Source organism: Oryza brachyantha, chromosome 2 (assembly GCF_000231095.2).
Source record: "Oryza brachyantha chromosome 2, ObraRS2, whole genome shotgun sequence".
In the NCBI taxonomy this organism is placed as follows: domain Eukaryota; kingdom Viridiplantae; phylum Streptophyta; class Magnoliopsida; order Poales; family Poaceae; genus Oryza; species Oryza brachyantha.
The window spans coordinates 9,719,719-9,791,807 of record NC_023164.2 but is presented as its reverse complement, the minus strand read 5'-3'; the positions used below and the strand labels follow the sequence as shown (position 1 = coordinate 9,791,807).

Below are 72,089 nucleotides of genomic sequence, written 5' to 3'. Positions count from 1 at the left end.
AGATCTAAATGAGTTCTACAACTTTGTTGTTTACAACTTTTTTTATACGAGTTGATTTAGTGCCATAAAAATCAATTCAAAATTTCCAATGAAAATTTTTCCTCCTCACCCCTATAAAATTTCTATCACTCCTCCTCACCTCTCTTACTGATATTTAGGGGCGGCAGCCAAAAAAATTTGCTGCACTACCGCCACCCAAAAAATTTCCGAGTAGATTGACGCTACTACCTGCCCCATCTGAAAAAATTACTAGACATCGTCCGCCAAATTAGAAAGGGTAGCTTGGTCATTTCACGCCTGTTGTGTCCGATAACGCCCCGAAAACCCTAGGTCAGCCATCTCTCCTCCTCCAGTTCCGTCGCCGCCTCGCCCCCATCTCCTCCACCTCCACCCACGGCGCCCCCATCTCCTCCTCCACCTCCGTCCGCCGACGCACCCCCGTCTCCTCCACCTTCGTCCACCGCGCCCGGGAGACAAGCCGACAACGGATCTGACCGCCCCCATCCCTGTCCTTCCCCCAAGCAGCAACACCTGTGGATCTGACCGGAGGTGGTGGCTGCACCACCACCACCACCACCACCCCCCCCCCCGACGGCGGCTGCACCCCCCTGCAGCTCCTCGACGGAGCCGGCGGCAGTGGCGGCGTATATTGCTCCCCTGCGTGGGGGTGGTTTCTTCCTGCACGCGGCGGCGGTTCCCAGGCAACGGGACTACTCCTATGCAGCGGCGTCGATGGCTACATCTGCACGGTGATTGTTTCTTCTTCACCCAGCAACACCACTCCAACTGCTTTAATGGCAGGCATATGCTCTTTCTTTTCTCTATCTCTCATCTCAGTAACATGCAAATGCCAAACCAGAAATCGTTGAGCGTAATTCAGAATTTTACCCAGTAATCTCAGTAACGTGCAAATGCCAAACCAGAATTTTCTGTATGCTCTTCTCCATTATTTTGCTTAAACAAATTTGTAAATTATTGTTCTGTTCCTAGCTAATGCAGGGAATCCCTTCAAATTACTACAGATAAATGGCATCTATTTGTTCAATTAAGTTCGAGCAACAGTGATCTTTATGTGTTGTTAAAATACCTATATGTAATACGGTGTACAACCATATATATACATATATATTGATTAGCAAATACATTGACTGAATTTGTGTACAGCTGGAATTTGGAATGTACCAGAGGATAGCATCTTTCCATGAGGTATCTTTGCAAATTACATATATTGTTTTGAATTTTGTTTGCCTTTTTATGGAAGGAACCAGAATCCTAAATAAATGTAGGACTCTATAAGTCCCACGAGTGAATGCTTTTTTTCTTCCTTTTTATAGGCTAGTTATATGATACTATGCTACTTGTGAAGGTCATAACCTGCAACCATTTGTCAGTAATTGCATTATTACTTGATTCCACCAGTTATATGATACTACTATGCTACTTGATGCTGGAAACTTTTGGCTGAAATGAAACCTTTCTCAGTTTTGACTACAATTTCTACAAGTTGTGCTGACATCCAGACTATTAGTAGATCTATTTTTACAAGGGACATAATTGGCATCACGTTGTTTTTATTGAGTATGTTCATTTTTTTTGTTTTCCAACTCTTGTAACTAGTTTATTGCCTTTTATTCTATGAATGCCTGCATTGCCACAACTATGAGTATTGCCTAAGCTGTGTCGAACTTGCCATTCCTAATATATAAGGAATATTGCTCCACATATTTCCTATTTACTGTTAAACAGAATCATAGATTTTAACTAATTTGTGTACAGCTGGAACTTATAAACATGAAAGGTGAAAACTTTTTAATCCAGGTTTGTAGGTTCTATGGAAATATTGTTCGAAGCAATCATTCTGAATGTGTTTGTGAACACGTCGTCTTTCTGATAGTTTGATATTGTATTGCAGGTCTTGCTAGTGTGGAGGAAACCTGAACCTGGACCTTCGATTTTTTCTGGTGCTGCAAGTTTTTTCAGGTGTTTGTTGAACCAAAACTGCAAGTGTTTTCAGTTGGTACCTTGGTTTACTACACCATTTTTTGTTGCTTGCTGTGGAACTATTGTTTGATTCTTTAAGCAGAGTATCTAAGATTGTATACGTTATTTGGTTTAATCTGAGATGAACTATTGTTAGAATTCCGTTGTATTCTGATTGTATCTGTTATCTAGTTGAATATGAGATGGTATGAAAAATTGGATGGAATTTGGTGGGTTCAAGTTTAATGTGCCTGTTTAGTGGGCTTTAATTTGATGGTTAACAAAATGGGCCAATTCTTAAATGGGCCTAGTTCTGAAATGGGCCTATTTTAAAATGGGGCAGTTCTAAAAAAATAATGGCTGCTATTAAATAATTAATGGATCAATGTAAAAAATTAATGGGCTTTTAAACAATAATGGGCTGTTAAAAAAATAATGGGCCGCTAAAATAATGGGTTGTTTAAAATATTTGATGACATTAGCTGCCACATCATCAATGACACGTAATTGCACATGTGTCAACGACCATGTCACTTGCTAGTTGTTTGCCACGTGGCAACCATCTGTGACGTTTAACTTTGTCACAAAGGTCTAGGATTTTATGACGTTAATTTCCTTGCCATGTTAGCTTTTTATCCTATGTGGCATTTGTTCATGTGGCAAGGTCTAGGATTTTATGACAACAAATCAATGTCACAAATCTCAATGACATTCAAATCTATTGGTATACACTTGTGACATGAAACTATATAGATGTCACAAAATAAATTTATGACGGTGGTTTTTTGACATTTGGATTTTCGTTAACTAGATGTCATAAAGTTTATATTATGACATAAGTATGATGTCAAAACACCATACATCTCTTGTAGTGAGTTTTAAGATGCGAAACGCGATTAAAATTTGAACGAGAAATCTCACTCAATAAAATATTTTGAGCTTTGCAATTGTTGCTAAACTCGGTTTTAAAGCAGGAGTGTTAATCTGCTCAGGAATCACATATGGCTGTTCAACTTTTTGCCAAACATCATAATCTTCAGCCATAATGTAAGAGAGCATCTTATCACACCACTAAGGAAAATCGAGTCCATAAAAAACATAAGGCTTCGTTATAAATTTGTTAGCTATGGCTAAAAGACTCTAGATCGGTTAAAAATCAAAGCAAATCTCTAGATCGGTTAAAATCCAAAAAAGAAAACAAGGTTCTGATACCATTTGTGGGATCGTAAAGGGTCTTTTCCACCTCAAAAGCTAGCCATTGAGGTAAGGGACTCCCCCACTTATATCCTAGGTCATTTGTCCCTCAACAATCTCCCCCTTCACACGTTATTGTCCCTCAGCCCTTCACCGCCCCTTCACCGTATCCGGGCTATCACCAGCCCACAGTCCATCAGGTATACAGGCCCCGCATCTTCGCAGGCACCCACGGTCCATCAGGCCTTCACACACTATGTCCATCGGGCCAGAGATGTTAAACTAGCCAGGCCCTGATACCACTTGTAGGATCGCAACAGAGTAAAACACCTACCAGAGGGGGGTGAATGGTAGCTAAATCAAAAACCCAAATATTTTCGCGGAAATAAAAGATTACCTTCACAAAAGCCTTACCGAAGTCTTCGGTTGCACTGCACCTATGACACCGGTTAGACCGCCGTTATGTGACCGGTCAGACCGACATTTTGTGGCCGGTCAGGCCGCCAGCCTACCTATGGTTAGACCGTCGAAATCCTGAAAAACACCGATCGACAACACTTCAAGATGTAGATTGAATCTTTTGACTTTTATTGAACAGCCAGTGTTTACAAAGTGCATAGAAAGCACTCCTAACAAAAACTTTCGATTTAATATTGAAATAGAGTCGAAATCCTAATTTTCTCTCTCAAACGGCACCAAAAAGCTCACCGGAGGCACACCCCTCGATGTCTATTTATAATCTCGACGTGGGTCTGCAAAGCCCACGTATCTATCACGAATTAGGACTCCCAATCTCGTGGGAAACCTATCCTTATCCGTAACTAAACATATCTCTATCTCTAATATAACAAATCTTCTCAAATCCGGACTCTATCCGAATTCAACTTTCATATCCTATACGCACACAATATCTCCATCGTATGCCATATGGAATCTTCACCACCACGTGCATTGAACTCTAGCCTAAGTATCCCGCATGATATCCCGACCGCCGGACATCACCTTATCTCCAAGTTGACTCCCGATCCATCATCGGTATACTCTCCCGAGACATCAAGTCACCTACACATGAATCAAACAAAGAAACCATATTCCGAGACCAAGCTATCTCCATCTTGACTTATCATTAGCAAAACAATATACCCATACGTATAGAAACCAACTAGAAGTCGAATTCACGAAGAACAAATCTTAAACCGAAAAGAAACCCAAAAAGTAAAACTGTCGGGGCTGACCTGCCGGTCTGACCACCCACATACCTGTGGTCTGACCGCAGGTGTTTATCTGGTCTGACCGCCCATATACCCGTGGTCTGACCGCCCATTCAAATATCACAAAAATACTTAACTCGCAAACCACCAATTTGTTCATCAGAAAAATATGTAGATCACTCCTTGATCTTACACCGTAGACGTCAAAAGTTGACTTGGTGACGTGTCACACGTAGGCCTATGAGTCTTTCTTAGATCGCTCCAATGCAGAACCTAAATTCTCATAAAACACGAGCCAGTCAGTTTGATCATGTAACTGACAAGACGAAGAATAAAACAAGCTGATCAGCTATCGAGCCGATAGGTAACAAAAAATCGAGTGGATCGGATGTTGATATAGTAGTGTTCAGCCGATAGGCCGAACAATCGGCCGTTGAAAGCTTGTATAGGCTAGAAATTGATACGAATATATTTGAATAATAATTAAATAAACAATGAATACTTTGCTATCATCAGCCAATACCAACTTGCATGTAATCCTCGTAAGTCGATGCAACATAAATAACAACTAATCTAAATAAATAAAGTCGATTGGTGTAAAGATAATGCAGTAAGGCAATCGGCTACTCCATTGATATAAATATAATGAACATATAGATTGGCAAAGCTCATCGGCTATGATCAACTGATAATCGATCAAGATCTATAAAATATCTATCCTAGCTTATTAGGAATAATCATAGGAGATCGGATCGAACCGAGACAGTTCATGATTATCCCTAGCAGGATAGATACTAAACAGATCAAGATATCTATTAAGTTGGTGAGCCGATGAATGATAACATATCGGTTAGAACTCTGATGAAACAACAAGATCCATCGATCTGATATAAACTATTTGATAAACTCGATTGTAACATCCTCGAAAATTAAGGGTAAAATTTTTGCGAAATTTTTTCAGGTTGTCGTTTTTTTGTTTTTGTCAAGTTGGAGCTTTTAAAGTTCATTTTATCCCTTTTATCTATTCCATCCGTCACAGTCTATCCAAATCTTCATCATCAAATCAAATTCACCTACAGTTAACTGTCGCCTGATTCCGACTATTGATCTAAGAGTCTAGCACTGATCCAATTTTCTTTTGCAATCATTTGTTATCAAGTTCTTACCACAAAATTATGATGTTCATAGGAATCCCTATTTAAAGTCATACCGATATTTGTAAATTCCAGTCCTATCTATTTAATTTTGTTTTATTCAAATCTTATCTGAAATTTCATATCAAATTTCTATTAGTACTACTTCTCGCCAAACTACGAAATCTCTATATTTATCTTTTATCTAAACGTGTCATAAATATCTCAAATTTTCCAAGCCCGTCGTGAACATTAAAAACCCCGCATTCATCTATTTCGAAATTCCGCTGATCTTGCGCGAACTGTTGTTTCGCTCGCCGTCAAACTTCTTTAAAAATTCCTAAAATATTTCTTATATTAGTTCGGGCGGAATATATCCAACCCATATCTTCCTGTTATCCTTCTTTTGCCGTCGAAAGTAGGACTCATATTCCCAAAATTCTCCCGTTCAAGAACGAATCTGTTCATCCGATTTCGGCCGGCTTAATTTTTCTTCCCGTTGCCGACCATTTTTTTTCTTCGGGTCAGCTAAGACCAGTGTATCTATTTCTTTATTTCCTTTTTGCTGTTATATTCTTTTCGGCCTAGATCGGCCCGGACCGGGTTGGCCCAGGTCGGCCCACTCCCATCCACCGTCATAGACAGAACTCGACTGCAGCAACCGACGTTGTCGTCGTGATCTTTCTGCCACCCGACCGCCTCTGGCGCCGCTAGAAGCTGCAGTTGTAGTCGGTAATTTTGTCGACATCCATATATCTTGCCACGTTGTTATCATCGTTATTTTAATCTTCTTCCCTATACGATGTATACCATCTTGCCGCTGTGCTTAGAAGCAAACAGAAGCCAGCCAACCGTTGCACCGCCTTTGCCTTCTTATAAATACGTTCTGTGTCCTCCTTTCTCACGGCTGCCACCTACGGAGAAGGAAAGCCTATACATCCTTAATTTCATCTTTTCCCTAATGCCATAGCTGCAGCCATAGTCGGAATCGTCGTCGCCGACGCTGAAAAGCCACCAGCCCAAGTACAGACTGTACAGTCGCCGGTGATGCCTCCACAAAAATCCATCACGTTCGTCGCTCCTTCTTCAAAATTAAAGGTAAAAATGGAATTAGTATTCCCTTTCACACATTTCCCCTCTCTTTCCTTGGTAAAATTGTCGCCGGAATTTCGCTGTTGCCAGCGCCGGAGCCGCTGCCGGTGTCCCCCTGTTCTGCTACCACCGGCTGCACGGCGCCATGCCGCCCTGCGCCGTTCCGCGCTCAACCACCTGCGCGGCTACCTCCGCCGCTGTCCCCTTTACCTACCAAGCCGCCGCGCCCATGCGAAAGTTCACAGGAGCGCCGCCGCCGCGGCTGTCTCCGTCGCCTGTACATGGCCGCCGCCGTCAGCCTTTTCCTCAGCGCGGCAGCCGCCGCCAGCGAGGGGAACAAGACCCCCTAGGCCTTCCGGTCCCAGCGCCGCCTTCTCCCCGGCCGGAGCCGGTCACCCTCACCGCCGGCGGCCATCCTCCATGGCCGCCGTTCCTGTGCACGAGAGAGAACACAACGACAGAGAAAGGAAGAAAGAGAAGAGAGAGAAAATATTGATTTTCCTATTCGAAAATAATTCCGAAAATTCCCTTTTCACCTTAAACCTATTTACCTATTCATTTGATCCCTGTTTCAAATCCGAGACCTATTCCAGGCTTCTCCTATTATTCCGGATCCAATGACGTCAGTTTCATCGCCATCCAAAACTTTGATTTGATAATAGGATTTACTATTCATTGATACCGGCGAAACCACTTGAAATCAATTCGATCTTTGCTTTGATGTATTATTATTTGGTTAGCCATTCTACTATTCTGAATAATTATATATTCAAATCTAGAGTTTATCTTAACATATCGGCGATGTTTGAAACATCGATTTCATATAATTTCTTTCGACCTGACCTCATTTAATTCCTAAATTCTTTTATTCTTATACGTTAAACCATACACAATTCAAGTTATTGATTTAATTCAATAACTCAGTAATCTATCATCATTAACTACCATTCCTTTGATTTAAGTCAACCATAACTGATCCTTACACTCTTTTTCGATACGCATAATTTAATCTTAATGCGTATACAGTTCAAATGGCCAATCTTGTTTCTAATCCAATCATCTCTGATCATTTACCAACCATGAACCTATTTATATTTCTTTGTCTATATCAACTTCCATGTTTATGACAATATCTTGAGTTAAACACCAATTCAGTTCGCTGTTTAACGGATAAAATCACCCACTTATTCTATAACGCCCATTCAATTCCATCCATCGTTCAATTTACCACAATATCTCTTGAACCACCACTTCAAACTGTCACATGACATTGGTTTTATAACTCATACATTAACCCCGCTATTAACATTGTGCTGAATCCAAGTTTACTTCATTTACCACAAAATAACCTCATTTGGTTTATCGTTTTCTTTTTCCGACACAGTACAACACGACCTTTTCCATATATAGTTTAAACAATCATCTCTATTAAATGGATTAGTAAGTTCTAAGCTTCAACCAACCATTGTCTATTCAAATTATCTTTAATCTGAATCAACCCTTGCCTCGAGTTATACTCGATCTTTATTATGTGGTATTTAAATCAAACTCGCATTATGCAAAGTCACATAAAATCATAGCACAATATCGTGGTTTCTCTTACTTCTAATCCATATCATATATCATTCCAACTCAAATCATAACCGTCTAGGTATACATCCTAGCCCTCGATCAGTTTGAAAGCCTTTCGAATCCCTCCAATTTCCTATCCAGCTATTATCTCTTTCTAACTCCAACTTGAGTTGTTATTTTATTGTTTATTTATAGCTTTTAGTTTTATGGTTTTGTTTATTGTTGGTTCTTGTGTGCGTGCGCTAGATCGTATAGAAGTCTATCAGGTCACCGCAGGAGCTGATGTGGACCCAGATGGCTACGTTGAAGCTCCCAGAAAACCACATTTGCAAGGCAAGCCATTGATCTATCCTTGATCAACTTGAGAACCTAAATAGAGAACCACTTAGTTATTTTATATATTATTTACTTGTAAAGTTATTTTGGCGTACCATTATTTTCAAATAATCTTGTTATATGAGTTATTGCCCTATAATTAATTAAATTTACTATCATTGCCACTACCATAAACAACCATATCGTGTCCCTGATAACCTAGGTATAGGTTGTATATTTCATCAGATTAATATTGTAGTGGGTAGTACGACCAAAACCCCATATAAAATGTGTTTTGATATGAATCCCTCATTTAAAGTGATATGAAGGTTAACTTCAATTAAAGATGATATTTTGAATAACTTTCTTATGCCATGTGAAGTGATGTAATTGCGCCCATCCGCATGATCGAGATATTCGAACTTAGCGTATGCAGCCTATCTGTGTATATGGCAATATCAGTCTTAGGTGTGTGCTGGCCACAGAGTGTTGGTGAGAATTGTATGAGTGAGGGTGTTGCGTGTACCTAGGGTACCGTGTATACCCAAAAGAGGTCAGGAGGAGCTGGTGTGCCTCAGACGCTCAATAGTGGGTGGAAGTTGTGGCGGGTTGGAACACACCCCCTCCGCGTTCGGGACGGGGCCAACAACCACAAAATCCTTTAACCCGCTAGGTGGATCTTAGATGAGCTCGGGACAGTATTACATTATGTTATTTACAGCCTTGCAAACTGTGGATATTGTGCGGGTAAAGCTGGGCAGACACTGCAGAGTCGTACAGAGTCATACAGTATTCAAATACGCCGTGCTCCTGGTTAATGGAGATATATCATAGGGTGATTCCTATTCTCATTGTATGAGTACTCTTTTATAATTAAAATGTGGATTTGATAATGTTGAGAATAACAGTGATTTAATATTGCTATTGTTTTAAAATATCGTTTTTATACATTTTATGAATAAAATATTTATGAAAGTAGGGCAAAACTATTAATGAGAGGATTGTTATCAAAACCCCTTTGAGGAACCCTATTGCTTTGTACTCCTTACATGTAATATACTTGTTTATTTATGGTTATGGCTTCCTAGGTACTCTTGTACTCACCCCTTGCATAAAATGTGGTTCTTGTACTCACCCCTTGCATAAAATGTGGTTCTTGTACTCACCCCTTGCATAAAATGTGGTTCAGAAGAGCAGGTCTTCGTCAAGATTGCTTGTGTTAGGGTCGTTTCCTTCGCTCGAGCTTGCCTGTGGTGTTGTTGGGTCTTCTGCTTGTTGTCTGGTTGGTCTTTTCAAAAAGCTAGGCCGATGTGTCATATTTCCGCTGCTAAGTGAGTATACTTCGCTAAGCTTATGCTCTTATACCTTTTCTGTGCGCAACTGCATCCTGGGCAGTTGTGGCTTGTGGGATTCCTGTTTATTTTAGGTGCACCCTCACAGCGATCTAATAGATCAGACCAAAGCAAGATAGTATTAGATTGAATATGTTGAATAAGAAATATCAAACCAACGTAGATCGTCCAAAATGGTCGACCAAATCAACTCAAGATACGAAAGTAACCTAAATGGAAACTGATGCGATAACCAGTAACCGTACAAGCAAATCAAAAGATCGGACCGAACCGAGACAGTTCTGATCTAGCTGATACGATCGTCGGGGGCGGCAGAACGTAGGACTTTCCCCACCGCCGAAGATAGAAGAGATGCAGCCCCGTGTTAGGTGCCAAGTTCCACCAGTGATGAAACCTCGGTGAGAAGGCTACCGATGCACCGAAATTGTATTTGATCTGTATATATAGTTGTAGATAATTTACCTAAGGGTGAATCCTAGTCCATGTTGAACACATCACATGCTTCCTAGCTAATAGATAAAAGGAAACATAGTCATAATCGGACTCTAACTCTAGTCCCTATTGAGTGTGACACATGTTTCCTAATAGTTAAAATGTTGGATTCTAGCTCTAATCATAAACTCAAAAGGAAACAAAGTCCTTATCGAACACGAGACTTTCCTAGAGATAAAACAAAATTACTAAACTGAACCTAATTAATAGAGAAAATTAAAATGTTAAGCCTTGGTCTTCACGATTCCTTACTGAATTCGTATAAGATTTCCATCGACTGATTGCGTCTTTAATCTTACTAAATTTTGATGTTAACAATTGTACGATTGGATTAAAAAGGACCATAATATGATGTACAGTATCAACGGTTAGATTAAACGTGAGAGTTCCTAGAAAATGACCAATTACTATATGCATATACAGATGTCAAGGGTTGAAGATCACCCCGAGGTGATGGGGCTGGGCTGCACCTGCACACTCCGGTCCGACGAGTCTTTTGCTTGAGCTGTCTGCGGGAACTAGTCGAGCTAAGGCGCCTAGACCTCCCAGTCGTTCCGGCCGGCCGGGGAGGCTCTCGATTTCCATCCGGCCAAAGCAGCTGGGTTGAGTGCACTGCATGCAATGGAAGAATAATAGCATCGGAAACGGCCGGCTGTTAAGGTTTGCAATGATTCCCCCTAAAATGATAAAAGAAAGTGAAAGTGTGATAGCTAGACTGATAGTGGTGGTGGAGGCTACTGCGCATAAAGAAACGGTGAGTGCAGTGGCGACCACACCCGGCCCAGCTGTACTCTACTCTCCTACTATACGCATCTCGATCACAGATGCGTTTGAGTCTCTGTACTAATTAATTACTCGAATAGCTCCAATGCTAGCTGAGCACATTACAGATCTAATGGCGCCTCTATCCTACGCTGGGCATTTTTTATAACGCAAAATGATACTATATCAAAACTTCATAGGATAAAGCACCAACCTGACAGACAGCCAGACAGGCATTCACCGTACCAGGGGCAGGTGCTTCGTTTGCAACATGCATGTTTCTACCATGGTTGGGCTAGTTAATTCCTTAATGATAGATTAAACTGAGATTGATGCTAGCTCCAGTTAAGGTCGTGAAGCTATATATCTGTTAATTAATTTGGCTCCCCTTAATCATGCACGCTAGCTCCTGAATTAAATTAAGCAACTACCATGTTGCTCCTTAATGAGTGCATCTCTCTCTCTCTCTCTCTCTCTCGATCTCTTTTAATTTAGATCCAAAACGCTCCCCCACTAGCTATCTCGATCGATCGAGCTAATGAAAGCGCCTGCACATGAGCCAGCCACTCCCACTGCATGATCCACCAACACACAACTAGTCCAGTGCATGCAAGCAGCGTCAGTTTGGGTCTCACTAGCTCTGACCCCACGCATCCATGATTCATCCATGCATCCATCCACGCCGTACATTCGTACCTGTGCTTAATTTGTTTTTTCAGATAATGACCGTACCTGCCTGTGTTTTGTTACCTAATCAATCAATCCCCTGCGCATCCGATCTGAATCATTTGGATCGTAGTTCTGACACGTACGTCCCAGCTCTCTACCAACGCTACCTGCCCTCGCACGCAACAAGCCACCCTGTAACCATCCTCTTCGCATTAGAGATCGATACTTACGGTTCAAATTTCAAAACCCGTGCTAAAAAAATTTGAACATACATACATATATATGCGGCCTTCGTATAAAAAATGTTTAAAGTTCTTTCTTAGACAAAGTTATCTATACTAAGTGATCCAGGTAATCAATATCAGGACAGTGGAGAGGATTGTATTTTTGGTTACTAATATGCTAGAATCAGGATACTAGTGTAGGATCGAGATACATGTTAAATTTTGAAAGTACATATTTTATTAAAGTATATAATGTAATATACAAATTAAAACATATAATATTGATTTTGGTAAATTTAATTTGTTTTTTTCAAACTTGAGCATTACTCAATTATTTTTAATCCACATTAATGTAGAAAAAGAGACGACCTTGACTGTTGAAATTTCGTAATGTTATATATCAAAGGTTTCAATCAAGTACTACACACTAGTACAGATCCTCTCATATGTTACGGTCCAAAACATGCAGGGATAACTTGGGTCGTCAGAACATAGGCATCTCAATCGGGTCTAAAATAAGCCTGTTGTAGATGTAATCGCACAGCCATAAGCCAGGTGTGTACAGTTAGAGCCCATTGGAGATGATACTTATCTCGGACGGGCACAAATGTACGCCCGATTGAGATTGTGCAAGTCATGTCAAACGGGCCGAGTTACCAAGTCCGTCACAGATGACCATCATCTCTGGTGGGCCCGAGAGAATGCCCGATTGAGATGACTTTGCACCCGTCACTGATGGTTTCTATCGGTGACAGTCTACCTTGCTGCGCCCGATTGAGATGATAGGTGACCCATAAGAGATCTCGGAATTTGGCCCGATTGAGATAATTATTTGCACTCTATAAATACTCGACCCGGCTGCTGTCTGAAGGTATCCCACTGTTCACAATTTTGGTGGGAGGTGTAAGAGGGCGAATTTTTGTAATTTTTTTCTAAAGAGAATCTGAAAATCATAATGTAAGTATAAAGGTTAACTAATACCTTGTTTAATTATAAGCACTCTATAAATTCAACCATGCAAATAAATATTAACTAATATTTTACTTTTTTAGCGATGGTTCGAAGTTGGATGTATGCGACTAATTTGAACCGGCATTGCAAGGAGTACAGAGATGGCGTATTAAGTTTTTTGAACGCCGCGGAGGAGGATAGGAAAAGAAGAAACAGCAAATACATGTGGTGTCCATTTAGCGATTGCTAGAATGAGTTTAAGTTTAAAAGCAGAGTGGGCGTACACTCTCACCTGATACGTCGGGGATTCATGAAGGGATACACACGTTGGGTGAAGCATGGAGAGCAAGAATCAGGAAGTGGTGCAGTTCCTCACAGTAGTGGTGTAGACAATCATGAAGATGCAGATGAAGATGAGCATGATATGTTTATACCGTCTCCATTGGATGGTGAAATGGTTGATGTGGAACCAGATCTGTTGCAAGACATGTTACGTGACGTTGAGTACCCAGCATACAACGAGAGAGATTGTATGAAGTTCAACAAGTTGGTCAGTGACTCGGTGACACCTATGTACGCCGGATGCAAACCAAAACATATCAAATTGTCAGCTACCTTGGAGCTAATGAAGCCGAAAGCTAGTAGTTGATGGACCGACAAGAGTTTTACAGAACTGCTGGAAATAATGAAGGCGATGCTTCCCGAAGAGAACACATTGCCTGAGACGACATATAAAGCAAAGCAGGTTCTATGTCCCTTGGGTTAGAGGTTCATAGAATTCACGCTTCTCCAAACGACTGTGTATTGTACTACGAGCAATATGCGGACTTAAGATGCTTGTCCTGTCTGCAAGGCATCTCGGTACAAGAGAAAGAAAAGTGCGATGGAGGGAAAGAAGTCAAAGCGAGGTGGGTACCGATCGCTGATCATTTCAAGCGAATGTTTGTCAACCCCAAGGAAGTGGAGATAATACGTTGGCATGCCACAGAGAGAAGGAATGACGGATTACTAAGACACCCAGCTGATTCGATGCAATGGAGGAATGTCGATCGAAAGCACAAAGACTTTGCTGGCGACCCTAGAAACATGAGGATAATTTTGTGTACGGATGGTATGAATCCTTTTGGAGACATGAGCAGTTCGCACAACACTTGGCCAGTTCTTATTGCGAACTATAACCTCCCTCCATGGTTATGCTTCAAAAGAAAATATATTATGTTGTACTTGTTAATCCAAGGTCCGAAGCAACCCGACAATGATATCGATGTGTTCTTGGAGCCTGTTGTTGATGTTGAGATTCTTTGGAAAGAAGGCATGGAAACATGGGATGCATATAGTCAGGAGAACTTCAATCTAAAAGTTCTTCTGTTCAGTACCATTAATGACTACCCCGCATTCAGTAATCTTTCTGGACAAACTGTGAAAGGAAAGAAGGCTTGGTCGGATTGCACGGAACATACACGGAGCTGGTGGCTGAAGAAATCACGAAAAATGGTTTACATGGGTGATCGGAGGTGGCTCCCTCTAAGTCACGTATTTAGAAGAAAGAAGAAAATTTTCAACGGGAAGAGGGAACTTCAATCTGCTCTAAGGGATTTGTCCGGAGAAAAGGTCCACAACATGGTGAAGGACATAACTAATGAGTTTCGAAAGAAAAGAAAGCGTGGTCAGACAAAGGACAAGGGTATGTGGAAGAAAAAATCAATATTTTGGTGGCTACCGTACTGGAAAGACCTTGAGGTCCGTCATTTCATTGATCTTATGCATGTAGAAAAGAATGTGTGCGAGAGTTTGGTTGGACTACTGCCCAATATGCCTGGGAAGACAAAGGACGGGCTGAACGCACGACTAGACCTTCAGGAGATGAACATTCGCAGTGAACTTCAGCCTGTTATGAATGAAGTGACGGGTAGAGTGTACCTCCCACTTACTTGCCACACTCTATCAAAGGATGAGATCACTATGCTATCATGTTTGGCAAATATTAAAGTTCCATCCGGGTATTCAGCGCGGATCAGCAATTATGTAAAATTGGATGATCTAAAACTGGTAGGGATGAAGTCTCATGATTGCCATGTGCTAATCACACAGCTCTTACCAGTTGCTATCAGAGGGATTCTGCCACCAAAACTCCACCACAAGATCCAACGGTTGTACGCCTTCTTCAATGCAATCGGTCAGAAGATTATAGATCCTGAAGATCTAGATGGGTTGCAGTCTGAAATTGTCAATACCCTCTGTCACATGGAGATGTACCTTCCACTCTCTTTCTTTGATATCATGATCCATCTGCCTGTTCATCTGGTGAAGCAAACAAAACTATATGGCCCTGTATTTCTAAGAGAAATGTGGTCGTTCGAGAGGTACATGGGAGTTCTGAAGTCATATGTCAGAAACAGAGCAAAACCAGAGGGAAGCATCATTGAAGGTTACACGACCGAGGATGCTATCGAGTTTTGTGTCGATTACATGTCTGAGGCTGATCCTATCGGAGTTCCAGCGTCTTGTCATGAGGGACGGTTGTTAGGTGTTGGCATAATAGGCAGGAAAAGGATTGTTCCGATCAAGATTCCTATGCGCAGGCTCATTTCGCCGTGCTTCAACACATGGCTGAAGTGACCCCATACTTTGAGGAGCATCTAGAGAAGGTCCGATGAGAGAATATGGGTCGGTCAGACACGTGGATCAATAGAGAGCATAGTACTCGCTTCAACGAATGGTTCAAGAATCGTATTGCACGGTCGACCGATGGCCCAAGTGAGCTACTGCAAAGGTTGGCAAGGGGCCCATGTTGGGATGTTGATAAATGGCAAGGCTATGATATTAGTGGTTACACAGTCTACACCACTACACAAGTTGAGAAAAGCATTGTGCAAAATAGCGGCGTCCGTATAGATGCATATCAGGATTAAGCTGGATCAAACACGTATTATGGCCGCATTCATCAAAATTGAACTACGTAAACTCCAAAGTGCCTTTGTTTCATTGTACCTGGGTCAATATCCGCACAGGTGTGAAAGTCGACAAGGAAGGATTCACGTTGGTCGATCTGGCCAAAGTTAGATACGCCGATGAACCATTCGTGTTAGCTAAGCAAGTCCAACAGATTTTCTACGTACAAGACCCTGCAAACAAGAAGCTTCACGTTGTTAGGGATAGCAAGCGAAGAATTGCTGGGGTTGACAACGTCGTCGATAAGGAAGAATGCAACAAGAACCTTCATGTTAGACCTCAAATCAACCTCGAAGATGATCCCAAAGATGATGTGGCGTACGCTCGTTCAGACCATTCAGAAGGCATATCTTTGTAAATGAACTCTATGTGTAATGTACCTTGCATCTGTGTGTTAATGATATGACTTCAGTAAAGTAATAGCAACTTCAAACTATATATCGTTCTGTGATTTATAAAAATTTAATAGCAAATTTAGTCTAGGTATGATTTTTTAAAATTAAAACAAATTGTTTTTGTTAGTAAAATTTAATACAAATTTAATAGCACATTTACTAGAAATGATTTTCTACAAACTGTTTTGCATGTAATAGCAATTTTAACAATTTGTATGGTATGAATTGTAATAGTTACTCTATCTCTGACGGGTGTTGACAAAAAGTCAGTTTGAGGTTTGGTCATCTCTGATGGGCCGTATAACTAAGCCCGTCAGAAATGACTTAGGCTCCAACGGGTTTGGCTCGTTAGAGATAGGCTAGACTTTAACGGGCTTAGGCTCGATGCCCGTCAGAGATAGGCTGATTTAGGGTTTAGGTGCCAACCCACCCTCCTCGCATGCTCACTCTCACTGATCCAGATCTAGCTCCCTCACGCCGCTGCCGCCGAGCCCTCCCCACGCCGCCGCCGTCCCCGACGCCAGCCACCTGCTTCCCGAGGCCACCGACGCCCTCCCCAACGCTGGCGCTGCCGTCCCTGACCCCTCCCCATGCCGCCGCCGTCCCCGACGCCAGTGACCGCCTTCCCGAGGCCGCCGACGCGCTCCCCGACACCGGTGCCGCCGTCCCCGAGCCCTCCCCACGCTGCCGCCGTCCCCGATGTCGGCCACCTGCTTCCCGAGGCCGTCGACGCCCTCCCCGCCGTCGGCGCCGCCGTCCCCGACCCTTCCTAATGCCGCCGCCATCCCCGACGCCGGTGACTGCCTTCCCGAGGCCGCCGACGCGCTCCCCGACACTGGCGCCGCTGTCCCCGACGCCGGCCACCTGCTTCCCGAGGCCGCCGCCGCCCTCCCTGATGCCGGCGCCGCCGTTCCCGACCCCTCCCCACGCCGCCGCTGTCCCCGACGCCAGCGACCGCCTTCCCGAGGCCGCCGATGCCCTCCCCGACGCCGGTGCCGCCGTCCCCGACCCCTCCCCACGCCGTCGCGTACCCGATGCCAGTGACCGCCTTCCCGAGGCCGCTTCCGATCCAGACTCCATGGGTTGAATCCGAGTCGTATTCTGCCTGTTCTTCTATCCGATTTGCCCTGTTTTCTATTTGATTCGGTCTTTAATCACAGTTTAATCTTCATCGGCACATATCCAAATTCTGGTGTTAACAATATGCATAGATCCACAAGTGAGGTCTATGTTCGTTAAATACTTTAGTTTGTGTTAAAAAAATAAAATAATAAAACAAAACAGAAAACACATCAAAATTATGTGAAAAAGTTGATACTCCAATGAGTTTACCATGTGTACTGTAACTGGAAATATCCACAATTCTTCCTAGAATAATTCAACCATGTTACAATTTATTTAAAATAGTCCATGTGAATGCACGAGCTGAAAATTATAGGAATTCTCACCGTTGGGAGAAAAAAAAGATCCTATCCCCCCAATCAGAATATTTAAAAATACTCAGGGTGTAGATTTATCTGAACTATGCAATATAAAAGGATTTAAGATTAACATGAATTATTCCGTGTGTAGTTAGACAGCTCTTGGTGATCTAATCTGGACAATTAATTATATCATTCCACCACACGTATAACCACACAAAGTGAGCAGATACATTGTAGTTAGTGTTAAACGGCATATTTAAAGACTAAAAATAACTTATAAATAAAGTTTTCACATACATATTCTAAGTGATTATTGAAAAATACACTATGGTAAAACAAATCCAAATTTAATTTAATAATCGAAAAGATACTTGGAAGATGCACTAAGAAATAGAGCCGCATGCGTTGCAGACAATATCGTTCCTATTCGCTTTCTTTAAAAAAAAATAATGTGCATTCGTTCCAAAGAAAAAACATGTGTGTACATGGGTTCTATTTCGACACAAAGAGTTATACTTCAATTCGAGTGCATCAATTCACAATGTTTTAAATACGGTAAAGATATTTTAAAAGATGACATTTATAGTTTGAAGAAAATATTATTTAATTATTTGCAGTTTGCAAGTATAAAACTCAGTTAATTTAAGTCTATAATTTATAATTAAAAACATATATTATTTAATAATGCATTTCATTAAAAATAATTCAAATGTCCATTAGATAATTTACACAAAAGTACATAAATATCACAAAACAAGACAGAACGGATCTTCAAAATTTATTTTTAATAATCCCACATGAGACATTTTGTTATCCAAACAAGAAAAATATTTATAGTAAAATTCAAGTAAAAAAACTGACCGTGTGGATGCACGGGTTAATAGGCTAGTAGATCAAATTAAATTAAAAGGATCATCCAGGGTTTTTTAGAGTGAAACCTGATCATCCAGGTTGGTTTTTCAATTATATATTTAACGCTAATATTCTTTTAGTGGTAGTCTGGCAGGCATCTTAAGATTGTTAGAATATGCCGACTCACTCTTTTAAATATGTTTATATAGATAAGATAAAGTGCACAACATATATGAATGTGCGTATGCATAAAAAAAATGATGCATCAATTTACGATAATCTTTGCACACCCCGTTGGCTCCTCATGTCCATGTAGACTCAACTTGTAGACCTAAGATGTGCGTTTGGCTTTATAATTAATTATTTTTTTCATCGATAGGTGACATAACCGCCGATGAGGTGCTCATCATGAGTTTACTGAATTTGTGACTAATTATTTTTTAATGATACAGGTTATAGCTATCGATAACGAGGTACATATGGTGGCTCTATAAATATTAAATATGCTAATCTCGTCTTGGAAGTGTTTGTTGGGATATGGTGTATATGAGCATACATGAGCTGAATTTTTCGTAATATAGCTCTTTTTTTAAGAAATTTTATGAATAGACGTATTTTAAAACATTATAAAAAATGGACCTATTTCTCGGCGTCACGTAAGTTATAACAAAGTAGCGCCATGTGAGGTTCACTGGTCTCACTCCGTGACAACCCCACTTCGGCGCTTTCTGATCCCAATCAACCCCACGTTAGCGCCTCGTCACGCCACGCCGAGAAATAAGTCTATTTTTTTATAATGTTTTAAAATGAGTCTACTTGTGAACCTATGCTTATAGGGTATGATGGGAGTCTTTAGGTTTGTATTGGTTTAAGAAAAAATGTCTTTTCCGTTTCAAAATAAATTTATTTTTTAGTTTTTTATACCAGGTTTAACTCTTCGCCTTATTTGAATTTTTTTTTACAAATAATATTTTTATTTTTATTAGATAATAAAACCTGAATAGTATTTTATACGTGACTATTTTTTTAAAAAAATTCAAATAAGACAGATGGGTAAACACTATATAAAAAATAATTAAATGAAGTACGTAGTACGCCAATATTTTACTGTTTGGCCACTTATTTGTATTTTATCCATGGATCGAGCGATGCCAAAGCTCCGATCATAGTAGTACCAATCTGACGGCCCAGATTTATCAACAGCAGCGTTGCGTTTTTGTCCCGCAGTGTGGCCGGTCGAGTCTCAATTCCAAGTAGGATGGGAACGGAAAATTTCCCGTCGGGTTTTACGTTCCCATATCCGTCCCAACGAGTTAAAATTTTTCCTATCACCATCTCCGTGAATTACAACGGGTAAAAAATTTCCCCTATACCCGTTCCCGCACGGGGAATTAATCCCCATGGGTTCCCCGTCCCCGCTTAAACAATATAATATACATCTCAAAATATATATAATCCATATTTTATATTAATATAAATGAATATATATTCATTAATCGATATTATAAAATATAAATTTATTATTTATTGAATATAACAATGAATATAACCCCCGTGACATAAAAAAAATAAAGTTAAAACTCATATATTTCTATTAATCGGGTCTCCACGGAGAACGGGGACGGGGGACTCGATAACATACCCGCCCCCGCGAGACCCGATGGGGACGTACTTTCCTCCATTTAATTCCTCGCGAGGAACCAATAAGAACCATCACCGTCCCCTAATAGGAGAATTTCCCACGGAGAAACGGGTAACGGGACCCATTGACATCTCTAATTCCAAGTTTTCAAGTAGGGGTGGACTCGTTATCGTAACGAGCTAAAAACCCAGCTCGGCTCGGCTCGTTACAAAGCTCGAGCTAGCTCGTTAGGTTCGCGAGCCATGCATGAAAAGTTAACTTAAACAATTTTTTAATAAATTATATAAGCAAATTTTCAATTCAAATATGTAAATCATATGAAATTGTATCTAAATATTAAAGTTTGAACCAACAAATCACATGGTAAACCTATAAAGTATTGAACACATGCTTTTCGGGGTAGAATCAATGAATGCCGGCGAATCGTGTATCATTTATCTAGCTCGTTAGGCTCGCGAGCAGCTCACGAGCCAGCTCGAGCTGACTCGTTATCTCTAACGAGCTAAAATGCTAGCTCGGCTCGTTAGAAAAATGAAACGAGCCGAAACGAGTTTATTACGAGTCGAGCGAGCTAATAAGCCCCGAGCTCTCTGTCCACCCCTATTTTCAACGTCATATGGTGGTGGGAGAAAAGGCGAGGCAGGGAGAAGGGCATAAGAATGGTGTCAGCTCCAAGTCCCAAAGATTTTGTTACTCCTGTCCTGTCTGCCTCCTCCTCCCCTGCCCCCCTCCACTCCATGGTGCTGCACCACCGCGGCGCACCACCTGCGTAGCGCAAGCTCCAACAGAAGCAAAGCTTGAGAGGCTCCCGGCCAGTCCAGGGAAGGGGAGGAGGCAAGGATGGGATCCCCCAAGACGTCCAAGAGCTCGATGAAGCAGGGCATCTGGCGCCGGAGGATCGGGGCGCCCTTCGCCGCCGTCCTCGTCGCCGCCGTCCTCGCCGTCGTTGTCTTCTCCGGCCAGTTCGCCAAGGGCCCCAACGGTCAGTCAGTCAGTCCAAGATGCTATCTTTTTTTTTTGGTTTCTGTCCTATGCTCTTCCCCGCGCAATACGTGTTCTTATTTCGGGTTCCTCTCTTTCGTAGCTTCCTCCCAATTCGCTCCGGTACAAGTCGACAGCACCCTGCGGCCCAGGCGCGATAAGCCGCTCTCCACAGATCAAGGCAAGAAGAACCCACCCCCCTTGTGACCTTAAGGATCTTTGCAATTTTTGAGTCCTTCTTCTAATTCCTGATTCTTGAGGTGATTGCCTGCTTGATGTTCAGACTTTGGGAGAACGGGTTCTTCAAATCCACAAGACGAGGACGCTGAGTTAAAAAATGGTAAGGTTATATATAGAAAATGGGGGGTTCCTTCAAATTTGTCGAGCTCGTCGGTATTTTGTTACATTCCAAACTAGATTCGTCGAATTTGATAGCTTGGGCTTGGGGATGCAGAGAATGAGCAATCCCCCAACAAGGAGGAAGCAACCGAAGTGCAGAAACTATCTCAGGCGGCTGGTATTGAACAAGACGACGATTCCTCAAATCCTGGTGCGCCGTGATTCTTGTACCACTGTTTCATGTCCCAATTTAATGGCCATTAGTTTGTTTTTGGAATTCTTACTTCTGAACTGGGGACAAAATGTAGAATTGAAAGAATCTTGTTTTTTACTTATCTGGCTCTTGATTAGACTCGTTGGACAAGGAATCTCCCTCACAAAGTGAGGAAGGAGGAAGTGCTGCAGAGTCCGGTACAGTACATATACATGCTTAATTTAGCTGTCTGTTTGTATGCTTGTCACACACTACTGGGGAGAAACAGATGTGCTTTCCTGGAACTATTAAAACAGCAAGGACAGTGTTCCAACTTCACCTGCACAATCAAAGACTAATAGAGCAATTGAGCAAAGAGGGTTATTGAAGTGAGATGTTATAAGGAAAAGGTTGGTTGGTAGTAGTAAAGTTGATCCTTGTGGTGGACTAAAGCTAGCAGTGAGCCATATGCTTTAGATGCATCACATGGAAATGCTTTGTTTATAGGCTTTTCTAGCAAGCAGTAGCTAATTATTCAAGCTGGTGGACTGGTGGTCCAAGTTAGGAATGCTTATGCAGCACATAGATAAAAGCTGTTTGCATTGTTGGGGGAACAGGGTTGTGGTGCTAAACTGTGAAAATTAGCAAGGAAAAAAAATCACTGTCCTAGGTAATATAGTAGATCTAGATCTAAACATTAGGAGGGAGCTACTGCATAATAAAATTTTTTGGTGGGTAATTCCCTGGAATAAAAAATCACACCTTGCTGTCATCCTTTGACAAATTGTAAAATGGATATCGGTCTGCTAGGATACAGGGGCCTATTGACCAAGCCTGTCACTTCCGTCATGTTATTAAATTTGCCTTGTCCAGTATGCTATCCACATTTCAGTATTTTAGGCTGCTTACTGATCATAATTTAGGATAATAACATAAGGCTGTCGTTGTGAATTGCAGAAAGCCAAGAAAGAAACAAAAGATGTGCACCTGTGTATTTTTAGTGCATTGTTTTCTTGAACTCTATAACAAGCATATAGTTTGTATGTTTTAAAACTTATGTAATACATTTTACCTTCTTTTGGTTTACATGACAACATTGTTGTTGATAAAAGTATTGACAATATAAAGAGGCTACCCTCTTTCTGGGAGTTTTTCCCATAAATGTACTTATTTTCTATGTGTGAACTGATGCTCCCCGTAATTTGCGTGGTATGCCATACTTTTTACACCGACAAACATGATGACTGCTATGTCATACATATCCTGTGACAGCAGAACATACAAAATTAGGTTGTTTAGTTGCATATGATGCTTTAATTTTCTTTTTGTAATGTTCACTGGTCTTCTTTGTTTTATAAACGTTATCTTAAAATATAACAAAATAGACCATTTTTGTATCTTATTTCCATATTTGAACCTTTGCCCACGCCAAAGTCAGTGATGTGGTAGGACAACACAAAATATTGTGCCATGGCAAGGATTTAGCCACACCACCAAGGTTGTGTTGCAAACCAAGTTTTGTCACATCATGAACATTGGCACTACAGTGACTTCCACACCACTGTTTATGGCCTGGCTGTATTAGTTTGTCACACCACCCTCGGTGGCATGGCTAAAATATTTATTTTGGAAATAACTATATTGGCGACTTTATTTTTATTTTTTAATATAAAATTAAAGAAATAAAAAATCTAATAACATTCTGGTTTGTGATGTTATAATATCCCTGTGTAAAGTAGTATCATCTTGTATTATCAAAAGTTATGATTATACCGTGGTTTATTGACCATAAATGTAACTACATAGCAACACTGTAATGAAACGAGTGATTTACCATTCCACGATAAACTACAGAAGAATGCCTTGCAAACCCATTTCTGATGCAGCATCAAAGACTTTCCTTTTTGTTTACCTGTTTCTTGATTTCTCGACGGCGTGTATTCTTCCCCATAATCTTGTTTGTGATTTGCGTAAATATCATGTGCAGAAACCTTGTTTTCATATTTGAATATTTAATTTGATCACAGCGAGTAATAGAAATCCTCTGTCCCTTGACAATTTGACACCACCAAAATGATAGCTTTGAGAGTTATTTTACATGCCGATATTTCTTGACAATTCAAATCCTTAACCTCCAGTTTTTGCCAAACTGTTGCAGCACCATACACCAAGTGTACAACTCCATCCGACACAAAGATCTGTGATCTCTCCAACCCACGCTTCGACATCTGTGAGCTGTGTGGCGATGCTCGCACGGTTGGACAGTCCTCCACTGTTGTGTATGTGCCACAGAACCGCGCTTCCAACAGTGAAGAGTGGAGTATCCGAGCACAATCCCGAAAGCACATTCCCTGGATCAAGAAAGTGACCATCAAATCTGTGAATTCCACAGAACCAGAACCCAAATGCACCTCTAAGCATCACATCCCAGCCATTGTCTTTGCGCTAGGTGGGCTAACGGCAAATGTCTGGCATGACTTCAGTGATGTCCTTATCCCACTGTTCCTCACTGCCCGTCAATTCAATGGAGATGTCCAGCTCGTCATCACCAACAATCAGCCCTGGTTCATTAAGAAGTACTCTGCAATCTTTAGCCGCCTCACACGGCATGAGATTATTGATTTCGATGCAGATAACCAGGTCAGGTGTTATCCGCATGTCATTGTTGGTCTCAGGAGCCACCGGGACCTTGGGATCGACCCAAGTTTTTCACCACAGAACTATACAATGGTAGACTTCCGGTTATTTGTCCGAGAAGCCTATGGACTGCCTTCAGCTGAAGTGGACATACCCTATAAGGCCGACAAAGATGACCCTGACAAGAAGCCCCGGATAATGCTCATTGACAGGGGTAAAACAAGGAAACTCGTCAACGCAGCACATGTTGAACAGGGGCTGGATTGGTTTGGTTTTGAGGTGGTCAAGGCCAACCCAAAGATCGATTCTAAGCTTGATGAATTTGTCCGCCTTGTTGACTCCTGTGATGCAATCATGGGAGTGCATGGTGCGGGCTTGACTAACATGGTATTTCTGCGGTCCAGGGGAGTGGTGGTGCACATTGTGCCATATGGGATCGAATTCATGGCTGATGGGTTCTATGGTGCACCTGCTCGGGACATGGGCCTGAGACATGTCCAGTACAATATCAGTGCAGAGGAGAGCACGCTGCTGGAGAAATATGGTTGGAACCATACTGTTATCAATGATCCTGAAACCATCAGGAAGGGTGGATGGGAGAAGCTTGCGGAGTTCTACATGTCCAAACAGGACATTATGCTTAATATGACAAGGTTTGGACCAAGCCTGTTGAATGCAATAGAGTTCATCATGTAAGTTTGTGAGATGAGGTTTTTGAGTTTGTTGTAGCTAGCAGCATTCTACAGTTTCACGAAAAAAATACGCTTCGTTTTTTATTTTTTGAGTTGCGAATAGGTGGAATAGTTCTTGTTTGTTCTTCTAGTGCTGCCTCTGTATAGGATTGTGACAGTAAGATTTGATTAGCCATGATGTACTGTTACAGGCAAGATGACAATAAACCTGAATGCTGAGTCTTTTTTAGAACCAAACCGCGGTTCCATATCTCGTTACTTGAAAATAAGAAACCAGATCCATTGCCAAGATGCAGTTTGATGTTTTACAGAGCCGGTCATTGCACCAAACATAGATTTTCAGGCACAAACGAACTACACAGATTCCACGACTAGAGATAACTCTATCAAAATATTTGCAAACGAAAAATAATTACGAATAAAATTTTTATATACGTGTTCATAGCGATCTAAAAGCCAAATCTGGAAAATAAATTACGATGAAAAAATCCTCAAAATCAATTCAAATTAAAGATTCAAATTAAAGATTAAAAATTTAAATTTTGGCTTATAAGCATAAGCAAAAACCAAAAGATGTATGCCTTGAGTCAAATAAAAATAAATATTAAGTCAGTGACGTTAAATAAAAGAAACAAGAGATATTATTACATCCTTGAGTGCCAGATGAGTGGGGAAACCATGCCCTCATGTTTTGGCTTTTATTACAGCTGAAAGGAAGCCATTGTTAGAGCAATATGTGCACCTTGCTGCTCCGTTGCTAGCTTCCAAGTTCCAAGCTGCGTATGCGGGGCATAATCCATGTGTCACAGATGGAAACGAATGGACACGTGGATAAACGTTTCAAGCTGCTGCCACCAAATGCAAAGAAGAAGAGATCTGATAGGTATAGAAAGAATATGTTCAAATCTTGTCTTGAGCATCTAAAATCTTGTACAAATACATGCATTAAAAGACAAGTGCTCAAAATGTGGTGATCTAGGGCATAGGGAAGGTAATGAAAACTTCAGCACGACTGTTTCAAACAAGCGGTAATTAATATTTGTTTTCTCTTTTCTATCCAATATGATTTTGTTATGACATAACCACTTTGTTTTGTTTTCCAGGAAGAGAGAAACCAAGACTAAGCTATATAAAAGAAGGCAAAGGAAGGATCAATATGTGTAGACAACAAGTAAAGTTGGAGAATGTAGCATGGCATCACTGGCCCAAGCATGAAGGGATCTTCACATGTCACTCAAAAGCGCAAGCTGTAGGCCTTTTGTGTATGGAGAAAAAAATATGCTCCCTCCGTTTCATAATGTAAGATGTTTGACCTTTCTACTTATAATGTTTAACTATTTGTCTTATTTAAAAAATTATGAAAAGTATCATTTATTTTGCTGGTGACTTACTTTATTATCAACAGAACTTTAAGCACGACTTAACATTTTTTATATTTGTACTAAATTTTTAAATAAGACTAATGGTCAAACATTGCAAGCAAAAAAAGTCAAATATCTTTCATTATGAAACAGAGGTGGTATGTATCAACTTTATTTTGTAGGAAGTATGACAAAAAAACATGTATTATGGCCTTTTATATATGAACTCTATTTTGTGGCAATGCACTATGTGTAGTGAGTAAAACTTGACATGGAGTATGGTCAGTGAAATCAAAGAGAGTTTAGTTGATGTTTTATGATCTACTTCCTCCGTTTTTTTTATTTGACACCGTTGAGTTTTGAATTTATATTTAACCATTCATCTTATTCAAAAATTTTATCCAAATATATAAAATTATATGTCAGACTTAAAGTTCATATAGTAATAAATCAAATCATAATAGAATAATTAATAATCATATAAATTTCGTGAATAAGACAAATGATCAAATTAGATCTAAAAGTCAACTGCATTAAATAAAAAATGGAGGGAAATTTTCCTAAGCATACATGTATATTGATGCTATTGTAAGTATGCAATGGATTTACTATCTTTGATGTATGTACTACTGTTATAGTGAGGCATGTTAATTTTGAATTTAACTAGGCATGGTCAGTTACCACTGGAGGTTCATTTTTATTTAACCGGGCACGGTGACCTTTCAGTTGGGCCAATGGGGCCTTTGGCATCGTGCCGTAAAGGCTCCAGGTGGGCCATCCGGATGCTTTCATACCAACGGCATAATGATCATCTCGCTCCACTGCCATGTCGGAGGGGCTAAAACACAACAAAGCGAGCAAAAAAATGACTTCTGGCAGAGATTTAGTGGTGGGTTTGGATTCAGAGATTTTTTTTAAGTCTCTTATCATATCGGATGTTTGGATGTTAATTAGGAGTATTAAATATAGAATGATAACAAAACAAATTGCATAAATAAATGCTATTTCATTAGACAAATTTTTTAAGCCTAATTAAGCCACGATTAGTTTACTGTAGCATCACATTCGCTAATCATGGACTAATTAGGCTCAATAGATTCGTCTCGCAAAATAGTCCAGAGTATGAGATGGATTTTATTAATAGTCTATATTTAATACTTTAAATTAGTGTCCACACATTCGATGTGACAGGACTTAAAAAAGTCCCTGTGATCCAAACAGGGTCTTAGCGGGGACTGGGTGGCATTTTGAAACGACCTTGGGAGAGCGACATGTAGGAACCGGCTGTTTGAGAGGGGTGATCTTTTGGTCTTTTTAGCGAAAAATGAAACGGCATATTAATTAAAAAAATAATTCACTACGGCATGATCGTCCGTCGTACCTAGATGGTCAAAACGAATCTATGTTGTGGATACCTCAAGTATTATACCATTCAGTATACTCTGATCAGATATGTATAACTGGACCCACACATAATGAATAAGGATCAAGTGTTACCCACCACACAGGTACGGTCCGCTAAGTGATTCAAACTCGTCACATGTCCTTTCTTAGCCCAACCCCAACCACCTATACTATGTCGGGGTTCCCAACGACTCAGTCACATGCGTGTGGTGTGACCAAGACGGACGTGCCACGCGGGAGGCACCCCCGGCCAACAATAGGCACCCAGGGCCCTCCAAAGGACCACCTACCCTCAAGACTGTCCAACGTGGTATAAATGATCACAGTAGAACTAGTAGTAGGATAAGTCGGTTCCCATATACAACATGTGATAAGTACGTAGGGTGATTGAATAGATGTCAAAATGTTCAGTCCTCTGTGATCCAAACGGGGCTACTTATATCAGGGGAAACCAACCTCTCATCGTCGCCCTATCACCCGTCCAAGTCAACATATTTCATCAACCATTATTTAATGTAAGTGCTCAAGTTTGACTATTTCATACTCCCTCCATTCCATAATATAAGGCATAACCATTTTTTTTCCATAATATAAGGCGTGCATGCAAATATGCATTAACTCGCATATTTTTCATTATCAAAACATCCAATCACATAACATGCATGCATACATGCAAGCTAGTCATAACTTTTTCTTGGTCTTTGGGTTAGTGATGGTTGTGCCTTATATTATGGAATGGAGGGAGTATTATTTAGTGTAAAGGTCCATCTTGTCCAATAGCAGTTAGTATTTTAATAAAAATAGCAGTTAGTATTTCAATAAAAATGCGAGTTCTAACCTAGAAATTGCTTACCTCGTGCTTTGACTATTTCGTACTAGTTTCATCGGGAATGGGCCGGACAACCGGACAACACCCAGGTTAAACAACTGATGACATGGGCAAATTTAGTATTCGCGATACTCCATTATGGCCTTTCAGAATTTGCCATACAATGTGACGTCCATGGAGAATATACGCCATCCAGAGCCATGAAATTCAACAAAGTGGTGTTTTTCGACAATTATTTTAAGGTACATATCTTAGGTTTTATATTTGTTCGGTGTTTTTATTAAGACAAACGCAGTAATCGAGGGAATGTAATAAAATTACACTTTTGCTATTGATCAAACATTTGATTTTTTGTTCTTCTGTCAAACACGTCGGCTATGCATGGGGGGCTGTGGGAGAGGACGTGTATAAGATTTTTGACTTATGTGCATGCCTGCAGATTATTATCCAATAACAAGGATCGGATTTGATTGATAGAATTAAAAATTTTAAACATTTGAGGCCGATCAATAAAACTGTGTCAAGTGTATAAATCGGTCCCATCAAAGTGGTGTGTGGTTAGTACAAAAGTTTTTCTTGTGCTCTTTACATATGTGCTGCCTTTATATGACACGAGGGAACCAGAAAAAAAAAGGGACGAAATGTATGTCAAGTATACATGTGTTGTTGAATAGCGAGCGAACAAATCAAATCAAATCAAAGAATGCGAAAATTGTATATATCCGAAAACATCGGCACCCGGCCCTCATCCAAAGCCCATGACCTTTGGAGCGAATCTCAGGAACCGGGTGAGCGAGTTGGGCAGGAACTTCCTCGCGAACAGGAAGCACACCGTCGTCGTCCCGCCGTTGTAGTCGCACGTCGCCGCCCCGGTCCTCAGCCACCGGAGGAAGTCCGGCGTCACCTCCATCCTCGTGAACCGCGCCGGGTGCGGGCCGCCGTGGGACCAGTCCACCCACGTCACGCTCCGGTTGGCGACACGCGACGGGTGCCGGATGCTGAGGAGCGTCGGCAGGTAGTGCTCGTCGGCGTAGCAGTTGCGCCTGCAGAACCTCCGGAAGACCGGGAAGTAGACGTCGTCGGCGACGACGTCGCCGGCGACGCGCCTGTCCATCTCGAACCACTGCGAGCCCTTGCGCCACTGCGCGACGGTCACGAGGGGGCCCATGGCGCGCTTGTACCGCCCGCGCCCCGTCGCGCCGGGCAGGTCGTACGACTCGACGTACACCTTGCTGGAGTTGACGAGGTACGAGTACACCGTCGGGAAGTCGAAGAGCGGGACGTGCGACTCCGAGAGGAGGACGAAGCGGGCGTTGGAATGGTCGAGGATCGCGTGCGCCAGGAGCCGCCGCTCGGCTTCCACCATGCTAATCTGTCCCCATTTAACCTCCTGTGTACACGTGAAAATGACGATGTTAAGTTACGCCTAAAAGCCTAAGCTGATAATATGGAAAGACGTAGTCTTAAGCGTGAAATATTAGAGTGAAAAACTCAAGACCTCTAGCTCTGATATCATGTTAAGCTGCATGTATCAGCCAGTTGCACTTAAAAGCCTAAGCTGATAGGGAAAGGAGAACAATTCATTTTATACACTGCAACAATTACAACAACAATGCAACAAATTAAACAATACAATGAGAGGCTCAGAGCTCAAAGATCTGCTAGGGATGATCGATTTTAAGTTAAATGCAATCGACTGTCTACTTTTGATCGTGGTGCCCGTGCTAGAGCTGCTCTTGGGCTTCGACATTCATCCATGGCCACCTCTTGTACATGCCCGTCACTACGAACCTAGCTAGTCGTCGCCATGCCCCGAGTTGGGGCGACGAGAAGTCATCTCATGTGTGGCATGCTTGCTAAAGGGTCTTGTCATCTTTTTGTTTAAGGTTTTCATCATCGATGATCTCAATGTCAGGTATGCCCACCCATCGCTGAATTGGGATCAATGCTATGACCACTAACAATGATCTAGACGAGTGACTGATTTAGGATTAAGTTTATGTACAACAATATCTTCCGCTTTGGTTTATCACTAATTAGTTGTCGATGCTGATATAGGCAAGATCTTATCGGCACAATAATCCTGATTTGTGAGATTCTACATATTTTCAGGTTTGAGGACCATGACTAAATGCAACTAGATTTTACCCGTATATTAATGATGATTCCTTGTTCTTACACTGGTATTCCAATTAGTTCCCTTTCCACCTATCAAGTTATAATTTGTGATTAGCAATCATTCAATCTATAAACTTCATGATAATTGGTTATAGCTTTGTTTGAAACTAAAATCGGAGTGATTTCCGTTACAAAAATATAGTACTCCATGTAGAGTAGGTGCATGGAGCTGATCCCAATGGGGCAATGCCCCTATGTAGCTGCAAGATCATGCATGTGGTCAGCACGAAAAGGAAACGCCATTAGCTGACTAGCCGCCAGATCGATGACTGCTACACGAGGCAAACAAGAGCGCCCAATGAACTCACGTGAGAAATGCTGGAGACCGGAGAGTACTATGCGACAATGACAAATAGATGTGCAGAAACATTATTAAAGAAACTGCTAATAATGGAGCCTTTTTTCAAAAACGACGGTACCTAGCTCTACTCTAGGCTAGCTTCTCCGGATACGCAACGCATATGCGCAAACAGTTGTGGAATTCCGGGCTCGCTTGTCTCAAAATTAAAGAGGCTTAATTCCAACTAGTCTTCGAACAAAAAAAAAAAACTAAGAGAAGAAGAAGAAGAAACTTCCAGCTTGGGCCCCGGCCGTGCGAGACAATCAACAACTGGCACGTCGCTTTACACCTTTACCTAGCCAGGACGCATTCTAGTAATTAACGGAGCGGTCAAATACAACTAGGCAGCATTGGAGAATCCATCACGGTTAATCACCCATGCGCGCATTCCATGACCTATGTTAATTATTTTAACTCACTCAGTCCGTCCGGGACGCGACCTCTATATATAATATATATATGCACATGTGGCTGATGCGTGAATGTCTCGAGTGAAAACTGCACGCACCAATTGCCTTAGGCCTCGCCAGAGATCATGCATCGAAGAAATCAAACAAAACAAATTAATGTAATTAAAACCACAACGACGCGAGTTTTTGGTATCAGTAGTTAATTCGGCTAATCATGGAATATATATGCAAAGCAATATGTGTAATTTGCTTGCTTAATTAATCGGCTGGTTGGATAATGGATACGATCGCGGTGGTAATTACTAATTGGCAGTATATGCAAAGCAACAAGGTATGGCAATTAAGGGACGTACCTTGCTAGGGATGGTGCGGCGGTGGAAGGCGGAGGCCTCGCCGGGGTCGGAGCCGTTGAAGGCCGGATCGGTGTGCACGTAGACGGAGTAGAGGCCGCGGTGGCCCTCGAAGAACTTCTCCCACAGCGGCGCCATCGGCAGGTCCCACCTCGTCAGGAACAGGAACGCCACCTTCGGGGCGCCCGCCGCCTCCCTCGGCGCCACCCTCGCCGCCAGCTTCATCAGCTCCTCGTCACTAATGTCCACGAATCCGCCGGCGGCGGCGGCTTCCACCTTCCCGGCGCGCTGGGTCCTGTTGCCGCCGGAAGCGCCGTCGTCCACCGGCCACGAGGGGGCCGAATTGGTCGCCGCGGACGTCTGCTCCAGCTCCGGCGCCTGCTTCTGCCGGCCCATCGCCGACGGGCTCGCCGCGGCCGGCGGGAGAGGGAAGAGGCGCTCGAGGTACCCGCTCTGGACGACGGCAGGCGTCGCCGACCCGACGAGGTACACGGCGACGGCGATGCCGAGGGCGAGCGGGATGGCGCAGCGGAGGAGCTTGACGGCGGGGCAGCAAGGGTTCGCCATTGCCGCCACCACCATAGCAGGCACCAGCACATCTACACGATGCTGCTGCTGCTGCTGCTGAACATTCTTGTTGGTGACCATGGCTAGTTACTCCGATCGACGACGGTGTTCAATCCCTCCTCTGCCTTCCTTTTTTTTTTTCCAAAATCTCGTCCGTTGTATGTATCTGACCTCTCACATCGGGCTCGGAGACGACGAAGCTAGCTAGAGGGTAGTAGCCTATTGGAGAGCTGCACCTGCACGGCATGGAATGGAAAAGCAACCGGTGTGGGCGGCATCTGGGCGCTCGCTACTCATCACGTCGATTGATTATATAGTGTGTAGTAGTACTGATTAATTAATTAATTAATTAGGGGGAGGGGGGGGGTGGGGGGACACGAGCGGAGCAATTTGGACATACTAGTATAGTGCTATTTGCAGATGAGACGGGGGCACGTTAGGTGGACATGACGAAAGCGGAAGCCGGCCGCTTGATTGGACCGGTCACGCGCGCCCAGGCGCGAGGGCGGGATGACTTCCCCGGCCGGCTGCTTCTGCCGTTGGATTCGTCTCTCTGTTTCTGGATGCAGAGGCTCCGTTGTCACGTGCCAACTTGCAGACGCGGTGTGGCTCGCTCCGGTGACTTCCTGGTCGCGTTTGTCAGCCGGCCAACGTTTCCCCGTGGTCAGAGGGAGGGTCCATCTGCGAAGAGGCATCGAGAGCCTTCAAAACTCGAGACGTGATCGTGCTGATCTGTACGTAGAGGGGAATCTGATTCTGCGAGGGTTTAAGGTTGCCGATTATATACTGTAGTTTACGTTGTTAATGGTAAGATTCGGTTGTCCCATTTTTAATACCGTGCATCTCAAGTTTGTTGCGAACCGCTACGATTTACGACACAAGCAGCCTCCCATGATCCCATCTCCGCCCACGTTCATCCTTTGAAAATTCCACAGCAACGTGCAGATCCTCAATTCACATGTTGGGTAAAAAAAAAACAAAACCTCGAGGCCAGTTGCTCCGACTTGCTTCGAATAAGGTCGAACTGGCAGTTTGGATGAGCTAGCTAACGAGTAAATTCTACTCCCTCCGATTTTTTAATTAAAGCTGTTGACTTTTTAAATTATGTTTAACCCTTTGTCTTATTAAAAAAATTTATCCAAATATTCAAAATTATAAATCATACTTAAAGTTACCTTAGTAATAAATCAAACCATAACAAAATAATCAATACTTATATAATTTTATAAATAAAAAGAATGCTCAAACCTAGATAAAAAGTCAACGGCTTCAGTTAAAAAATGAAGTTAGTAAAAATTAATTTGGATGACGGTTTGCTTGATTCATGCATAGAATTCTTTATATTTAACAACAACTAGCGGGTTGGCCCGCGCATTTTGCACGGCTAGATTTAAGTCACTTTTATGTGCTACTCATATCATTTTTGATCTTTAAACTGTAAAACATGTTACTGTTTACTTCTTTTAACTGTTGTCTATTTCAGTGTAATTCTATTAAATATTTTATTTATTTGTATTGATTCTTTAAGCATATCAATCTTGCCATTGTGTGTGGCACACATAGCTACATGTGAGATCTATTTGTATGTTTTACTCGTATTTATTTGATAAACAAAATGATAACAGACTAATGTACATATATGTGAGATCTGTTTATCTGTTCTACATGCTTACAAACGAAATGATTATATTTTTATGCTTTAAGTTTGTTTATCTATCTGTATCTCCAGAACAAACGTGTATATTAATGATCCCTATTCCTATAAGATAGGACTTTAGCATTTGCCTCTTGTGGGCAATTAAATTTCACACCCTGCTTTTGATTAGACTATGTTGTCATGATGGTCCACTTGTCAGATTTTGTTGCTATGCTTAAAAATTTTGTGGGTGTCGAGTTAACAGTTATATAACTTTCCAAATTAGAAAGAAAATATTCGAATCAAAATTTGATATAGTTTTCAATTAAATCTCAACTGCTAAAATATATATCTATTATAATCTAATGGTGTATCTTTTTTCTTTTTCTTATGCTTGTAAACTGAAGGCAAAACAATGGTCATGTAGATCTTCTATATATCATATATTAGTTTAAAATATCAACTTTAAATTATCAAACATATTTTTTCCACCATATGTTAGATTTTATTTTTGTACGCATCGTACCCTGAACACAGTTTTTCCTATTGTATTTTATTATTGTTTGCTTCAGTTTTTCCTATTGTATTTTATTATTGTTTGCTTCATGCTGTTAAGTTAGGAAAGAGAAGTCAACATGGCATTATAGATCCACATCGAGAAGTCAACATGGCATTATAGAACCACATCACGTACATGTATTTGTACCCGATTCAAGATTTTGAAAAACACTAAGTCATAACTTTTTTCTCTCTTTTTTCGATTAATCGATTAACGTGGTAATTTATAGTCTCCAGAACAAACGTGTGCCTATTTTTTTATTATTTTCTTTTTATTCAATTCAAAAATTATATTTTAATGAGATTATTTTTTAATGTGCGTTTTTCTAGTCCATGAGAGTAAACATGGTGCCTTCTTTTTCTGTTACTTCGTACATATTATACTTGTTATACAACTATATTTATTAATCTATGTCGTTATAATCTGAACCTATCATAATCTAACGGTGCTCCTATTACTATTTTTCTATTCGTAAACATGATACATAAATAAAATATTTTAATTCATAAACTTACCCATAGATAAAATATTTCTTCTTATAGACTTTATGCATAGGTGTTCATGAACTTTAAACATAACTAAAATATTTCCGTTCATAAACTTTATACCTAAATAAAATAATTATATGGAGAAATATATTAGCTTGTCAACTCTGTACGCAATCGAAAATCTACCTAAAATCATAATAATAATGATTTAATTAGAGAATTTATTTAGATGTCAAAATTTTGCTGTTAAATTTGCCATCTATTACTTGATATATTTGATAATTAAAAATATAAAAAATAAGACTGAGTTGAATATAGAAGTCAAAGTTTCGATTTAGTAAGCATCAGTCCGCTAAGCCTACCTTACTTACCATACTTTGTGCATTGGCAAATGTTGTTTAAAATGCTAGACCTGCGTTCTTAGAAATCTTCCCCGGTCTAGGCGGATTCGATCGAACTTAAATATAATTTTTAATTAATTACAGTATAAATGCTCGGCGTTGCTTCCCGTGGGAATCGAACTCAGGTCCTCTAGCCCCGGGTGGAGTGATTAGGTGGACGCCACAACATTTTTTAATTTTGTAATATAACTATAGATCAATCTACACGCTATAATCTGGACCCACCATAATCTAATGGACCATATTTTTCCTTTTTTATCTGAAAATAAATTTACTTATACAACTATAGCTATCCATCTACACCGTTATAATCTGGACCCACCATGATTTAACAGTTCTTTTTTTTTCTTTTTCTCCGATTAACGTGGTAATTTCTAGGCTAGGCCCCAGAACGAACATCGAGCCTCCTTTTTGAGCTGTCTTTGTATTATAATAATAGATAGATAGATAGTTACCATTTAGCACGTTAATAGCAAACACTGTTATCCCTTTTATAATTACTTTTAACTATTGCTACCTCCATCCTTAAATAACATCTGACGCCATCGATTTTTTATACACGTTTGACTATTCATCTTATTTAAAAATTTTACATAATTATTAATTATTTTATATCATTTTATTTATTGTTAAATATACTTTTACGCATATGTAGCTTTACATATTTTTTAAAAATTTTTGAATAAGACGAATAGTCAAAATGTGTATAAAAAATCAACAACGTCAAACATTTAGGGACGGAGAGAGTAGTATTTACGAGATTTTTTTCTCATTAGTAGTAGTATTTATTATTAGGTTAACATGTAACAAATTGATAAATTTAAAAATATAAGTAATATAAATCTACCCTATAATACACCAACTGATTTTACTCGTTCTTCGTTCTTTATTCATCGTTCTTTAAATTTGATGGCTAAAATCGTCTTCGTAATATCGGAAGGGTAGGACATACTTCACCTCTCTTTACGTAGACTTTCTAAATTAGAAATTGTCTTACCAATCATGGAATTTAAATATGTTAGAAATTAGCTTTCCAATTAGAAATGAGACAAACACTTTCTATACATTAGAGACTTTATATTAAGAAAAAATATAGATTTTTCAATCATAAAGTTTTTATATATATGCACACCTTTAGAATCAAAGTTCAATCGTAACATCGGACACGAGTGGTGCGGTACCATGAGCCAGCACAAGATGCCATTATAACACCGACAACGATATCAAAACAATAAACGTCATGTTCAACACCATGTCGTAGTTGCGCTAATCATAAGATTGATGAAGGGCTTTGAATCACTATTATTGGACGTCCAAATAGTCAAATCACTAACAATTCCGAGGTAAATCTCTAGTAAATAGAAGTGAGTATTTGGAGCTTTAGAAATATTTTGTTGGCATCATCTTTTTATGTGAAGTAAATAAATTTCTTGATGTGTTAAATTAGTGTATAAACTAAGGTTTGTAAGTTCTGGAATTAACATCCGAACTTGAAAACTTGTAATTGCAATGGGTGACAACCTATAATCAATTAAGCAAAACTATAATAGTCACCATTAACCGGTGGTTAGCTAATATTTTATCAGTTTAAATAATAATCAGATTAACAAATGTTCATAGACAAACAACTTCGAATCTTTGGTCCATATGATTGCATTTAAAAAATTATGATAAGATGTAGAGTTAGCACGAATATATTACAAGTAAGATAAAAGATGGTTAGGGAGTTAACTCGTGAGCGAAGCCGAGCCAAGCTTGTTCATTATTCTTTCCTAAATTAGACTTAGACGTTGGGTGCTTGTAACTCTTTTTTTCTTATGCATTATCTGAACATTCTATAGATTACTCGTGGAAGCCAAATAGTTAAAATTTCAAACCATTTATTCCAAAATTTCTTATCAAAATTTTCAAACTACAATCCTATTGCACCGTTGTGTTTGCTACGATTATGTCTTTATAATAAGATCTCATTTGATTATATTATGAAGAAAAAAGTTTGTATCCCTAAATATATAAAACAATTCTTATATTATAAATGAAAAATTAAATTAAATTTGTTCAAACATCATAAAACACTTACTAAAACATCTAAGAACAACCGTACAACGTTTGTAACTAAATTAGTGACACATTAAAAAACACTTTACACCATATGCAACATTAAACAAAGATATATTGCAACATAAACACTTAAATTATGCAACATAGTAGAATGCGAGATCAAACATTCTGCTCTAACATGTGAAACATTTATATTGTCTAATTAGAATATAGTCAGGAAAATTCTTGTTATAAAAAGTTAGTTCCAGCAGATATAATGCATGCCTAGATCACGATTATATAACTAATTTAGGAGAAAAATATTATTTCAAGATCCTATTAATTATTTTTAAATATATGCACATGTGTTTACCCTTTCATATGTTGGGGAGGAGAGAATTTTCTCAACTCCATTCTTGCGCATTTTGTACTTCTCAAGCAATTCCACTAACAACTAAGGCCGTGTTCGTTTCATGCTGATAAGGTAACTTATCCCCGGCGTGAAAAACGTAGTAATAGATTGCCAATAGAACCCGAAGTCAGATACCGTTCTTTTTTTTAAAAAAAATCAAGTTGAGAAATACCAATTATATTTCAATAAATAGAAGTTAAAATGAAAATGGGTTACAAGAAAAGAAAAACATAGCTCCATTGACGAGAAAATCGATCCTTGCCAAACACCTCAAACAGCGGGCAGCCATACAAGCTCCAAATGTTCTGTATCAACACAGGGTGGCAAAGGAGAAGCAAGGATCGATGGTATACAAGAGACAGAGGTTACCCAGGTTTAGGATCTCAGAATAAGATAATACCCTTCTCTTGACTATATGTGGATTTCTATAATATTGAGTTTCATCATTTGAACTCCAATTCCATCCTGTAGATCATGGTCTTTGTGTATATGTGTGGAACATTCCTTGGAATCCATCCTCACTTAAACCTCTTTCACCAAATATTTACTATCAAACCCTAGCCGAGCCGCCTCAAACCCTCTATGGTTAGGGACACCGGCATCCAACTCAGGGAAGGTCGTAAAAAAAATCTGATTCACCCACCGGCTGACTCCTATAGGAATGGCACTAGGTTGGTTATACTATACCAACTTCTCATATTCACTCCTTTCATTCATCGGCCATGCTCCAGTCGTCTAGGAGTCATTGTCTTCTCTTCTTTCTCCTAATGAAATGCCCCAGGTTCAGGTCCTACTAAAGCTTTTTCCCTAGCATAAGTTTGAGGCCTGACTAGGGTTTGGGTGGCCACTCATTTCGTTCACTACTGCATTGCCTCTCAATGAGAGAGTATACTTTTCCTTTGATTATATAGGCCCCCATCACCAATCTCAATGATGCTTCTTGAAATGGAAATGCTTTGCACTCATATGAAGCAGTTTTGTTTTTATTACTATTTGTATTCTGATATGGGAAATATGGGATTGTTTTTGTGAAATTACCCAAATATATAGTTTTTTACGGGGTTAAAATAATTCCCTGGTATTCCGATATTCATGTAATTACATGTGTAAATTCTTTACCAGTGAAAAAAGTTCTAGTACTCCCAAGCAGGCTCTAGGTTAACTTATACATCTAACTATAAAGAATAAGCGAACCCGAAAAGATGAGGCTATAATAATTCATTATCAAACACTCACATTAATTATTTGGTCCCACCAGGTAGTACAAAGCATACATTGGTTAAGACATGGTAAAAGAGCATTTCAGAAGCTAAGCCTCCAATCATGTCTAGATGTATGTTTTAGGACATACCCACATAGGAACAAGTGTGGTGTATATGTAGTAGGGTTCTCGTTAGGCATATGCGGTGGCTTAGTTTCAGTAAGCCGCGGTTTGCCCATATGAATTTAATCCGAATTCAAAAAATTTAAGAATATTTAAAAGTAAAAATACATGTGGTAGAGATTGAATTGTAATGCCGTTTAGTCAAAGAAATGTATGAAAAAAAGTAAATATACGAAGGAATTTAAATTCATAAGTAAAAAGTGGATGAAAAAATAGAAAAAATGCATTGTTCCTATCAGGCCCACAAAAGGCCCAATAGGAGTAGGGACAAAAAATAAGTGTTCCCACGTCCTGACAGAGCATCCAAAGCTCATGGCAGTGTCCTCTCTTCTTCCCTCAAGTCGACCAGCAGGCACCGCCGTTAGATTTGTCGTGGACGCACGAAGAAGTGCCGAAGCCACGGGGACCGCCTAAGCTCTGGAGCGCGAGGTAATCCCACCACTTACCGTAGTAACCGTGGTTTCTATTGTGAAAACCATGCGGTTTTAGGTTGCAACTGCCGCTCGTTATAGCCGGTGGGTACGGGAGCAGACCGCGATAATTACCTTATATCCAACTGTGGTTACCGTGGACTAAGCCATGGTTTGGTGGGTGCAACTGGCGGTTCTCATGGATTTTAACAAATTTTATAGGTTTTTTGAATGTTTGTGGGCCATCGTTGAGATATATGCAGTAGTTGTTGATATGAATGGAGTTGAGAATATTGTTTTGCCATGTACATGGTAATTAAATGTATAGTTCGTTTGTATATGTTTACATGAATAATTTGGCATGGGGCAACTATTTTATATTCCAACATATAATTTGTTATGTTCATTGTTAATTTGTAGTATGCATAAGCTGCAACATTTTTTAATTACATTGTTAACTACAAGGAGACTATGCATGGAGGTGATGCGAGTGATTTGCATAGATGAATGTTTATGTTTGTATGTATGTATGTTGTTAGTTATAGTGTGTACCATCCAAAGTCAATTAATTTATCTTGGTATTTTCCCTCTAACAACTATAGCTGCATACTAAATTTTCTCTTTTTTCCTATAGCATGTCCTAAATGTCACAAATATAGCTGCATACTATTTTTCTATTTTTGTGTTTTTACAGATATTTTTTCAAAATTAATTTGCAATTTCCAACTCTAGGTTTGCACTAGCCATGGTTTTCGGTTGAAATCGTGCGGTTTTGACCAAAAACCACATGGTTTTAACCACCAAATTGCGGTAACTGTGGATTTTGAATTCAATTTTTTTTAGATTCAAATTTGTCGCAGTTTTCACAGTGTACACGGTTACCAGTGGTCTGCCGAGCTACGGCACGAAGAAAGAAAAAGGATAACCTGAAATAATAGTTTTCAGACAAAGTTAAAAGCTATAGCTATAGCCAGCAATGAGTTGCAAGCTGACACAAACTAAAGACTCACCGTTGAGGGTTGAATTGAATTTTTTTTCCATACTGACAAGCGCATCATGCATATTTTAGGTTCGTTAAATGCCTAATAAAGGAGAAAAAAAATCCTACATATATATGCCCTGGTTCTAAATTTCACCATATATATAGTTTTTAAAAAGCTATTCAATACTTTTTTCGGTACAACATTTTCAATACTTGGTGGACATGTTACAAAAGGAAAATAGGATCATGTTTATTCAAGCATATGATATGTGCATATACACTTTGCGTGTCCTGAAGGCCTTTCAGTGACAACAAAAAGGAGGTCTCTACCGATTAGCTGGAGTGAATACAATTGCACGCCCCTCCTGCAGTATTGCACGTCCTTTTTGTCTTCCATTTCGAGCAAAGAACTAGATCCAAAAAGCTAAACTGCAGGTGCTCAATTTGTATACATTCGAACGTGACCACATGCACGCATATGCTTGAAGGAAAACTGTGGAGGAGAAAGGCGCCAGACTGCCAGAGTACGTAGTCCTTGGGACTAAGGAAAGAAGCCATGTGTGGGAGCATTTTAGAGCATGCACTATGCTCCGACGTGGCGAGTGGCTTAAGCCCACCACGTCGGAGCCGATCTGCCATATCACCATGCACCGTACCCTTTTGAGCCGTGCGTATCCCCCATAATCCACAGGAGCTCCATCAAAAAGCAGGAGAGAGAGGAGAGGCGTCGTCGAGGCCGAGGACTGCCGATGTCGCCGCCGAGGACGTGCTCCTCAGCCGCCGCTGGGACGCAACCGGCCTCCGTCACTGCCGCCGGGACAAAGGGAGAGGAGAGCTCGCCAGCCCGGAGTGGATCTGCTCACTTACGCCGCCGAGGTCGCTGGCCCGGACTAGATCCAGCTAGATCCGCTCGCCGACACTGCTGCACTCGCCGGCCCGACGCCGACCTCCGCCCCCGCACCGCCGAGCTCGCCGGCCCGACGCCGACCTCCGCCCCCACGCCGCCGAGCCAGTCGGCCCGCCGCTGAGATCCGTGACCACCCCCAGCGCCGCCGAGCTCCGTCGCCGTCAACGCCATGCCCAGCTCCGTCACTGCCGTCGGTGGAGGAGGGCTCAGATCTATGAGGCGGAGAAAGAGGAGAGAGCTCGGAGAGAGAGCGGAGAGACGGTGGACTGGTGGATTGGCTAAAAAAGAAAAGGTGATTTTTTCGTGGGACCCATCTGAGGCTATATGCACTGTGGAGGGTGGGGCTTCATCCTACGTGGCATCTCCTTTTTTTTTTTTTGCTAGAACCACTCCATAGGATCCTTGCACTGTGTATATGCCCTTAGTGCAGGTTGGTGAACTTGATTTTTTTTTCTTTCTTTCGTGGTTTAACCTGGTTAAAATGAGGTGTAACTTGGCACATTTTGAAGGCATCAGACATCTAGACCGGCGTCGGCTGGTAGCCCCGGCGATCCACCTTGACCTCCATCTTCACTTGCGGGCTCGCTGTGAACTTTCCTTCCGCTGCACACCCTCATGCCGACCGGACCGTCGCCGTCCCACTGGTGATTCGCTCGCTCGCTGGCGGAGGAAACGAAAGGGCGAGCCCAGATGGATGAAGCCATGGAGGAGGAGCACTGGGACAGGTTCTGGACTCCGGGGCTACTCGGCTGAGGGCATTGCACTGCAAGCCTTGTAGCCTCAGCCGTGTGGCCTTGGATTCTGTTGGGCCGACCAACCGAATCTCACACTATGGACCTTGTGGCCTGTGCGGGGTTTCAGCCCAGTTGACAAATGGGGCCGTAGCCGGTAGCCCCCAGTGTAAATGCCCTTAATGAGTAGTTGCACGGTTATGCCATAATGCTTCTTGACTCCCAATTATTCTAATATTGAATTCCTAAAAAAAAAGTCAAATAACATATTTATAAATAAAAAATAATTTACAAATAAAACTTTTATACGTGTGTTCATAACGATCTAAAGACAAGAGCTCAAAAATAAACTACAATAAAAAACCTCAAAATCAATTCCAAACTTAACGTTGAAAATTCAAATTTCACTTATGAAAATAGCAAAAGCGAGAAAATGGGTTTCGGGATTACAAGCAAAACCATGCCCCCCTTAATCTGACTAACATCCACGATCAAAATTTGCATGAAAGCTAGGAATATCAAGTGAATATTCTTGGGGGCTTTTGCAAATTTGATACTGGTTTTTTTATTCCAAGCATGTCACTAGAATGACAGTTTCATTGATATTTTTATAATTTTTTTGGTAATTTTATAATAACATTTTAAACCAGTGGTAAATTTATAATTATCCCAATATTCTTTGGTGACAGAATCTAGGTTTCAATAGTTGTAAGACCCTGTGTACTAATTATTTTTGTACAGACATGGTAACAACAAATTACGACGTAGCCTCGGTACGTCTCAGAAAAATCTACTATACAAGCCATATTCTATGCATCTAGATCTCAACTTTGCTGTGCCAAAAGACTAGGAGATCTCCGAGACACTTGCTGTGTGAACATAGAGTGAAATTTACGATCATTGAGGAGGCATCTGAGACCACATACATCTGCCTCTCCCCAAGGACAGTAAAACATCTCGTCAACATAAGCTGTTGCTTATTTCGTTCTCCACTAGTAGCTTACAGTTGGGACTTACAAGCTATACAAGACTGTAAGCATTAGCCGGAGCATAGATTTCATACACCCTTCGAGCCTGGGATGTCGACCCACTGAAGCTGGAGCTCTATTTCCCCGCACTCCACATCCCTTAGTCGCAGAACCACATCTTGCTTCACCTTCCCCTCTGAGATGTATATCGCGCTTTCTTCAGCTAGGCAGTTCTGCCTATTGGGTGCCACTTTCTTCACAACCGTGTCGTCAGCAACACCCTCAATCTTCATCTTGACAACCTCCACCAGTGGGCGGATGTCCAGCTCGGCATTGCCCATTGCATCATCGATGAATGTGTCTTTGTCATACACTTCCTGATTGGAACAAAAGTATAAATATATGTAAGAAACCCTCTTTGGTTAAAAAAATTATTAATGAAAGCGTATTACTTAGTGTTAATGATACTAGCAGTATTTATTTCCTTTCAGATACAACGATGGTAAGGCTCACCATGGTGTTGGCAAAGCCACTTAGCTACATCTATGGTTCAAGTAAATAATAGCAAGCCTTGTATCCTACTCCAGTCCAATTACATGTACTTCTATAAGGGTTCCTAAATGTTTGCAAACATTCCGTTCGTTTTCCAACAATAAGAAATATAGGATTAGAGTGACGTCCGTTAGAGATCTGGTATACTATATAATTAGACAGGTAGTTGCGTCGTTCATACGCACGCCAAAAAAACTAACTGACAATCCACGTTAAATACCAAAAATTCTATGATCCGTTGCTTTCTGATAAATGGCACGGTAGCTGCCTAGCTCGTACAGATAACCTTTTATTATTTCTTTTAATAAAATTTTTGTAAGTAAATATCTACATCGAAAGGAGAAATACGAGAAGTTTTCCTCTTGTGTTGTGTGGTATAAGAATTTAAAAAATAGGCGAAATGAAAAGGAAAGATGATATATACCAGTCTAACAGGAACGGCTGGATCTTCAATGGAGAGGGTGAGTTCATCGTTCCACTCTGGATTGGTAGTCTTCTTTATGACTCGTGTCTTCAGCTTCTGCGAAGTTTTAGCAAAGATCGACACAGTTAGCATGCAAACAAGCAGCCAGTAATATGTATAAACAGGGGAGTTTATACAAATCGTGCTTCTATTTGACAAGAAAAATGGCGAGAGAAAAGAGCTTGAAATTTAGCAAGATCTCTTTTCTGTTCGCCTCTTCCCAGCAAAACAAAAAAAAAACAAGGAAATTCACAAATCAGACAGATTAAATCGTAGCCCGAACAGTCAAGACGGATGCTTAATTGCAAAGAACACTCACTCGAGATGGCCCCAAAATAACACAACACAAACTGCGAGAGGAAGAACAAGAAGGCTCCGGGTCCCAACCTGCTTGCCCATGCGGACGATGACATAGGGGTCGCTGGAGCGGAGGTCGCGGACGGCGAGGTTGACGCCCCTCACCACCCGGACCTTCACCAGCCCGACCAGATGCCCCAGCATGGTGGCGCCTCCCCCTTTCGCTGGATGTGTGGATGGAAATCCAGAATCCGTGAACGAGCCCGGAGATGAATGTGGTGGCTGCTGCTGCCCGCCCTCCTCGTGACCCTCCCTATAAAGCACTCTCCGATCCAAATCCAAATCCAACTGCTCGCTGGTCAAGTCAGCAACAGCGACCGGCGGCGGAGGAGCCCGTCAGCTGTTTCCAATTCCCCGCGTTGGCCTCCCCCTGTTACCACTCCCCCGAGTCGATCGAGCGGAAGGTGGACTTGCCACTCTCCCTCCGTTTGCTCCCTCGTCACAACTGTTATTATTATAGTGTTAATAATAAGTCCTTTATTTTTCCTTCGACCTGTCGCACGCGGATTTGTGGTGGGGGTGTTCCACAGTCCACTCCACTCCAAAATCCACCCGGCCAAGGGCGACTTCGCCTTTACATATGCGCTACGAGGTTTTGTTTTGTTTGATCCGGTCGCCGTCCGCTTGGTTTGGACGGGGGGCCGGCCGGCCCGCTGACGGGTTCCCTCCGACGTTTTCTCCCATGTTCCCGGTTTCTCCCGTCACAGGGAACAGCGACCCGAAAGGCATGCACAAGAGCGAGACAACAGCTCAGCTGTCTATATACATCCACGTCATATTAGTAGTTCTACGTGGTATCATTAACTCAAGAAAAACTAGATTGCCGTCTCTTCTACTGCTTAGGCACGTGCTCTCATGTTACATGCAACCTTTTCTAGAGAAATACTTCATGCATTAGTTGCATACAACAAATAAAAACATAAAAAATAAATTATTAAATATGCTAGAGACAACCAAATAGACAATCTATTATATAAGTTGTCTATTTACCTGTCTTTATATATCAAATAAACAACAGTCGTCTATACTATTGTACATGCTCTAACACGTCTAAACAAACCACCACACAAAAACGATGGAACCTAGCTATACTCTTGGACTAAAATTTTTTTAAGCATGTCATATCGGATGTTTGGACATATATTATAAATATTAAATAAATGTAGTCTAAGTAGAAAACTAATTACAGAAATGAGACCTAATTTATGTGGCAAATTTTTTAAGCCTAATTAATCCATAATTAACACATGTTTATGGTAGCATCACATAGGCTAATCATGAGATTAATTAGGCTCAATAGATTCATCTCACGAATTGGTTCAAAATTATTGATAAGTTTTATTAATAGTCTATATTTAATATTTATAATAAATGTTCGAATATCAAATATGACATCGGTTTAGCCCCACTCCGAACACCCCGTAGCGCTCGCGCACATCTCATCTCAGCACATGCCTGTTTGGCAAGTGGCGACGGCCTACGGAGCCATTCACCGTTTCGGTTGCGGGGGCGGCAGTTTCCTCGTGGGGTGGGGGTGGAGATGCGCTGCTGCGGGTTCGGTCGAGTCGCGTTGCACCGGATTTTCGAAGAAAGAGGGGCCCCTCGTCGTCTACTCCGACCGACGCTCTGACGCGCCTTTCCTTTTGTTTTGGGGTGTCACGGGCCTGAAGCCAACAGGGGAGGCGAGGCGAGACTCCATTTTCTTTTTCGTTTTTTTCCTGAGAAGAGTATTTTACTCAGCCTCTATATCCACTTGAATATATGCAGCTATTTTTTTTATTTCAGAAACTTTAGGAACCTACTTAAATAAATAGAGGATCTAGTCCCTCAAATACCCAATCTAAAATTCATGCTCCTAAAAAATTTAAACCTAAGACCTTAAATACTACTCAGATCACTATAACCACTAGACTTTCACCCATTCGTAGCGCCGAAGGAAAAGAAAAGGGCCTCCAAGTCTCTAGACGCTCCAAAAAGTCTCAACGTCGCACGCTCTCTCACACCGTTGTCATGGATTGGACACCACATTCAATTAACGGTGGAGAGGGGTATTACTCCAGCGACAGAAGCACATGGGGATCCCTTCCTCTCCACAGAGCTTCCTCGAATTCCCAAGCACTTGTTAACAACGTTAAGCAAAAACACTAAGCAATGACGTACAGTAGACCGAGCATACCGAGTCTTTGTACTATTGTACACTAAATAAACAACAATTTTAGTAAAAGCAGTACTAAACTAAACAATGACGTAGAGTAGACAGAGCATGCCAGGTCTTTGAGGCTATTGTACAACTAAATGATTAATCAAATAATTTGAGTATTACTGTATTTAGCAGGTTTAAATGCACGCATTAAGTGTGATAGCTGACTCACGTTGTACTTCCTAGGAGGACCTCATGTTCTTTGATACCACCCCTTATAAAATATAAACATTTTTAGATGTTTTTCATGGGCTAGGAAGATGTTAAAAATTTTCTTTTAGTCGCTTTAGTGAATCAATTTTAAATTTTGAATTGATTAGGTTTTTCTTTTTAAGCATCTAATTAGCTCTGATATTATTAAAATGATTGAAAGCGTATGAGTCAATGATAAATCTTATAATATAGTAGAAAAATTGAATTCTACAAATAAATATCTCACACCGTGGAACAGTCCAAATTGTGTTATTATAAATAATAAGGTAAAAATCTAATTAGTGCGTGTTCGTTTTATCAGCGACAACTGAAATATCAAATGTCCTACAAGTCCACCAAACAAATTAAAATCACATATGCTTTAAATGCAATTTTCTCTTAAATTACTCATCCGATCTACGATCCGATTACACCATTGGATTCGTAACAATTAAATCTTTATAACAAAATCTCACATGATTATATTTTGATAAAAAATACAAATTACTTTTAGAATATATTCAAATTACTTTTAGATTTAATTAAGTTACATTTTAGACATATAAAAATAAATTTAATACAACATAAATCTAATTTAGATATATTATAGAAGTAACTTAAAGCAAAAGAAAGTACCTTGTCATGACATTTGAAGTAAATCTCACACTCGATAGACTTAACTGGAGACGCATTGATTGACCATCTGATCCACAAGTGTCTTACTTTACTAAAAATATACTACTAGTTCATCAAGTAAATTAGAACCACCTATTGCTTCAAGTATTTTTTTTCTTTTAAACTACTCATCCGATCTACGGTACGATTACACCATTGTGTTCATAACAATTAAATCTTTAAAACAAGATCTCACGTGATTATATTTTGATGAAAAGTTACAAATTACTTTTATAACAATTAATACATCTATGTTCATAACAATTAATTGATATTTCGAAGTAATTTAATTTGTTTGGAAAGTAATTTACATTTACTAGAAGTAACTTACATGTGGTTAGGAAGTAACCTTGACTTGCTCTATGGTGGAGGTGGTGCTGGCTGGATTGCAACTGGCGGTATCTCTAGTTTTCAAGAAGCTAATTGATGTAACTTCAATGTTATTTTTTTATATAACTTCAATGCTTTGGGGATACAACTTCAATATTATTTAGATGTAACTTCTTAGTGTTGCCCAGATGTCATTTCAGTGCCATGGTAATGTAATTTTTAGTGTTGTCGAGATATAACCTTAATGTTGAGGGGATGAAACATCAACATTAGGGATATAACTCCAGTATTATTCGGATGTAATTTTAATATTATGGGGATGCAACTTCAAAGGTGATGTAACTTTGTTGTTATTCGGATATAACTATTTTTAGCAATGTTCGGTTATAACTTAAGTGTCATGGGGATGTAACTTTTAGTGATATAGGGATGTATTTTCAAGATTAGCGGGGTACAACTTCAACATTGAGGGTCGTAACTTTTAATATTTTTTGGATCAGGATATAACTTTTAGTACTGTGGAGATATAATTTTGATTTTTGATGGATGTAAATTTAATGCCATGGGATGTAACTTCTATAATATATGTAAATTACTTTTATGTTGTATTAAATTTATTTTTATATGTCTAAAATTAACTTAATTAAATCTAAAAATAGGATATATCATAAAAGTAATTTATAGTTTTTTATCAAAATATAATCATGTGAGATCTTGTTATAAAGATTTAATTGTTACGAACACAACAGTGTAATCGGATCGATAATTGGATGAGTAATTTAAGAGAAAATTGTATTTGAAGCATTTAATTGTATGTCACGTTTTGGGGAGAAGATAGGTGTGATGTGCTCACTGCAGTTTATTTTCAGGAAAGAGAAGATATGGGATTAGCGATTGAGCGTATGGTAAATATGTTAGCGTGTAGTAAATTTGTTAACAAGCCATGCGAAGCGTACGACATATTATTCTATTTTTAGTAAGCAAGATCGGGTCGCTAGTTGGAACAAACCAGCTATCGTGCGTCGATGACTTCAAAAGCAGTTAGAACATATACGTGTTTATGGTTGTGATTTTGAAGTCAATGTTTAGGATTCTAACCATCACGGAGCTTTACGGATACTTTTTGATGCGCACAAGCTCGCACAACCGCAAATATGTTTGAATCTGATTGGTCACAGCTCCCTCCATGTGTAAATATAAGACGTTGGCTAGTTAAAAATAAACTAGCCATGGTCTTATAAAAAAGTTGGGACGGAGTACTTATTACGGATATGTTAGGCAGTTTTAACTTCTAAGATCAAATATGAAATCATATGGCGTACATTGCATTGCATAAGATGCAATCATGTTAGATTAAAACAGAGTCCAATAAAAACTTTAAGATAAAAATAAAATTCTAGAGAAATACGATAGAATATTTATCTTATACTCCAAGTTTTTATCTCCTATGTACTCTATAAATACATCCATAAGGGTCAGTGTAATACATAGTAGATCATAATATTTCTCCCATCTAATATTTTTCACATGATATCAAAGTCCAGATCAAAAACTAGTCATCAAATCGAGTCCACGCCGGTGGCCAGCTCGCCGCCGGCGAGCCCATCCAACAGATCGGCACGGGCTGGCGGCAAGATGTTCGGGCCGGGCGTTCAATGGCAAAGCCTATGCTTGCCGGCCCCTGCGGTTCAACAGCAAAGACAGAAGCTATGCTTCGATTTCCAGCACAAAAAGCCTCCGCCCGGGGAGTTCGAGCCAGGTGCTCAATGCAAGACGGCGTCCATCCATGCGAAATCAAGCGACAGCACCATCCATCATCAACCACAGTGCATGCATCTATTTTTTTTTTGTCAATTAGCTACATAGCTCCATATATTATTCATAGATTAGATTTTCCCTAATAATTAGTATTAGATCAATTTCTTTTTAGCTATCATATACCATCTATAGATTAGATTAGGTTAGTTTCTTCTCGCTACAAAATCACCATATTCTAGCGGCAAGAGTGATGACATCGAGCAACTAACAAGCAAGCACTACATCAAGCAATCGACGTCTTCATCAACTCTCCGCGTCCGCCATCAACATGCATTGAAGTAACACCGCCGATGGTCTACATCAACATGGAAACAACACGACTACACTGCTACGTCCACAACGATGGACATTCATCTCGCGTCCTCTGACAGAAATCTCTCCAAGACGCTTCATCGACGACGGCATCGACCGCGTCATCTATGACAGACAAAGACTGCATCAACCTAGCATCACTATGGTGGTGACCTCCTACACAGCGTACGAAGTACAACCAAAAATTGGTGACCCGACATCAACAACGTTCTCTGACATCTACAAGATGACCCAAGGGCATCCTCTGACATATGCAAAGATGCTTTCAACGGCATCCTCTGATAGCTGCAAGGTGCCTCATCTATGATCGCAGCTCCGTCTTCAAATTTTTTTTCACCTTCGGCTATATGCGGCTATATCAACTACCATGTCTACACCGACCACGGCTACCACATGATCGACTACATCGACAAATTACAACAAATCATTCTCGACAACTCCAGTCAAAAGCGTCCGTACATCGCTATCATACATGACACTCCCGCTATGACTACGGGAGGGAATAGAGGAGAGAGACAAGAGATGATACAGAAGGGGACACAGTCACCAAGGTAGAGGACCGAGACGACACAGAAGGAGACGCAGTCACCGAAGCAGAGGACTATCTATCAGAGATGCAATTGATGATGGGGAAACAAAGAAGAGAAGATGGTGAAACACAAGATTTCAAATCCAGTCGCAATTGTTTGCTTTGCTCCCGTTACGACTGAGGGGGAATGTTAGAGATATAGATATATACGGTTAGATAAAACAGAGTCTAATAGAAACTCTAGAGATAAAGATAAAATCCTAGAGAGATACGATAGAATATTTATCTTGTACTCCTATTTCTATCTCCTATGTACTCTATAAATATACCCATAAGGGTCAGTGCAATACACAGCAGATCATAATATTTCTCCCATCCAATATTTTGCACAATATATACCTAAAGTCATTTTGGAATTAGGTAGATTTTGTCGTCATGTGCCAACAGATTCGTTAAAAGTTAGTTACTATAATCAGTTTTTGATATATTTTTCTTAAGATATTGTGAAATTTTATATAAGAATATTTTTGTAGATAAAATATTTGACATAAAATTAAAGATGCCTCATTTTTTTTTAAAAATATGCATAAGTAATGTAAATTTCTACTCGAAAAAATATATACATGTATTATGAACTTTCTAGTCATGAATTTATGCATAAATAATAAGTATTGTGTTCAGAAACTTTATACAATATTAAAATTGCCTACTCTAAACAATTTATATTTCTGTAAAAGGGACTTTAATAAGGGTGGGAGTGAGTCCGCCACCCCCATATATTTTCCTAATAGTTTTTACATATTACTCATTGAACTCCTTATTATCACATAATATCTAAATATATGAATAACCAAGAGCCACATATAAAAATAAATTTACATGAATATTCTCTATAGCAAAAATTTGGTTCATGGAAGACATGCTTTTATTTCTTTTAGGTAATGTTATGATATTTTCCTCCATATCAAAGCATGGACACTTAGCTAGTAAAGAATAAAATTGTTCAATCATAAATTTTGTAGATGAGTTATATTTTACAAAATACGTAACAAGTTACCATAATCCATTTTTTTAAAAAATGTTTCATTAATAGATCAAGGCCCTGTTCGGTAGAAGTGGGGAAGGGGGTTAGTTATCCGACGTGGAAAACGTAGTAATAGATTAGTATACGATTAATTAATTATTAATTATAAATATAAAATAGATTAATATGATTTTTTAGAACAAATTTTCTATAGAAATTTTTTGTAAAAAATACACCGTTTAGCAGTGCGGGAAGCGTGCGCGCGGAAAAAGAGAGGAGTTAGATATCTTCTTAGTGGAGTTAGATATCTTCTTAGTGTGACCGAACACGACCCAAGTTGAACAAATAGCCCGGATGGACCAAATGGTCCAGCTCTAGAAACCAATCGGTTGTTGACCAGAAATCGCAACGGTAAGCCAGCTATAAGTATATTTTAAAGAGATAAGAGGTGAGAGAGAAGAGAGCTGGGCTACTAATTTGTATCTTGTTATAGCATAGGCTCCAAGATACGGTGTATGTATGACAGGTGAGACATAGTAGTATATATTTTATAGATAACTATTATATAAATTAATTATTAGATTAACTATAGATAAAGTAAAGCTAATAGTTGGCTATACTATTAAACTTGCTCTTAGGAGTGATTCACATATCCAAGCGAGTCTCAACCAACGACATGGTACTCCCTCCGAATAAAAATATTTGACGTTGGCAAATAAAAATGTTGGGAGGGAGTATTTAAGATGCAACGGAACCATACGCGGCACATGATTGTCTATGGGAGGAAAAAAAGTTTGGGGCGAAATGAATAGACACCAGCATCGTGGCTGGGAAGTGTCTCGGACATGAGACTACGAGAGGGATGACAAAGCGGGGAAAAAAAATTAAAAATGAGGATCGTTTTATTCTATTTAAGATGGACTGGACCTAGCCGTAGGGTTCAATTTACCGTCGGTACGGTTACCATGATAATCAGTCAATTCGCCGCTTCCTCCCTCCTCCCTCTTGCGCCGCCGTCCGCGCTAAGCTGCCACCATCACGCATCCGCCACCGATGAGCGCCATCGATCTCCCTCCTCTCTCTTTCGGCTCGCCGTCGTGCACCACCGCTCGCGCTCGCACACCGCCCGCCGTCTAGCCGTCGCGATGGCATCGCCCCTACTTCGTGTCACCACCGTCACGTCGGCATCGTCGTCTCCGTGTCGCCGTCGTTGTCGCCGCCGTGGATGCGTCATCGCCGCTTGCCACGCACCGCCGTCGCCGGTCACCGGTTGCCGTCGCCTGCTTGGCCTCGGCTCGGCCGAGGGCCTCTTCCTCTGTTTTGAGCTGGCCTAGCTAGTGGGGATTACCTATCGGTGAGCCGCCCCCACCGATGTTAGAACCAGCTCTGGAAGACAAGAACGAAACTCTCTTTCTCACATACAAGAATGGCTAGAAGTTGAAGATGAACAGTGGAGTCGCAACGACGAACACCCGCGGAGCCGATTGCTCCTGTATCTTGGCTTTATTACTCACTAAAGATTAACTCGCCACTTAATACACAAGGTTTACATGGCCATTTATAGCCCAGCGACATCGCAGTATCCACACGGTCCACTACAGCGAGCTTAACACGCACACACGCACCACCCCGACAGAACCAGCCTCTCTGTGTTGAGCCACTAACTCCCGCACGAACCGGTCTTCACCTTTACTCACACGCCTCCCCGTGATGCCTTCCGCTTTTGACGCCCACAGCTCCCACGACCCACCCCTGCACTAACTAACACGATCAAACTAAACTAATGCATACATGCATGCAAGATGCAACCAGCAGCTAGCAGCGGCCATGCATGCAGCTAACAGGCAATCCATGCAACAAGCAGCCACGCACACAACACACTGACTCTACCACGCCGGGTACACACCCATATGACGTGTTTATTTCCAACCGGTGGTCTCCACCTGTCGACGCCGATCCCCTCTCGGGCTAACGTCGGCGCCTCCGGTTAATTGCATTTCAGGTTTTTATGTTTAGTTAAAAATCCAGAAAACTTCTAAAATTTATAAAAAATTAGTCTTATCTTTATTTTAGTCCATTCATGTCTAGTTAAATCTAGAAAAATGTCTAGAATCTATTTAGATTCTTGCTATGTTTTAGTAGCCTGTATGTGCATCTAAACGTTAGTAATAATAGAATATCATTGTCTAGAAAATGCATTAAAGATCTCAGCAACTTCAACTGGCTGTCCTAGCACTTCAAAATCTTGCTCCCCATAGACCATAGCTAATTTAATCTTAATCAAAAACAATTTCTTCGTGAAGAGCTATCTTAATAAATAAAAGTAAGAAATATTTGTACATGAAGAATAGAAAGCGAGATATTCTTAGGTGTCACCATTCAAGCCGACTCCCAAGAACTTGCTTCACTTGTCCAGCTCAACCAATTTAAATCAAACTGTTTCATAGTGCAGATTATTTAAGAAAAAATCACTATTACCTTCTGAATTATGAGCATCGACCCATCAGTAAGACTGACGATAATATACTCCAAAAGAAAAACTATGTTTTTTTTCTTATTTGGTATGCATCGAAGATAGTGAAATGCAAGAAAGATGAAGATATTTGTTGCAAGAACTCTAAATTAGGCTTTGTTCGCATGAATCGAAACCAAGCTGAGCAGTGATAGGAAACCGTTTGTTAACAATATTATTGATCTACCAAGCCATTCTTGCCCACCTGCATTACAACATGAATTATTCAGGCAGAAAAGATATTGTGCACTACAAATATACTGCAGTCTCATATTTCAGGCAGTAAAGATACTGTGCAATACAAATATGTGTTACCTTTCATCTTTCATATTATAAGACTTTCTAATCTTGTCTAAATTTATCAATTAATAAATGTATATAATTTATATATATGTCTAGATTCATTATCATTAATATAAATCTAGGCAGGACTAGAAAGTCTTACATTGTGAAACAGAGGGAGTACATGAATTATTTCTAAGTTGTTTTGCATTACAATATTTTTTTCTATAGCAAATATATTATTATTGACAAACATGTACTGACAATTGTAGATAAGTGTTTGGTTAAATAATTCTAGTGATCCTATCGAAGGAAATTCATAAAAGGAGATACCTATTTGGAAGAGGTGACTAATGACTACAATGCAACAGTCCGGTGGATAGCAAACGTGAAGCCAAGCATCTGAAAGATCTTAGGGAAAAGATAAACAGAAAAGTTGTGCACTTCAATAGAATTTACTGCAGACTAAAGGAGGTCCATGTGAGTGGCCAAAATGATGAAATGCTGATGTATAAAGTTCTCCTAATATACAAGGAAGAAACACAATTAAATTTTAGTTTTCCCTACTGGTGGGTAGAATTACATCGGCAACCAAAATGGAATTGGGTATACACTGAAAAGGAGAATAAAGAAAGTGGCTATGCAGAAGCGGCAAGGAATTCCTCCTATTGCCACGCCACAAGGTCAGCGCGCAGCCTCCCCACCTCCCCCCCCCCCCCTCTCGTCCATGTAGCGTACTCCTGGCATGGGGGAGGAGGCTGAGCTGAGAGGTGAGTGAGACTGCGACGCAACTGAGTTGAGGGAGGCGGCCGAGAGGAAAAAATCTAGGCGAGAGAAGAACATTCGAGAGGGGTTATGAGTGTTGGCTGAGCTGAGTTCAGTCAGTATCTTTTGGTGGTTGGTGACAGAACAATGGAGATGGTAGTTGTTACGTTAGAGAGGGTTGGTGCTTGGATAGGTGATACAAATAATAATTATAATTTTAAGCATTTGTTCAACTCTCTAGCATTGAACCATCAAGCTCTAAAGTTGACTATTTAAGTATAGTGCTTAGCTTAATTCAGTTTTTAAGCACCTCACTGAGCCGTAAGGATTGGGGGTGCCCTAATAGTCATATGTTTCTTATCCAAACCCTTTGTCGAAGAAGATCAAACTGAATTTTGAGCTAAGATTGATGGCCTGATAATGGATATACGTGTGTATATAAATCATTATTTAAATAGGAGTTTAAAAGTGGTTCAATTCGATAGTGCTTGAACAGTGATTTTCCAAACTCCACCATATTCGATCCCATGCCTTCAACCGTATCGGTTAATCTTTTACTATCAACCAATAAGTACCCTACCGATATAAGAAATCAACCTGCTCGCTCTATATCACGTCTTTACATGTTACTAGTTGTATGTCTGTTTTTTGCAACGGAATTACATTTAACAAGGATATGTTAGTTATTTTAAAGCATAAACTATATTCATAGTATACTAAATTAACCAATAAAAAACAAGCTTTAGAGATAAGCATAAACTATATCCATCCCCCAGAAGGCGGCGTGATGGAGGCGGAGGGTGGTGGCCATGGCGTCAGTGGCAGATCGACTACGGGGGCTGGTGGTGACGCAGATCAATGGGGTGAGCTTCATCGGTGAGGGCGACCACCAGTAGTGGGGGCGAGCTTTGTTGGCAAGGGTGAACGCCGGCGGCGGGTGCAAGGCAGTAGGACAGAGGTGGCGACACCACCAGGTAGCACTGGAGACAGGGACGACTGGGGCTTCGTGCGGCGGATGGGATGAAGATGTGGTGAGCGGGTGGGGTGCGTTCCATGCGTGACGAGAGTGGTGGGGGCACGTTGTGTGCGGTTTTTTCTGCTTTTTTTCTAAGGAGGACGACTCCGCTTTCAAGTAGTAGAGATTTATAATAATAAATTATAATTAGTCGTAGGTCGAGGGTTCATTTGTAAATATTTTTCAAGAAATAAACCATATGTAAGTGGATTATTAGTTTCCACCTGTAAAACAATAGTTATTAAAAGAGTTGATGGCTCATTTGATTTGATTTTCTTTTCAAAGGAATCGCCTGTAAATGTACAGGACGAACATTAATTTATGTAAAAGAAAAGTTTTATTGATGGTAAAAATTGTAGATTTGCATTCAACTCCTTATCTTCTCTATATATCCATCTCCATTAATTATATATATAAAGTCATTATATGAGTTAACTATGATACTGGACTAGCTGATGTGCTCATTTTTAGAACCACTAGTTGGCTATACCGTTGATGTTGCTCTTAGACTTCATTTCAAACTCGAGCTAAATTGTTGAATGCATATCCTCTACAGTGCTGCTCACTGATAAATGGGTCACATAGGCTGTAGGGCCCACATGACGATCTCAATTCAAATTACTGACCATACATGATAGACTTTACATAACTACAATACTTAACCATCTATAGAAGCGCCGAAGAAAAGTAAAGATTTTAATGCGAATGAAATATATTGTAACCTAGTATATCTCTAGCTACCGTATATTTTTAAAACTGCTTTTCTAAAAAAACACAAAAGATGACACTGAGAAAATGTATGGAGTAGCATCAATATAAGCAGACTGATCTTTCAGCGGTAATCAAGGTGTGGAATATTGTTTCACCTAGAATTAATATCCTGCGGTGATTCTTGCCGCCCCAGGTTACCCTAATCCCCCACAGAAAATTTAAACCCATATTAGTTTTTCCTCTTTTTTTTTTTTTTGCTTTGACCGATAGCTATCTGGTCGGTTAGTGCCTTGTAAACCGGAATTAATAATTCCATTTTAAAATTTTAAGTATAAATTGTTACTTAGATTTATATCCTTCCACTCAATTACATCGGTGAGTGTCATTTCGATAAATGGCAGTATTCCATTAAGTGGCAAAATATGACAAACTACGACAATACATTGGAGATTATCCATTAAACCCAAGAACATAACTGATTATGTTACATCCATATATATCTGTTGCCCATGTCATAACACCATAATCCTACTAATATGTACAAATAGGACCATGTGAAAAATCTAGGCTTGTGTTCCATAAGCAAACGCAAAAAGGGAAAGCACAATTATGCTTATGACAAATATAGCAATGGATTTGCATGGACTGGCCTGTCGCCTAACAAGAACCACAGCCTCCTTTTGACCTTCCTTATCGAGCTGCACACTTGGGCAGGTTAAATACCCGAAAAGAAGTCCAGAAATCGTTGCCCCAAGATGTGTCCTATAATTATAATTACAGACAAAGTGTGAAGTATATGTCCTCGATAAAAGCAACAAATATATGCAAAAGGTAAAACTATTCTATAAAATTTTTGCTCTATTTTATTTATGCAGTAGAGCTGGAGTATTTTATAGTTTCCTGTCATTGACTTGGGTATGCTGCTACTTGAGATTACTCAGGATTTTCTTAATTTTATATTTGAGATTACTCAGGATTTTCTTAATTTTATATACTCAGCTCAATGGCAACTATAAGTTTCCATAATATCCATGCTGTATACACACATACACATATGCGCGTGTGTGTAACATTTTTATGTTTGACCATGACTATGCCAAAAAAGAGAATTGGTATAATTCATTATGAAATATAAATTCATCGATAATTCATTGTGGTGATGTGCATTAGTACAGACAAATTAGTTGTCATGATTCCTTGAAGATGTAATCCTTATATCATTATTTGGAATTTGATGAACCGAATGACAAAAAAAAAGGTTGTTTCTTTTCTAGTACACATTTGTTATACATAATCTAAGCTTATAAATGTATTTGCTTGAACAAAAATATTTCATGATTCAACGAACCTCCTACTAGAATCATGAGTCAGTGCATGTCATGGATAATTTAAGAAATCCATAGTTCCATACAAGAATATGTTTATTTATGGTGGTTCATTGGTTTCTTGTCACATTTTTTTTCTCTAGCGATACCTACGACTAGTTCAGTTAGAAAGATTGTTACAGTTTCTCTTAATTCACAGGGGAAAAAATCATGATTTTAGAGAGGAAAGTAGTAGAGATGCTCAAATTAATAAAATATCCTTGAACATAAGAAAAATGACAGTATGAACAAAATTATATATTACATAACTTGTTTCATATTATATGATGTTTTAGTTATATCTAGATTTATCTGTGGATCAATGTATATGTTTTATATGTATGTTCAGATTTATTTGCATACATGTAAATCTAGAGAGGGCTAAGAAATCTTATAATGGGAATAATAGTTGACTATGTATTGATGTCAAATGAGATATACGTATGCTGCATTTTTTCTAGTAAAAAGATTAATCAATTTACCAGTTGTCGATTCTCCCAAAACTGCTCAATAAGAAGCTTAAGGCTGTTGCCACAACAGCCTGCCTGAACATAGTTTCTGAAACGTTCTTGTCAACAGCATCCTTATTTTGGCTTTGATACACAAGCCATGCTCCAATTAAAGCAAATACTGGTCCCTGTTCTGAGTGTTAGGAAGTAGCATTAATGTATCAATGTCTGAAACTCTTCCAGATATCAATAACATATAAGAAATTTATGCACAGCATTATATATGAATATGCTGCCTAGAATGACTTTTCTCTAAGAAGAATAATGTGAAATGCCATAATAAGCTAGGGAGGTGATTGATTGGCGATATATTTGTAAATGAAAAATAATTTGTGAATAAAATTTTTATATAGGTACTCTTAGTGATCTAAAAGCTAAATTTGAAAATAAACTATGATGAAAACCGCCCACAAATAACTCTAAATTTAAGTAAGGTTGAAAATTTAAATTTTAACTTGTAAGCATAAGCAGAAGCGAAAAGATGAGGAGTGCAAATCCAAAGCATCATAACGTGTCTACAGTACATAAGGTATACATGCTCTTCTCTGCGGGTTCAATATTGTCACTACATTTGCAATTCAAATCCCTTTCATATAGAATTTCTTGCTCCCTCTGTTCCAAAGTAAAACAACCATTATATGTAATATGATATGTCCAGTACTAGATTGCTATATTTTAAAACAGAGGGATTACCATCTGCATTGACTACTTTGGTTTGCCATGTTTTTCTTGGCAGCGTCATAGAACTAAAGTAATATAAAATTAATTTTGTTGGCAGTCACGATTACATGTTATACTCTAGTTTTTTATTTCGTACTTTTAGATCTATATTTAACTATTTGTCTTATTTATTTTTTTACTAATATATAAAATTATAAGTCATACTTAAAGTATATTTAATAATAAATCAAATCATAACAAAATAATTATACAATTTTATAAATAAAACGAGTAGTCTAGACACAAAAGTCGACGTTGTTAAATAACAATTAGTATAGGGATTACTAGCTAATAATCCACGGTCATCAATTTTTCCTTAGCTGTAAAAAAATACGTAACCAAATCTGAAATGCAAATAATCACAAGAAAGTTTCTCAGTGATGAAAATGAGATTGAATTAATGATCATTCCCATAATAAATACTCCCTCCATATTTTTTTATACAACGCCGTTGACTTTTAGGTCCACGTTTGACCATTCGTCTTATTCAAAAAAAATTATATAATTATTAATTATTTTGGTATAATATGATTTATTATTATAGGAACTTTAAGTATGCATTATAATTTTGTATATTTGGATATAAATTTTGAATAAGACAAATGGTCAAACGTAATCCTAAAAGTCAACGGTGTAATACATAGAAATATGAAGGAAGTAGCCAAGTCACTTACTGTGCCGCAGACGGTTAGCTCAGACGTGTGAACATAACTTGTCAAGTTCCCGCAGACTCCCCCAAGTATGTATATCAACAAAAATGTCGCTTGACCATAGGCTCTACACACCCGAGGCCCGAAGGTGAGCAGCACCCAACATCCAAGTGCTATGTGCAACAGCCCAGAGTGCTGCAAAACTCATCAACGAGCAAGAATAAATTAATTAATTAATTAATTATATGAAGAAAGAAAATTGCTTGAACATGCATGCATCCACTTCACAACCCCAAAACTATTCGACACAAAACCACCACCAGTGGTCCCATCATGTTTTTGTGTGATTAACCATCTATCTATTTATTAGTATTAACTTTGAATGTATTATAGGAGTTAAAGGGTTATCTTACATGGTATTGAGAGGCTTTGGTTGAATAGATGATTTTGTATTTCAAGGTTGCCTCAAATGTACAAAATTGTAGTACTGTAGGTCCTAAAAATTGCACTAGTGTGTCACTTTCCTTCCTGAACTTACATTTTACTATCTGATGCTTCTCGGCTCCCTGAAGGCCGGCCCTGAACACCTATTATAAATTTATAAGGCCGATCTGAGCACAAGATATGACACTTCCTGGCCACTAACTATAGATTTGCGTCCAATAATCAGCGTAATGGAGACTTTACTGAATACTTCATATTTATTTTGTATATCTGGTGGGAATTACCAATGGCGAACTCTGTTTTTCTGTTAGAACAACAATGTTGGAATATATTTTTTGCTTAGAACAATAATGCCTGGATTTTAACAGCTTATCTCTTCGAGAACTAAAGATAGGAATAGGAAAGGGCATTTTACCATGGTTTGTACTTAAAGTAGAATTAATCTAGATCTTTCATCTTTCCTCATCTAATAAATTATATTGATTTATATTGATAGAACAACTCATAAATAGAAAATATTGATGACAGAATAATTGAAATTATAACATCTTTATCCAGCATAAAACTAGTAATCATACCAAGCACATTGGCGTTAGAAGTCTCCACCATTCCCCCGATAGTATTAGGTCATTTATCTTGGCGCCATACATCAAAGGGAGAGAGAGATTTTCAATATCATAATTTCTCACTGGACTTGCTATTTCGAACAACAAAACTGCAATATTGATCGCAGCTAGTAAATTTCTGCATCCATGTAGCAGTTCGAAGGGTTAACAAACCAAAACATGCCAATAAAGGTTTAGTCATAACAACTTAGCTATGGAAAAATTATCTGTGATTATACTCTCTCGTCTATTGCTCACCATACCCTTGCCCTTCTTTTCATCTACCACTAGTACTAGATTTTTCCAGTTTTTTTTCTCATATTTTTCATCGGCTTTTGCACGTACACTTCCTAGATAATTCCCATTTATACAACTAAAAAGATATCATAAAAATCAGAAAATCTTCCTATCTTTCATGATCATCTTCTAAGGAAACACACCTAAGCCAGCAAAACTCAGTCAGTTTCCATGCCCCTCAAGCAATTCTCAATCTCTATGTTGTTTGTACGGAGATCTCTAAAAGGTTACAACAAAGATGTTTTAGCAAACAGAATTGCAGTTGTGCATCTTTGGATGCAGCAGTAGGAATATTTATTCTATTATCTAAAATGGAAATATTATTGCAGCTCGTGGAAATTTGTATTTATCAAGAGTCTATATATGAGTAATCGTGCAAACCCAATTTGCACCCGCTGTTTCACATTTTAAAAAAACTTGCATCTGTTGTGACCTGTAGAAAACTTTATATGCAAAATGTTTATACAGGATAGAATTTGTATTGAGAACAAAACACAAAAGATCGATTCAGTACTTACGTCAAACAAAAACTGGATGTTTGGTCCTCTTTCTGCATGTCCAAGAAGTTCTTCTCGTCAAACATCAAATAATTTGTGTAATCCTCAATGGCGGTACTTAGGTAACCTTTTGTACCTAAATCAGCATTACTATTTTGATTCATGACGTTTTTCATGTTCTCAAAGAAGACACTTTCGTGAAGTTTTTGTTGTTTCTGTGCTTACTAAAGTGGCGTTACCTGTGTTTCGTCTGTTGAAACGGACTTCCAATGAATCCAATGTGTTGTTGAAATTGCCATAATCATTAACCACGTTTGCTTCTTCTGTAGTCTTGGATAGAGTTTCCTCGTTATTCTTCAGATGCAAAGAATAATATGGATTCTGGGTTTTTTCAGTGTTTAGTTTAGAAAAATAGCATCTCAATGCCCCCAAATGATTTACTTCCATTTCTCGAGAGGCCTTAGACAATGTCTCATTGTCCTCATCAGCAACTTCGGAGTTGCAGCTTCCATCGGCATCCTTATTGTGTACCTTCACAGCAACATAGAGCCCTACCTTACTTCTTAGTTCTGACTTCAATGGACGGCAAATGAAGCTCTCCGCAGAATCACCTATATATCCAAAATGCTCGTAATTTTGAAACTTGTATCTATTAGGTGCCACTGATAAGGTACCTCCTGCAACTTTGGCGATTTTCCTCCCATTTTGTGCACGATCTTGCCATCCACATGACATCATCTTCCATTTTATGACCCCGGCCATCAGATTAGATGCCTGAAATGTTTTCAGTGTTGAAAGCGGCTCAACATACAATTCATTTGTTTAAGTTAACTAGCATCATATAAGTCGAAATTATAGAATGAAGTGGACCTTTGCTGTGTATATGAATATATCCCTATGTGGATATAGCGAAAATGCTACACATACAAAGTATTTGTACGATTTTTTTTTCTTTTCTTTTTACGATCAAACAGCTAAGCTCACGGCGTGCGCGACGGAAGCCTAAACCTGACTTTGCGTCTTCATTACGTTGATCTTCTCCAGGTTTTATATCTACCGATGAGATTATATTAGCACAATCTGCCAGGTAGTATTCGATCTAACTAAAATTTAATATCTTTTATGAAGGGAAAAGAAGAGATTTTGGGCCTTCTATCTCAAGACTGAAAGAGTGAAATGTTTCAAACAAGTTCTGCTTCATCACTATGTGACATCAATTAATGTATTGGGCAGCACTAGATACTTTGGCTTTAAGTTTGTCTCTAAAACCTCTCGTTGTATCGAAACATATGCAAACATTGCTTGACATTGGTTCGTATATGAACTTTTTCCACATCCAATTCTAATTGTGACCCTTAGAATCTACTTCCATAGAATCTCCTAAGAGAGAGTTTTACTAAAATGAGTCACGACTCACGGGCTGCTCTGTGAGCCTGTGAGTCGGGGTCCAAAATCATATGAAATCACCTCTAAATTTTGATTTATCTGACTCATTACATTCTTCGTATCAAAGTCTTATAGCACAAAAAAAATTTCTATTAATTTTTTGGAGATTTTTAAATATTTGTTTGAGATTTTTAAAAGTGACTATACAATATTAATAAAATAATCAATGTGTTAGGTATCATTTTAAAAAAATCTCAATCAAATATTTAAAAATCTTCAAAAATAAATTTTTTTGCGTGCTATAAGATTTTGATATAAAGAATATATTGAGCTATATAAATCAAAATTTAGAGGTGATTTGATATGTTTTTAAACCCCGATTCATAGAGCAGCCGGTGAGTCATGACTCACCATAGCTAGAATAGAATATATATAGAGCGAGAGAGCAAGACTAATATGTGCACCCCCTTACAATAAGCTATTATACACCCCCCCTCCCTTTACTTCCAAGCCTCCCAAGACCCATTCCACCTCCCACCTTTCTTTCCAAGGCCTAAAAATCACCTCCATCTCAATTAAAGATTGGTCAAACAGTTCTTTCGTGGTCAACCCCTTATGGTTTTTCAATTAAAGGTTGGTCAAACAGTTCTTCCGTGGTCAACCCCCTTATGGTTTTTCTCTCGTATCTAACCCCACCTCTCATCTTACAGAAATTCTGTAGTAACACGAAGGTAAAAATGCAGTACCATGACAACTAATTTATAGTAACAATGTGATGACGCTGAAAATAATAATCAACGGTCACACACGTAGGCCTGGGAATCAATCTTAGACCATTCCAGCGCAGGACCTAATTCTTAGAAATACTGGGCGTGCCAGTCAGTTTAATCCTGTAGCTAACAAGATATAACATGAAAAACAGTTAACCCTGAATCGCTATCGGTCGGGTAGCCGATACCATCCCAGGACCCTAGACGATCGGCTTTACCGGAATTTTATGACAAAAGTTATAAATGTGCCCAATCGACTGAATAGGAAGCAGGATAAATACTGAACAGATCAATCAACCAACTAATCTTAAAAGATCGGACCGAACCGAGACAATCTTAAGATTAGCCAGCCGATCGGACTATTGCAGGACTTATCGCGCGTGAAATCAATAGCCGATACGAGACTAGTCATGGAATTACATGTAAACTAGAGTGCTACACTAATTGTTAGCATAAGACAATAACAACCAATATCACACGTGTCCAACCTAGATCTAAAAGATCGAACCTAATCGAGACAGTACAGATCTAAACATAGCCACACATAGCATAGATGAATATTATAACATGCGAATAATGAGATAGCAAACCAGCGTAATCTATCAACCAATCTATTAAATTTAGCTAATCAGATAGGTTTCTATAGATAGATCGTACCAAACATACATATATCAGACCTAACCGAGATAGTATACAATCTAACACGATATGACCATAGAAACATGAAGATCAACGAGATTAACAAACCAATCAACAGATTACTCAAGATAATGCTGGCTAGAACTCCAGCGATAAGTCTCTATGAGCCCCCGATCCTATCTAACAACACGGATCCAGCAAACCAGATTGATCAGACCAAACCGAGACAGAACCAGGTCAACTGGAACAACGTTAACAGATGAAGAGAAGAGTTCATAGAGACTAGAACGAGCACTAATACTACTTCAAGCTATACTAGATCAAAGAAGTAATAGAACTCAGCCCGCCGATCAGCCAAGCAGAAGATCGGACTTAACCGAGACTATTATGTCTTAGTTTATCAATGGGTTTTGACGAACCAAAACTTACATTGCGAAGCTGACAAACCCCGCGCCGAAAGCTCAAGCAAGTCGAAGGTTTTAAGGTGATGCGCCAAATTGAATTGATCTACTGATAATTTACAAGGACCCCGGACACTTATATTTATAGCCTCGGGAATTAACTAACCTAACCGGATAATAATCCACTATTAACTAACTTACAGGGCTCGGACTCTAATTGGATAAAAGAATCCCAACTGTAATCTAAGACAAACCTAATTATCTTACACGGACACATAATTAAAACCGAATCTATCTCTAAGCTTTGATCCTAATCAGACTTCACCCCTTGCCCGATTCGGACTCCATCGGCTGTAACTCTGCCGCTTTTGGATTCTTGCCTCCAGCCGAGTCACCCCCTCTTGTCCGATTCGGTCTTTAACTGTGCTTTCAACTCATAACGTCAATTTGCCAAAATCTGGCGTTAACACAATGTCAAAACATACCCATGAGGGATCTACTTTTTTAAGCACTTTTTTATAACAATGTGGTACAAACATTTTTTAAAAAAATATATGAGGTGAGAGATAAAGTTATTTAAAGTTTAAAATCTTAAAAAATATTTATAAATGCAGTAGCGATGTACCATAGAAGTAATAACGCTATGTTACTATAAATATGTGTATTATTACTGCACAATTGCAGTAACGTCGTGACATAATTATAGTAACATCACGATATACGTGCAGTAATATGTGTGTTACACAATTGCAGTAACGTCGTGATAGAAGTACGGTAACATCACGATATAAGTATAGTAACATCATGACTGCATATTGTTGCTACAGTACAACTAATGCATGTGAAAGAGCTAAAAGATTGTATTCCCAATATTTAGAGAGCAATATCTCATGTGTTTTATATTTTTTTAAAAACCGTTTTCACCACAATGGTTAAAAAAATGTAATTTAAAAAATTAGATCTGTCGTGACTATATTCTGACGTTATTACTGTATTTTATAAGGTGTGTTACTGTATTTTTGCCTTCGTGTTACTGCACTTTTTAGATAGACAGGAGTTAACAAAGGTGAGTGTGAAGGAAGATCAAAAGGACAGGTTTGACCTTACTAAAGGGGATGGGAGAGGGTTTGGGTCTTAAAGGGGACGTAGAATAGCTTATTTTAAGAGCGTGCACATGTTAGTTTTGCTATATATATATATGCTTAAACTGCCACATGATAAATCAGTGCCAAGTACAATTACGATGTAAGATATTATTAGGAAGAAGATTACTTAAGATATAATTAGAAAGAAGATTGATTTGGTTGGCTGTGCAAGCAGGCCATGACGTCAGGAGCTTGCGCTTTGGATATAGCGGTGCGAAAAGGAGGTATCCGTTTTATCGTACAACTGTCGTATAGAACTGTCGTACGTATAGCAAAGCTGAAGATGTGATGCCTTCCTAGCTAATATAATCCTACAAATAATAGACATGTCTATATATATTTATATTAACAACCACAAATATGTAAAGCAAGGATGATTGTAGAACCTAACATCACCACAAATTACTTGTAAATAGTAACATAGAAGATATTTACTTCTATCTATGAATTTATCAAAACCACGTCCAACTGTGGATTTGTGGGTTTGATAGTCACGCAGAACTCTGTAGTGTGAACGACTGAAACATGTAACTAGATACAACAAATGCACTGATGCACTTGAATATTCAATCGAGTTTAACGTGATAAAATACAGAAGTAAGATTGATAAACCTACCAGGCGTGCTAGCTCCTCAGAAGGAAGCAGAAGCAAATCACACGGGAGCCGCAACTAATCGATGAGACAAGAGGACGAAAAATTAAACCAGGGAACATACATAAATCAGCCAGCGAAGTAGCGAGCATCAATTGGCACACGAGCCAGATCGATGTTCAAAACCTTTTTTGTCAAAAATCAAGAGTCGAATGAATCCAGGCGTAAGAGTTACCAGGCTTGCAGAAGAGGCGCGACGCTGCTTGTAACATAGGTGTATGTATCGCGGCGGCAGCTAGTAGAAGGCAGAGAAAGTGGTGGTGGCCGCCCAGTCCGGCCCCTCGTCGACGGGTTTGTGGTACATCCCAAACTGAGACACAGCGGCTGCGGCGAAAGCTGCAAGCAACTGCGGCAGCGTTGCCCCCGCGTTTTTATGGACGCAAAAGAGAGCGAGCGACGGCGGGGTCGGGGGCACGGACCCGCCTTATCGGCGGCAGGTCCAGGCCCAATGGCGCGCCGCACGCGGGCGCTCGTGGGGCCTGCCAGGGAAAGCGGCAGCTGGGGAAGCACCGGTCTCACGAACCCCTTGTGGCCCGGGGCTCAGCTTCGGCCTCGTGTGGACGACGATATATTTGGCAACAGCGAGTCGACGACTACCTTTCCCAATTGGCGTTGTCATGGATTAGTTTGATCAAATGCAATGTTGCTGTTGCCCTTTTTCTTTTTCTCTTGATGGAAAGGAGATACTACTAGGAGGGAATAGTTCATCTGTTTTAAAATACAAGCATTTATCAGAATTCAAGTTTTATATCACAGTATGAGCATTTTTGCACTGATTCCCCATATGCTTATAAAAGGAAATCTAATCAATTCAAAAATTAACCACAGTAATAAAAGGAGAATCTTTTGACATCTCTTTAGTTTATGGTAAACACCCTAAAAATACTTATATTTTGTAATGGATGTGGAGTTTGAGAAGTTGATTTCTAGTTGGGCCACCTGCCTATCGACCATTTGATCAACATCCAACGGTACAAATGAAAAGAAAATGAAATTATTTAGGCATCTCTGAGTTTTTTTACAACCCCCCTTGTAGCCCTAGAATTTTGGCTTGTCCTACTCCATACCTATCCCAATAGTTGACTATGGGTTCATCATTTAGAGTTTTCTACAATGAAATTCTTGCCCATATTAAACAGTATTGTTAACCAAACTAACTCAGATATTCATTGGCTTTCAAGGAAAAGTAAATGTTATCTGAGTTGGCTCACATTCATATTATTGGCATTTATGCATGTGCTGGGAACTTCTTTAGAACCATTCCTGAGGAATTAGCTCCCCAAACTTCTTTAAAATCATCGAATATATCATTTAAAAATAGCAAAAAAATTGTTACAGGACCAATAAAGAAGAAAAGGTTATTAGAGTAAGTCATAATCAAAGGTCTACGATCAGTGTAAATGAAATCAGCGTCATCACTTGTTTGAGAACTTAAAAAATATGGATCATTTGCAAATTTGTCACCGGTTATTACAAAACTACCACTATAAAATATTAAAAAAATGCATCAAAACTATTGTTCTATTGGTATTCTTGCAATATAGAAAAAAAAAACAATTACAGTTTTGCAAAAGATAAAAAAAAACATGACTAGTTGGGTACTATTGTTCGAAATGATAAACGTCCATCAAGAAAAGATTTTACCTAATCCATACCTGTGAGGAAGATGATCACTGATACTAGACTCTCCTCAAGGTCATTTAATCCTACAAGCTTGTGTGCATCGGAATTATATACCCAGAGGTCGTCATAGTCTAGATTACTTCCCATGAAATCAATATTTAAATGGATCCATACCGTGTGCTAATTGAGCACTGTAAGTCCTGTTCAAGTCATACAGTATCACATATTGTGACGAAGCACTGTCATCAAGTCATGCAACTAGTCGACAAGTACGCCAGGGTGCACGAGTTAGGCCTTGGGGGGCGGGACTCACCTAAATGGCAGCAGAAGCAGTGGAGCAAGGGTAACAATGAGTCACTACGTAGCAAATTGGCCTTGCTTGGGTGGCCACATCTCAGCAACTAGCAGCAGACTAGCCGTGGAACCAACTGGTATATGGAGTAATATTCTGAGGTTAACTCAGTAAGTAGTCTCCAAGTTGTAGTAGAGGGGCAGCGCAACTCGACTCAAGGTCATACCCTTCAGGTAGGGGAAAATGTGGAGACAGTTCCTCGAACGTACTTCTCACAGTGATGACATATGGACGTACTTCTCCTCGACCCATACATAAATCAGTGACCAAGTCAGAGGACGATCACAATCCTCCAAGGTCATACATACCAGGGTGGCTATAAAACAGCACAATCTGTAAGGTAAGGCACATACCATTTCATATACACAAGTTTTGCACTTGTGGTCAGGTACTGTATCTGTTGCTGGAAAGGGCAGAAGCGTACAAAAATTAACTGGATAAGTTCAAATAACTAAAGATTAAATGAAGACAGTTTTTCTCATATGCACCAGTTGTGCACTTGTGCTCAGTTACGGTATCTGTTGCTGGCAAGGGCAGAAGCGTAAAAAAGTTAAACTGAATAAGTTCAGATTACTAAAGGATAAATGAAGACACTTTTCTCTTTAATGAAAAGTTGCACGAGCTGTACCTTTCACTGAATGACTAAAGCGATATTAGTTGAATCGTTAATGCCAGCCTACAGCCCTTGTTTGGATGGGGCTCAATACTAGCCCATACACGTGTGAGCCAGGATTTTGTACTTAAATCCTGGGCGCACAGGGATGGGTCGGGATTTCGGCCTATCCAGACAAGGTTGCAGCTTTCAAGCAGTGAGACAGCTTGATAAACTATTTTGCAGCAGTCATAAGCTACCGGAACTGACACTTACCTTGTTCTCCAAGAGAGCCTTTTGCATGGCGTACTTACCTTGTACATCCAAGAACACAGTTATGGCCTGACTTAGGCGAAGCAACCCTGAAAAATCTGCCCAAAATAACGTGTGGTTACGTATGCAGTACACATCACAATAGGACTCAATAGATGCAATAATGACTTCCTCTACACAAAGAATGTAAAACTCTACCAAAGTGCCCAGATATAATCCAGCAAAGTGATATTGAATATTTTTCACATCAAAGCTTTGAGAATGCCCCATTTTCATAGAATACACAAGCCGAAAAGGAAATAGAAAGGAAAAGCAACTGGTCAATGAATATCCCACTCTCGGCGGTAGTTAGAAAATTGGCTCATAAGTGCTACCAGGTTCTTTAGCAAATGTGCTCAATATTTCAAAAAGGTAAACATGTAGCTGCAGATGTGCTTGTCAATCATTTATGCAACCACCATGTACTGTTTACATATCTGCATAAATACTGCCCAGCAAAATGCAGCCAAAATGCATGGTATGACAAGAGAAATGTCGGGCAAAGATATGAGATATCTGAATCTGAAAGTGCAATGGTGCAACAATTTGACCGTTCATTTTGCAGCTTCCAAACTTTTGGAGTAACATGTTCTCCTGTATCACGCCAATCAAAGTACATACTACAGACTGCAAATGAGTAGTACACGGTAGGATGGATAACTGAAATATACAAAACATAGACCTGTGCAATTCCTTGGTCAAGAGCAACAGAAACTGGAATTGATTGACATCAGATGTTTTGCCACAACCTGCAAACAAGGACAATAGCATAGTCCAAAAACAAAATAATGAACTATTGATGATGGTGCATAAATAGTTACAGTCAGATAAGAAATATAGGTAGTGACAGTTAGAGACACAGTAATCAATTTAAAATCAAGGAAATTGTATACTCCATCATGAACCAGTAAAAGATCATATAGGAGGGGTAAATCAATTAATCTGACCTCCTCAACATGCAGTGGTAGGTAGTGGATGATCTACTCATGGAGGAACTCATAGAGAAATGCCAGCAATGCATTGTACCGAACAGGTGGAGCATGAGCTGAACACCGGTGGCCCTTGTAGACTAAGAAATTGGTGAGTTCACACTAGAAAGCACCCATAGTACATCTTGACATTATCAGGACCATCGTTTGCATGAAAAAGCCAAATGGCAAAACGAAAAATATTTTGTGAATACAACTTTTATATACATGTTCTTAGCAACTGCTTGTAATAGGTCTTGCCTTATGTCCCAAACATTCCATTTAGCCCTCGGCAAGCAACCATCTCATTAGTTGCAGCTAGTGACCGCCTTCTTGTTGCCCACTTTTTCCCCTCTGTTTCTGTAGAGGTGGGGGAAACGGTTGGGGGCAATAAAGTAGGTGAAGTGGTAGCGATCTAAAAGCAACAGCTGAAAAATAAACTGATGAAAAAAAATCCCAAAATCAACTCTAAATATAAGGTTGAAAATTCAAATTTTGGCTTATAAGCATAAGCAAAAGAGAAAAGATGAGGCATCATACAGCTTAGCCTAGTTTTTAGAGGAGTTTGGCAAAGGAACTTTTTCTTTGTTTACAATCTAACAGGCAATAAGATGGAACTCTTTTAATCCTACAATGACCAAAGACAACGACAACAATAACCAGATACTATATCCTTAGATGCTGAGACTGTTTGGTCCAAACATTGAAGTATATTTTGATTGGATTTGGGGAAGAGCGCATGAAATGGTCATCTTGGAATAAAGAAGTGTTTTATGACACGTGAGAAAATGGTAACAAATTTAGTAATTTAGGATTATAGATATTCCACGCATATTATATGTCCCTTCAATAGTGTGAAGTTGAGACAACTAATAGATGACTCTAACTTAAAATTATATGTCGGTAACTAAAAAAAACAAGCTTACCAGCATAATCAGCAAAATCTGTGCCCCATCTCCAGAAGTACTTCCAATCTTCCCCTTAGTGTCCACAAACCGATAAATACAGCTGCCTC

General features: G+C 39.7%; 4 protein-coding genes and 1 long non-coding RNA gene across 7 annotated transcripts; 2 read left to right on the top strand and 3 right to left on the bottom strand.

The window, feature by feature from the left end:
* The first annotated feature begins 295 nt into the window (after positions 1-295).
* Positions 296-2,234, top strand: LOC107303584. The gene is made up of 3 exons (XR_001549542.2): positions 296-749; positions 1,165-1,206; positions 1,777-2,234. It is a non-coding gene; the product is annotated as an uncharacterized LOC107303584 (long non-coding RNA).
* Positions 2,235-20,853: 18,619 nt separating this feature from the next.
* Positions 20,854-25,291, top strand: LOC102711407 (beta-1,2-xylosyltransferase XYXT1-like). 2 transcript variants are annotated; one of them, XM_015834029.2, is made up of 6 exons: positions 20,854-21,194; positions 21,297-21,374; positions 21,477-21,533; positions 21,648-21,743; positions 21,884-21,943; positions 23,884-25,291. In XM_015834029.2, exons 1-6 carry the CDS (start codon positions 21,053-21,055, stop codon positions 25,056-25,058), a joined length of 1,608 nt encoding a protein of 535 aa, XP_015689515.1. In that variant the 5' UTR covers positions 20,854-21,052; the 3' UTR covers positions 25,059-25,291. The 2 variants fall into 2 exon arrangements, with proteins under 2 accessions (XP_015689515.1, XP_006648591.1); XM_006648528.3 differs by lacking the exon at positions 21,884-21,943 and having other exon boundaries at positions 20,855-21,194.
* A 3,882-nt stretch (positions 25,292-29,173) lies between these two features.
* Positions 29,174-32,760, bottom strand: LOC102715175 (glycosyltransferase BC10-like). Its single transcript, XM_006647145.3, has 2 exons — positions 31,930-32,760; positions 29,174-30,038 (listed from the first exon to the last, which is right to left on the bottom strand). Exons 1-2 carry the CDS (start codon positions 32,572-32,574, stop codon positions 29,394-29,396), a joined length of 1,290 nt encoding a protein of 429 aa, XP_006647208.2. The 5' UTR covers positions 32,575-32,760; the 3' UTR covers positions 29,174-29,393.
* Positions 32,761-43,400: 10,640 nt separating this feature from the next.
* Positions 43,401-45,207, bottom strand: LOC102715450 (GTPase activating protein 1). The gene is made up of 3 exons (XM_006647146.3): positions 44,814-45,207; positions 44,388-44,483; positions 43,401-43,788 (listed from the first exon to the last, which is right to left on the bottom strand). Exons 1-3 carry the CDS (start codon positions 44,925-44,927, stop codon positions 43,501-43,503), a joined length of 498 nt encoding a protein of 165 aa, XP_006647209.1. The 5' UTR covers positions 44,928-45,207; the 3' UTR covers positions 43,401-43,500.
* Positions 45,208-57,397: 12,190 nt separating this feature from the next.
* Positions 57,398-67,600, bottom strand: LOC102715730 (RHOMBOID-like protein 9, chloroplastic). 2 transcript variants are annotated; one of them, XM_006647147.3, is made up of 8 exons: positions 67,403-67,600; positions 67,192-67,245; positions 62,474-63,008; positions 62,256-62,370; positions 61,414-61,579; positions 60,416-60,586; positions 58,995-59,149; positions 57,398-57,910 (listed from the first exon to the last, which is right to left on the bottom strand). In XM_006647147.3, exons 3-8 carry the CDS (start codon positions 62,994-62,996, stop codon positions 57,712-57,714), a joined length of 1,329 nt encoding a protein of 442 aa, XP_006647210.1. In that variant the 5' UTR covers positions 62,997-63,008; positions 67,192-67,245; positions 67,403-67,600; the 3' UTR covers positions 57,398-57,711. The 2 variants fall into 2 exon arrangements, with proteins under 2 accessions (XP_006647210.1, XP_015689399.1); XM_015833913.2 differs by lacking the exon at positions 67,192-67,245 and having other exon boundaries at positions 57,399-57,910.
* Positions 67,601-72,089: the final 4,489 nt, after the last annotated feature.

Bases quoted from the DNA above. Each gene is read 5' to 3' on its own strand.
- LOC102711407 (XM_015834029.2), top strand. From the start codon at position 21,053: ATGGGATCCCCCAAGACGTCCAAGAGCTCGATGAAGCAGGGCATCTGG. The intron at 21,534-21,647 runs GTAAGGTTATAT...TTGGGGATGCAG, and splicing joins GGACGCTGAGTTAAAAAATG to AGAATGAGCAATCCCCCAAC. The intron at 21,944-23,883 runs GTACAGTACATA...AAACTGTTGCAG, and splicing joins AGGAAGTGCTGCAGAGTCCG to CACCATACACCAAGTGTACA.
- LOC102715175 (XM_006647145.3), bottom strand. From the start codon at position 32,574: ATGGTCACCAACAAGAATGTTCAGCAGCAGCAGCAGCAGCATCGTGTA. The intron at 30,039-31,929 runs GTACGTCCCTTA...ACGTGTACACAG, and splicing joins GCCGCACCATCCCTAGCAAG to GAGGTTAAATGGGGACAGAT.
- LOC102715450 (XM_006647146.3), bottom strand. From the start codon at position 44,927: ATGCTGGGGCATCTGGTCGGGCTGGTGAAGGTCCGGGTGGTGAGGGGC. The intron at 44,484-44,813 runs GTTGGGACCCGG...AAAACTTCGCAG, and splicing joins TCGTCCGCATGGGCAAGCAG to AAGCTGAAGACACGAGTCAT. The intron at 43,789-44,387 runs GTATATATCATC...TGTTCCAATCAG, and splicing joins CAGCCGTTCCTGTTAGACTG to GAAGTGTATGACAAAGACAC.
- LOC102715730 (XM_006647147.3), bottom strand. From the start codon at position 62,996: ATGGCCGGGGTCATAAAATGGAAGATGATGTCATGTGGATGGCAAGAT. The intron at 61,580-62,255 runs GTAAGTACTGAA...ACATGGATGCAG, and splicing joins ACATCCAGTTTTTGTTTGAC to AAATTTACTAGCTGCGATCA. The intron at 57,911-58,994 runs GTAAATTGATTA...TTATAATTATAG, and splicing joins TTTGGGAGAATCGACAACTG to GACACATCTTGGGGCAACGA.